The sequence below is a fragment of the Chlorocebus sabaeus genome, chromosome 18 (assembly GCF_047675955.1).
Source record: "Chlorocebus sabaeus isolate Y175 chromosome 18, mChlSab1.0.hap1, whole genome shotgun sequence".
Lineage (NCBI taxonomy): Eukaryota > Metazoa > Chordata > Mammalia > Primates > Cercopithecidae > Chlorocebus > Chlorocebus sabaeus.
Genome location: NC_132921.1, coordinates 3,126,732 through 3,198,820, shown reverse-complemented (window position 1 = coordinate 3,198,820; position 72,089 = coordinate 3,126,732). Strand labels below are relative to the sequence as shown.

The window sequence follows — 72,089 nt, the reverse complement described above, 5'->3', positions numbered from 1 at the left end:
CTTTTTGGCAGTAGCCATTGTGGCAGGTGGGAGGTGCTATTTCCTTGTGCTTTTGATTTGCATTTCCCTGATGGTTAGTGATGTTGAACACCTTTTCATATTCTTGTTGACCATTGTTATGTCTTGGTTGGAAGAATTAATATTGTTAAAATGCCCATGCTACCCAAAGTGATAGACAGAGTCAATGCAAATCCTATCAGAATTCCAACATTTCATTCTAGCATTTTTCACAGAAATAGAAAAAAATTCTAAAATTTGTATGCAACCACAAAAGACCCCAAAGATCCAAAAAATTTTTGAGAAAGACAAACAAAGATGGTGAGACCATGCTTACTAATTTAGAATTAGGTTACAAAGCTATAGTAATCAGAACAGTGTGGTACTGGCATTAAAACAGACAGATGGATAGATAGAACAGGACAAAGAGCCCAGTAATAAACCCATATAATATATATGGTCAAGTAATTTTTGACAAGGCCACCAAGAAGACACGATGGGGAGAAGACAGTTTCTTTAATAAATGGTATTGGGAAAGCTAGATATCCACATGCAAAAGAATAAAGCTGGACCTCGTCTCACACTAGATGCAAAAGTCAACTCAAAAATGACTGAAAGACTTAAATGTAAGACCTACAACCATGAAACTTCTTAGGAGGAAACAGAAGCAGAAGTCTCCTTGCTATTAGCATTGGCAGTGATTTTTGGATATTATACCAGAAGTTAGGCAACAAAAGCAGAAATAAGCAAGTGGGACTACATCAAACAGGAAGGCATTTAACAATTTTCAACTTGCCAAAAAATCTTTTTGCATTTTTAGAAGCCCAAATTGCTTGTTTATTGCTGAGTTTGCCAAAGCATGTTTGGCAGAATACTAATGGTATTAGCAATGGTGTCAGATGCTTCATAAAAAAACAATTCTAGGATTAAAAACAAATGCAAAACCAAAAATCAAGCACTACCTAAAAGTTTTGAGGATGCCTGAAACCTACAGCCTCTCTTGGAAATACAGAGGAAATATGATTAGCCTGTTAAGATTCGGAGACATACTCTAGTAAAGAGACTAAATTAATTCAGTGTCTCAGCTTTTTGACCACAGAGATCTCCCCTCCTCTGCACCACAAACAGGTGTCTACGTTTGGGGAGCCGAATGTAGAGAAGACATCAGTGACTGCTGATTTGGAGTGACTGGCACTTATTCCTGAGAGTAGATGATTCTTCAACATCCAAAGAAATGTGTCAAGTTTGTATTAGATGGAATATAGCTTACTTTGTTGCTGAAATATTTCTTAGCATTGACTATACTTGCAAATGTAAGGCATAGTGCATTAACATACCATTAAATTTAAGAATAAGAAAACATGCTATTCAAATAGAATTCATTGTATTTTATGTGCTGAGAATTGTATCATATTATTATGATATTATGAATTGTATCTTTTCTCCTGTGCTCATTTCTGGAGAAGTAGGGTAAGGTTTTTAAATAAAATATATTGATGGTTTTCATGTAATTATAGAAGTAAAGCAATTGGAGATAGGGACACATCAATAGGAAGATTTAAAACTACCCAGAATCATGTTATTGTTGTTTGGGAGCCTGCTCTGGTTAATAAAAATGTTTGATCACATTCCTAAGTTGATGGATACATGATCCAGTGTTCGTTTGTATGCATTTACCATAATGAATGCATTCTATTGTTTCATATCTAGGCTTCTTATTTTTTCTTTTATAAACAAAACTACAGAGAAGTGCACTAAAACTAAGTCTTTGATCAAATTTTTGCTTCTCACCTCAGGATGAATATTGAAGTGGTGGCTCCATATATCCATATTTTAAAATCTTGACAACTTTTTTTGGTTTTTATTTTTACATTTACTTCTTTATGTGTTGATATTAATTATAATAATATCAAAACAGCAATGTGACTTTTTTGTGTGTTTAGAAAAGCTTTTAGAATTTCCAATTGTTGAGTATTTTTTGGTGTGTGCTTTTTGTTACAAATTTTTAGTTTTGTTGCATGTGGCTAGGAAAACTTAGCCCATACAATTTATCTTTTTGGAATTTGCTGAGATCTTCTGTGTAGACTGATAGTTGGTTTCTAGGAAGGGAGGTCAAATATTCTCCACATGTACAGAATAAATATCTATTACCATGAGCTACATTTGGCCTGGGGGTTGTAGTTTGCTGACCCTACCCTCAATTTCTGTTTTCATCCTACCTACTTGATTGAGAGATGTGTTAAAGTCTTTTACTACTATTGGGTACATTTATATTTTTGGTCAAAGAGAGAATGAGCCTGTGTGTGTGTGTGTGTGTGAGAGAGAGAGAGAGAGAGAATCATGACTCATGGTCTTAGTTACATCCTTACTTGTACATGATACGTTTTATCAACAAAACAATGACTTTTTAAATATTGATTAAGACATTGAATCTTGAATTCTATTTTTTCCAATAGTAATATTGGAAACTTCTTTCCTATTGGTTTGCATTTGACTCTTTTAACTCGCCTGTTCTTTTAAGTTTTAATTCTCCATGTCTTGTATTTCACTTTGTGTTTTGTGGGCGTTGGGTGGGTGGACTTGGTGGGATTTCTACACGCTTGCTTTATTTGCAGGAGTTTTTCTCAATATGAGATTTTTTTAGTTTAAAATGTAATATAACAAATCAGTATCAATTCATAATTGTTAAATCATCTTTTCTGTTTGTTTTTGCTTACATCTTAGTAACAATTCCTTTGAGTTTTTATCTTAATTTCATTTGCAATATGAATTGTGCTTTCTTTGATTATCTTTTGTCAGTAATTTCACTTATATTCTGTAGGTCTCAGACAGGGTAGGGAGCTGCTGTGTGTGTATCTGGCTGACCAGTTATCCAGGGGGAGCCGGTCCTGATGGCCTTACTTGATAGGTTGGCCGAGTGAACCAGATTTTCCCCTTGATGAACTTGTATTATGAATTCTCACTAAGAAATACGGAGAACAGTTGGGAATACTAGTTGTCTTCTCCCTTGAGCCCTTGGCAACCACCGGCATAGTCTTCGTGCCTGCAGTTTGCCTTTTTGAGAATGTTGTAAATGCAGTCGGAATCTGCAGACGTCGGAGGTTGGCTTCTGTGCTTAGCTAATGGATGTGAGGCCCATGCCTGTTGCTGCAGTTTATTCCTTCTTATGAGGACTCTTCCGTGGCTTGGATGGTTCATATCCACATTCGTTATCTATTCCCCAGTTGAGAAACACTTGAATTCTTTCCAGTTTTTGGAAATTATGAAATTATAAATATTCATGTGTCAGTTTTTAAAATTTCACTTCGGTACATGCCTAGAAATGGGATTGCTAGGTGTGAATGTTTAGCAGTTACATTTAAAGGGTCACCACTGTTTTCACAGAGGCTGTGCCATTTGCTTTTTCGTCAGCAACGTTTGGCTGCTCAACGTCTACCCCAGCACTTGCTCACGTCAGGGTTTGTTTTTCATCCTAAGAGCTGTATTGTGGTGTCTCACAGTTTCTTTAGGATTAAAGATGTTGGTTTCTTTCCACTTTAGTTTTTGGCCAGCCATGTATCCTCTTTGGTGAAATGTTTGTTCAAATCTTTTGCCTATTTTTTAATGTTGGGTTACGTGTTTTCATATTGTTGACTCTGAAAGTTTTTTTATACATTCTAGAAACAAGTTTTTTTTCCCAGATACTTGATTTGTAAACATTTTTCTTTCCATCTGGCTCTTATCTTTTCATTTTCCTAATTGTGTCTTTAGAAGTACAATTAGCTTTTTCATTTGAAAGTCTAATTTTTTGATCTTTCCTCTATGGATTATGCTTTTAGTATCATATTTAAGAACATTTTACATAACCCTAAAGTCACAAAAATCACAAAGATTTTTCTCCTATTTCAGCAGCCTCAGGGGAGGGGCCTGGTAGAGCACTTACTTCTACAAATCCTGCTGTTTATAAAACAATGTATAATCTTCTAAAGCACTCTCCCTCCTGCACAAGGCTGTGCTTTTGCTGAACTCCTGGCCATTAGGGTCCACACCTCCTTTTCAAAATGCATTTACTACATCCCAAATGCCTTTCTTTGCCCTTAAAATGAGATGACACTTTGGGGCCCAGGGGGACTACATGACACCTCCTCCAGTTCCCCCTCCTCCGTCTCAGCTCCCAGGCCTGTCCCCACTGGGACAGCGCTGCACAGAAGGTGAACCTTGAGCTGCGACCCCTTCACTGTTTATCCAGATGAGAGGTGTCTGCGTAAGCCACAAGCTTTACCAAAATTTCCAGCTGCGGAGGTGATTCCATTAGTACGACTAAGAATGATCTGACCCAGAAAGCAGAAGCCACGGTTGTGGATCCACACTCACATCAGCGCAGTGGCAGAAAGAGGCCACGGAAAGTCAAATATGGTTTTAACCAAAAGCATCCTCCCCAAAGGAATGCAGCCGTTCCTGACCACAAAGACCTGGAATGGGAGCATCACCTGTCCACACTGTGACCACACAGGTCTAGGTCCCTAGGCCCCTGGGCTGTGGCACTCACCCTGTGCAGGTCACCACTCCCCAATGGAATGCAGCCGTTCCTGACCACAAAGACCTGGAATGGGAGCATCACCTGTCCACACTGTGACCACACAGGTCTAGGTCCCTAGGCCCCTGGGCTGTGGCACTCACCCTGTGCAGGTCACCACTCCCCAGTGGAATGCAGCTGTTCCTGACCACAAAGACCTGGAATGGGAGTGTCACCTGTCCATATTGTGACCACACAGGTCTAGGTCCCCAGGCCCCTAGGCTGTGGCACCCTGTGCAGGCCACTGCTTGGCCTTCTGGCTCTTCATAGCCTGGTTCTGTCTATCCTGGGGAGTAGCCTGGGCCGGGACGTTGGAGTCCACTGCACAGAACCAACCTTGTAATGCAACACTCACTGGGCTATTTTTATTTTTGCCAACAGTGCCACCCACATTTACTTGTCTCTTCAGCAGTTTGACCATAGTCATCCCCTCATCTCCTCTGGGGATGCCAGACCACAGCTGGCATCAGGTGGAAAACATCTTGCAATGCTAGGAGCAGCCCCTCTTGAATAGTCATTGCAAACCCACGAGGGAGTCCCACAGCCCAAGAGGCAGACCAAACACTCAGCAGAAGCCTTCCAGCAGTTGCCTCTGCTCAACACTGGCCATACAAGTACACGGTGAAAACATTTAGAGGACGCTGGGAAAAACCATCCTGGATTATCTGGGGGACCATGGTGTCCCCACAGGGGCCCTTCTAAGAGGGAGGCAGGAGGATCAAGGGTAGAGAAGGTTATGAGTGGATGTGAGCAGTGAGAGAGGGTGGAAGGGGGTCGAAGATGCCACATGGCTGGCTTTGAAAACAGAAGAAGGGACCATGAACAAAAGAGCATACATGGCATCTGGAACCTGGAAAGGCCAAAGATGGATCCCACTCTGCAGCCTGCACAGGGAACCGGCAGCACAGATCCCTTGGCTGCAGCTCAGTGAAGCTCAGTCTGGACTTTTGGCCTTCAGAATTGTAAGAGGAATAAAGAAAATGTGTTGTTTTAAGCCATCATGTTTAAGGTAATTTGTTTCAGCAGCCATAAGAAACTCATACATGTTCCCTTAGGGAGCAATTTGGGCCACTGGATTCCTAGGAGCTGAAGTGCAGTCTGTCCAAGAACTCCAGGCCACGGACACCTTTCATGGGATTGCCTCGTTGCAACGCACGTCTTCGTGAAATGTAAACACTATCAAGACAAGATTATATCCACTAAGCAGGGAATGAACACCACGTGCCATCATTTATTCCCAGTGCCGGGGTGTCAGTTAACCTCCAGTGGTTTCCTTCTGAAGTTTCTTTGGAGGCTATGAAAATCAAATTTTGGAGAGGTAAACTTGTCTGCACAATCACAGCCCTCTTGAAATTGAGAGAAAAGACGAATAGAGTTTTCTGTAAAAGAAACTGGAAAACATCAACTATCCAAGAAGATATTTCTAATCACTCTGGGCTCCAGAGACGAATCTTTCTAAGATACCAATGCATCCTGGGAAATCCTCTTCAATTTGAAAGGTGACTACAGATAGGAAGGACAGGATCCCAACTTCCCCCCGTCCCCTCCCTTTCTCCAACGTGACAGCTCAAATGAGAAAGCGGTTGCCTCGCTGTTCCTATCATGTGCACCTGCCTGGGTGAAGCCTTTTGAAAATGTGTCTGCCTCTTGGTTCCTACCACATGCACCTGCCTGGGTGAGGCCTTTTTTCTCCTTCTCTTTATTGGTTTGGAGGTGATTCTTCATTAAAGAACAAAGTGACCTCGTCAGTGAATTACAGGCAGACTAAATGTTCAACTTAGCAGAAAGTCTGCCTTTGACTCACACTGTAATTGCCAAATGTAGAAGCCTTTTGTGTGGTCAGAAGGCTGAATGCTGCACATCAAGTCCTTCTGCCCGTCAGAGATGAAGCCTTGAAGAAGCCACGACCTTTCTTTGTGATGCACGGCACTGGAAAGTGAGCAGGGCTATTCAGCACCAATTGGGTGCTTTAAATTAAAAAACCCTGCTTTTTTCCCCCTGTACCTGAAATCTATCAACCAGTGCCTATTAATCAAAGTCTGTACACACAGTGCAATGCTAGCTGCCACACCGATTCTCTGCTTTCTCATTTCTAATGAGGAAACATCCAGGTATTCCAATGACTTTAAACAACATGCAGTGCATTTGCACAGCGTTGACACGAAGCATTCTTCATGGTGAGACATGTTGGCTTGAAGGCATAGCTCTTTATTAAGTGACAGTCTGAGGTTTGACATGAAGAGATGAAAACAATGTTAGCTACTTACTGGGATGGTCTATCCGTTGCTGACTAATATAATTAAACAAACTAATTAGTAAACATTGTGTAACCATAGAAATGCGCTGGAAAACAGGAAAATGTATCCAAATATAGAAAGCAATCTCTGGTGAAAGGCTGAGATAGGAATTTTTATTTTTATAAAAGGAGCAGGAGAGCAGGAGGAACTGATGTGTAGCACACTGTAGACAGTGTACTTGGAAAGCTACAAACAAGGTATGGTTTATTTGAAAAGCAACGCCAAGAACGTTACAAATGCTGTTGTGCCTAATGTTATTCTATGTTTTCGATTTCCAATCTCGAGGAAAGGAAAAGATTGGCATTTTTCTTAAATAAGTAATGCATTCAATGAAGAAATTAAGCAACTCGGACACTCACGGCTTTTGCATGACAAACAAGTGTTCAGAAATGAAAACTGACAGGCAAAATGCCCTCTTTAGGAGGAATGACATGAGTCTGCATTCTTATGGGGAGGGCTGGCAAAAAGTGGGTTTTCAGGTGGAGGTGCCAAGGGTGGCAGGGCGGTGGGGCAGCCTCACGAGGGGTGAGAGGAAGGAGACAGGTAGAGGGAGGCTGGATCCGGGGGTGGGTGAGAGAAGATGAGGTAGGAGTGGGTGGAGGAACCACCCCGGCTGACCTCTGAGCCTGACAGCAGCACGGATCCCCGGAGGAGGCTGGACGTTGAAGATGGCATCATCCCACAAGGGAGAGGAGAAACATGGTCCCAGACACGCACCCATGTGCACTAATTTAATCCTCACACAACATGCTCAACGGACTAGGTGAAATTTCTCTTTCTTTTCTCAATGAAACCGAGTCACAGACATCAGCTATGATGACCAAGGTGACCATGGTCAGGGCTGAGAGCTCGGCTGGAGTGTCTGATTGTGCTCTGCCCACGGGGTGTGTGGGGCCCTGGGTGGAGGGGAGGGGGGATGCCCTATGGGGCACAGCTGGTATCGCATGGTTTCCAGAAGCAGGCGGAGCCACATGCCATGGGCGCCTGAGACCATGGGACAGGAGACACATCAGGGGCAGTCACAGGGGATAACTGGCTCACCTGGTGCGTTGGGTCTTGATTGGACCTGCGGTGTGGTGTGCCCAAGTTTCTCACCCACCACTTTACCACCACTCCACGTGCACACAACAGTTCCCTTCACAACTGAAGGGGCCACAGCCTGGAACCACGGGTTTCTGGATTGCAGCTTGAACTTTAAAAAATGCTCAAGGCAGAGCACTCCCACCTCCCACCCTCTTGCTGCTGCCCCCACGCCGGGTTGTGAAACTCCCAGGGGCCTCTCTGCCTGGAGTTGTCCCAGCTCCTTCACCAGTGGGGGCAGGGATGTGAGAGAGACTGGGCCAGGTGTCTGCCCACAGCATGTGCAAGGCTAAGGCGTGCGGGGACCAAGGAGAGCCAGGGGCTGGAGAACTCTGCACACAAGAGTCCACCCAGGAGTGCATGGCAGGCAGCTCCAGGCAGGGTGAGGACTGGCGGCTCCCCTGCCCGGGTGTGGTGCCAGCCGTGACCTGGCTGGAATAGCCCATCACCCTGCAGCAAGAACCTGACAGCAGGTGGGCTGGGCCTGCCTGGCCATCTCATCTGGGGACATCTGTGGCCACTGGCCATGTGCGCTAGGACACCAGGGTCTCTGGGTCTCAGAAGTTCCCTATTAAACTGCCCACAGTGCTCAGCGGGCCCCCAGCTCCTCACTGAGCCCTGCAGAGGGATTTGGTTCTTGAGTCTGCATCTCTCCTTCGGGAGCCTGGATAGCAGCTCCCTGGACCCCCAGTCACCCATAGCAGCAAAAATAACAGCTTACGTCACTGACTGCCTCTCAGATACTTCATGCTGATGGGACAGAATTAATTGAATTCCAGAGCTGGAAAGGACTTAAAAAAATCACTGATTCCCAGCATCTCCTTTTGCATATTGAGAAACCAGGGATCCCCAGGGCAATGGGCTATCTGTGTGTTTCCCCCAAATCCATGCCTGGAAATCCTCCTCTCCAGCATGGGGGTGAGCAGATGGGGCTCTGGGAGGGGGTTAGCTCACCAGGACAGAGCCCTCAAAGATGAGGTGAGTGCCCTTATGAAAGAGATCCCTGAGAGCTGCCTCGCCTGTCCCACCATGTGAGGATGTGGCGAGAAGGTAGCCATGAGCTGGGGAGTGGCTCTCACGGGACACCAAACCTGCGGGGACTTGATCTTGGACCTCTAGCCTCCTGACTCCTAGAAGTGGCTTCTGCTGCCTATAAGCCACCCGGACTGTGGTATTTTGTCCTAGCGGTCCCAGCTGCCTCACATCCTGTGGGCTTCAGCTATTTCCAGCAGAGGCATTAAATTTGGGTCAGTGACTGTCCTAAGCAGGGCTGTGAGCAGCCACAGACCATGCCGAGCCTCTCCCTTGCACCGTGCTCAGGACTCCAGGGCACTGCCATCCGCCTCCGCTACCTGTCTTGAGGGGATTTGGTTTTGCAATGCACTGTGGTGGAAGAAAGATTGGATGTTGTATTTATCTTTTAGATTAGGAGGTGGAGACTCAGATGAAGTGACACAATCATGAAAATGCAAACAAGACATGCAGGGCACTGTGTTTTCTGGCTCTGGTCTGAGGCTTCTTCCATGCCAACTAACTCAGTGTCCTCGTTAAATGTCGCCCCAAGCTAGTCCCTGCAGGGCTTCAGCTCTGCAACTCCTCAGGGAGTAACAAGGAGCGTGTTCTCTTGAGTCGAGATAGTTAGGGGCTTAGACAGGGCAGCTCTTCAAGCAGAAAGGCATGGAGAGCAGTGAGAAATCAGGGAGGAAGGTGACTTCGCTTCCCCATCCTGCTCTGTGTCCAGCAGGCTCCACACCTGCCCAGGTGAGGTCTTGGCAGCTCCCAGCAGGTGAGGGGCCTCCAGCCAGGGCACTTGGTCCCTCGGTCCCACAATGTCTGTAGCACTTACATCAGGTGGGGCCCACGGTCACCTGCCTGGTGTGAGCAAGAGGACCACCTTCTGCACTCACAGCATTTGGGGCGAGTTCTTCAAAACCACGTGGTGTGGGTGAGGAACAGGGCTTATGGGGAAAATGTGATTAGGCCATGGTTCCAGCAGAAGAAGGTTTAGCTCGCCCATCTTCCATCTTCCTTCACGGGCACACACTGAGAGTTCGCATTCCAGGGAAGGACCAGCCCTCCGTGGGAAAGCGGTTTTGTGGGGAAATCTCCGCTGCTGGTGTGGGGTGCCAGCTGTTGGCAGCTGTGTGGGAAGGTCAGGGGCTCTGTCCTTGCAGATGTCAGTCCCTCCTGTTGGGGAAGGGAGCCCCTGGTTGTGGGAATCTTGTGGGTGGGGGTGCTGGCTCCTGCAGGATGGGGAGGCCAGCCCCATCTCAGCTGTTGTGCACCAGCCAATCACCAGTGTACAGATTCCTCTATAGTTATTTATACTAAATAACTGCACTGCAACGAGAAGTATTTTCCAAAATGGCGATGGAAGCTTACTCTGGACATTGAGAAGAGAAGACTCGCAATCGTGGGAGATGCCCCCGGGCCCCGGAGGAGAGCCTGGCTTACTGGTGCCATCTGACTGACTGGATTGGCCTTACCTGTCAGAAAAGAGAGGAGCTTCCCCAGAAGACACCCCTGGCAGACGGTCTCCTGGCCTCCTTTGTTCATAGCACGGGTGCCTTGCTTTGCCGATGGCAGTGGTGGGACTGGAGGGAGATGAGGCTCCTACAATCCCACTGAGAAATGGAGTCATTTCCTAGCTCCGTTGTTCATGCTCACATTGTTAAGATCAGTAGAAATCATAAGCCAGAGATGTCTCTACTCTGAATTATCCCAAAGCCCTAAAGAGCCACAGCTGGAGGCTCTGGTAAGGGCCACGGCCATCTTGCTTGGGAAAGGCTGTCTGGTGAAAGCAGGGTGAGGGCACCCCTCCCGTGTGGCCTGCAGTGGAGGAGACATACATGTATGTGGGGGAGGGGATGTTGGGTGGGTGTTGGGGGTGTTGGGGAGGGGGTTGGGGAGGGCTGCTGGAGGTATTGGAGGGGGTGTTGGGGGGTGTTGGGGAGAGGTTGTTAGGGAGGGGTGTTGGGGAGGGGGTGTTAGAGGGGTGTTGGGGATGTGTTGGGGAGGGGATGTTGGGGAGGGGATGTTGGGGAAGGGGTGTTTGGAGGGGGTGTTGGGGAAGAGATGTTTGGAGGGGGTGTTGGGGAAGGGGAAGGGGTGTTGGGAGGGGGTGTTGTGGAAGGGATGTTGGGAGGGGGTGTTGGGGAGGAGTGTTGGGGAAGGGGTGTTGGGAGGGGGTGTTATAGAGGGGCTGTTGGGGAAAGGGTGTTGGGGAGGTGTGTTGGGCAGGGGGTGTTGGGGGTGTTGGGGAAGGGATGTTGGGGGGGTGTTGGGGAGGGGGTGTTGGGGAGGGGGTATTGTGGAGGGGTGTTGGGAAAGGGGTGTTCATATTTGGCCAATAATTCAGTCATATCCAAATCTCATCCTTGGCCAGTCCCCCCCATCCTCTCAGGAAATGTTTAAAAGGGGCAGGGTCTAGCAATGGCATTCCCCTTTTTTACCGTGATTCTGTTGATAGCACAATTCCTTCTTGCCTTAGTGTGCACCTGGGTCACCTGGGATCCGGACTTGCACACCTGCATCTGGAAGCTTCGAGGCTGAGTCTGAGGGTGCATTTGTAATGAGATTGGGGTGACGCTGGTGGTGGTGCCGCCAGAAGCAGGAGCACAGGTCCTTCCTCGGTTGGTGTCGTGGCTCTTACCTGTGTGTAAGGGGTCTTCTGTGTGAGCAAGCCCCGTCCTTCCCCACCCAGTGGTTCTCACAGTGTGGTGCCTGCGCCAGCCATGTCAGCTTCACCATGGAAGTTGTTAGAGATGCAAATTTCTGGGCGTTACCCTGGATCTGCCGAAGCTGAAACCTGAGGGACGACCCGCAGACCAGGTCTAATGAGCCCTCCTGACACTGGGGCGGGTTTGAGAACCATTGTCCGCCAGCGCTGGCAGCCCACGGATGCTTCTTCTAGGCACTGTGGGGCCCAGTGACCTCCTGGCCTTGGTCTCTGGAGGAGCTCTCAGCACAGCCCCCAGCTTCCTGAGGGGCACGCGGCCTGGCCCCTAACGTGCCTTTCTTATTCCGTTTTTCTGCATCTGTGCACACTCCCCACTTCTTTCCATCCCATCTGTAGCCATCCCTGGGAGGTTTTCCTCCACTTCCTCCACTCCAGACCCCTTGTCTGGACTGAGAATAAATAAATATCGAGGGAGTGCTGGCCTCCCGCAGAGCTACCGGCGTTTATGAAGGATGAGGCTCTGAGGAGTGATGGAAACTGGCTCCTTGCATTGGAAGACCCTGTGGGCCAGGGTCCCTCAGTGGGTGCACTGTGGCAAATCCCTGCCTCTCTCTGCCCTGAAGAGCAGGTTTGCAGGAGCAAGAAAAGACTCAGTCAAGTTTCTGTGTCTGCCTCTACTCTCAGAGGATTCCGTGGGCTCCACACCCCCTCTTGTCACTTTCTCTTCCTCTGACCTGGGGTCCTTGGCTGGCTGTATTGTAAACTTCCTTCCTAAAGCTTAGCCCCTTGGAATGGATTCTAAGCGCATCATCTGATCATATTTATGTCTGTTTTTCCCCTTGGATATTAGCTCTCAGATGATTTTGACTCAAGCTCTGTGAGGCCAGCCTCCCTCCTATCACACCACCTGCCCCCCATTTGAGCTTCCCAGAGACTATCCCTGGCTGATGGCCCTGGACGGTGATAAAAATCTGAATGCCTTAATGTGGTTTCAGTGGCTCCACCATGGTCTGGCTGGAGGAGTAATAAACTCTGGTCTACAAACTTCAGTTCCAAGATATGTACAGTGAGACCGGTTTTTTAAGCCAACTGAAACAATGTTGACTCCCTGTCTCCTCCCATTTTACCCTCTGGGCAGCAACAGCCACTGGGTTCACTCTCGGGGCTCCTGGGGGCAGGGCTGATGCTGTGTGTCGTGTGGTCAGTGCGTTACTGGTCATCTAATCACACCGGTACCCACTGAGGGGTGCCAGTGTCCTCAGCCCACATCATCCACCCCCTGGAGGTGTGGGCTGGTTAACTTTGGACCCGGGGAAGTAGAGCCTGGATCTGGCTTTCCTGAGATGTTGAATTTGATTCCCTTGAAGCTGTTGTAGATGTGGGACCTTCTAAGATTCTGCACGCAGTTCCCGGTGTTCATGGGACCAGCAGACTATGCACACTTCATCCAGGAAGGCTCCCTGCCAGTCCCTCTTACATTATTTCCACGTGCAGTTTTTACTTTTTTTCTGAATGTTCTAAGGTTTTAGAAAATAACCTTCCCCAGGCAGGGAAGCACAGAATGTACACATTATGTAGGTTGAGAAAGGGGTAAAAGGGGAGAAATATGGTAAATTAAGATCTAAGAAAGCTATATTCTTACCTGGCCTATGCTTGCTTCTCTGGTCATTTGTGACCCTGTCTTAAAAATGATACTGCCTCCCTTCAGAAGATGCGAGGGTTAACTTCACGTCAGTGTGACCGGGCTGAGGGATGTCCAGGTAGCTGCCCACACTTCTCCTGGGCATGTCTGTGAGGTTGTTTCTGGCAGAGATAACCAATCCCCAGTGGATGGGGAAAAAGATTGCCCTCCCCAGTGTGGGTGGGCACCATCCAGTCCGCTGAGGGCCTGAACAGAACAAAGGCAGAGGAGGGGGAATTGGCTCTCCCTGAGCTGGGACCTCCTCCTTCTCCCGCCCTTAGACATTGGTGCTTCTGGTTCTCAGACCTTTGGGTTTGGCCTGGGATCTGCACCACCAGCTTTCCTGGAACACCAGCTTGCAGATGGTAGATTATATAGGCCAGGGGGAAGCATAACTTCTTTTTATTTGTTTTTTCTTGAGACAGGGTCTCGCGCTGTCACCTAGGCTAGACAGTGGTGGTGCAATCTCGGCTCACTGCTGTGTTGACCTCCAGGCTCCATTCATTCTCCCACCTCAGCTTCCCGAGTACCTGGGGTTATAGGCACACGCCACCATGCCTGGCTAATTTTTGTATTTTTGTAGAGACAGGGTTTTTCTATTTTGCCCAGGCTGGTTTTGAACTCCTGGGCTCAAGCGATCTGCCTACCTCAGCCTCCCAAAGTGCCGGGATTATAGGTGTGAGTCACTGCATCTAGCCGATAACTTCTTGAGATTTAGTTAATCTTGTTTATCACTGTCCTTAATGGCATGAACCCATCCCTCATGATAAACCTCTTTCTGTATGTCCATATAGATCTTTCTGCTTCTCTGGAGAATCCTGATGAATACAGTAGATTATGAGCAAACTGGAACAAGGGACCACACCTAACAAATACGTGGGCATTTTCATTTGTGATATTTCCATTGCTTAGATTGCTTACTTGACAACATACAAATAAAATTTTGTAAAAAATGAAAAAAAAGTTCAACAAACAAAATAAAAAGCCAGAAAATAAACTAGGGAAAATTGCCAGAAATTTCACAGACATTGAGTTCATAGTCTTCAATTATCAGAGTCTACACACTTGGCAGAGAAGACTCTACATCAGTGATTCATGGGAAATGGAAATGTATCTTAATAAGCAACAAGGTTTTATTTCAACAATTCTAAAAGAGATACTGGTCAGCTATAAATCCGCAAACATGAGAAGCCCAAATCATACTCAGCGTTGATCTGGACCCAGACACAACTATTCCTTTCACTGTTAGTGGAAGAATAAATTGGTGCAACTGTTTTTAAAGCCATTTTACAATATTTGTCAAGACATACAGTTACATTTAAGATTCTTTGATTTAATAATTGTAGCTTCAAAAACACATTCGAAGGGTTAGTTCCAGCTGCAGACAGTCATGTATGCATAACGAGTGATATTAATTGGCTGGGCATGGTAGCTCACGCCTGTAATCTGAGAGTGGATCACGAGGTCAGGAGTTTGAGACCAGCCTGGTCAAGATGGTGAAACCCTGTCTCTACTAAAAATACAAAAATTAGCTGGGTGTGGTGGCGAGCACCTGTAATCCCAGCTACTCGGGGGGCTGAGGCAGGAGAATCGCTTGAACCCAGGAGGCAGAGGTTGCAGTGAGCTGAGATCATGCCACTGCACTCTAGCCTGGGCAACAGAGGAAGACTCCGTCTCAAAAAACAAACAAACAACAACAACAAAACAAATTTACACTCCCACCAAAAAAGAAAAAAAAAAAAGCGTTTCTATTTCTCCACATCTTCTCCAGCATCTGTTGTTTCCTGACTTTTTACTGGACGCCATTCTAACTGGTGTGAGATGGTATCTCATTGTGGCTTTGATTTGCGTTTCTCTAATGACCAGTGATGATGAGCTTTTTTTCATGTTTGTTGGCCATATAAATGTCTTCTTTTGAGAAGTGTCTGTTCATATCCTTCACCCACTTTTTGATAGGGTTGTTTGTTTTTTCCTTGTAAATTTGTTTAAGTTCTTTGTAGATTCCGGATATTAGCCCTTTGTCAGATGGATAGATTGCAAAATTTTTCTCTTATTCTGTAGGTTGCCTGTTCACTCTGATGATAATGACTTCTTTTCCTCTGAGTAGATACCCAGTAGTGGGATTGCTGGATCAAATGGTAGTTCTACTTTTAGTTCTTTAAGGAATCTCCACACTGTTTTCCACAGTGATTGTGCTAGTTTACATTCCCACTAGCAGTGTAGAAGTGTTCCCTGTTCACAGTATCATTGATTTTTTTGATTATGGCCGTTCTTGCAGGAGTAAGGTGGTATCACATTTCCCTGATCATTAGTGATTCTGAGTATTTTTTCATGTGTTTGTGGCCATTTGTGGATCTTCTTTTGAGAATTGTCTATTCATGTCCTTAGCCCACTTTTTGATGGGATTGTTTTCCTTGCTGATTTGTTTGAGTTCATTGTACATTCTGGATACTACTCCTTTGTCAGATGTAAAGATTGTGAAGATATTTCTCCCACTCTGTGGGTTGTCTGTTTACTCTGCTGACTGTTCCCTTTGCTGTGCAAAAGCTCTTTAGTTAAATCCCAGCTATTTATCTTTGTTTTTATTGCATTTGTTTTTGGGTTCTTGGTCATGAAATCTTTGCTTAAGCCAATGTCTAGAAGGACTTTTCCAATGTTATCTTCTAGAATTTTTATAGTTTCAGGTCTTAAATTTAAGTCCTTAATCCATCTTGAATTGATTTTTGTATAAGGTGAGAGATGAGGATCCAGTTTCATTCTCCTATATGTGGCTAACCAATTAACTCAGCACCATTTGTTGAAAAGGATGTCCTTTCCCCACTTTATGTTTTTGTTTGCTTTGTTGAAGATCAGTTGGCTGTAAATATTTGGGTTTATTTCTGGGTTCTCTATTCTGTTATATTGGTCCATGTGCCTATTGTTATACCAGTATCATGCTGTTTTCATGACTATGACCTTATAGTATGGTTTGAAATCAGGTAGTGTAATGCTTCCAGATTTGTTCTTTTTGCTTAGTCTTGCTTTGGCTATATGGGCTCTTTTTTGGTTCCATATGAATTTTAGAATTGTTTTTCTAATTCTGTGAAGAATGATGGTGGTTTTGTGATGGCGATTGCATTGAATTTGGAGATTGCTTTGGGCAGTATGGTCATTTTCACAATATTGATTCTACCTATCCATGAGCATGGGATGTGTTTCTATTTGTATGTGTCATCTATGATTTCTTTCAGCAGTGTTTTGTAGTTTTCCTTGTAGAGGTCTTTCGCCTCCTTGGTTAGGTATATTCCAAAGTATTTTAATTAATTAATTAATTTATTTATTATACTTCAAGTTGTAGGGTACATGTGTACAACGTGCAGGTTTGTTACATAGGTATACGTGTGCCATGTTGGTTTGCTACACCCATCAACTTGTCATTTACATTACATATTTCTGCTAATGCTATCTGCCCGCAAGCCCCCCACCCCCTGACCAGCCCTGGTGTGTGATGTTCCTTGCCCTGTGTCCATGTGTTCTCATTGTTCAACTCCCATCTATGAGTGAGAACATGCAGTGTTTGGTTTTCTGTCCTTGTGATAGTTTGCTGAGAATGATGGTTTCCAGCTTCATCTATGTCCCTGCAAAGGACATGAACTCATCCTTTTTTTATGGCTGCATAGCATTCCATGGTGTGTCACATTTTCTTAATCCATTTGGGTTGGTTCCAAGTCTTTGCTATTGTGAATAGTGCCGCAATAAACCTAAGTGTGCATGTGTCTTTATCATAGAATGATTTGTAATCCTGTGGGTATATGCCCAGTAATGGGATTGCTGGATCAATGGTATTTCTAATTCTGGATCCCTGAGGAATCGCCACACTGTCTTCCACAATGGTTGAACTAATTTACACTCCCACCACCAGTGTAAAAGCATTCTTATTTCTCCACCTCCTCTCCAGCATCTGTTGTTTCCTGACTTTTTAATGATCGCCATTCTAACTGGACTGAGATGGTATCTCATTGTGGTTTTGATTTGCATTTCTCTGATGACCAGTGATGATGAGCATTTTTGCATGGACAAAGATTTCATGACTAAAACACAAAAAGCAATGGCAAAAAAGCCAAAATAGACAAATGGATCTAATTAAACTAAAGAGCTTCTGCAGAGCAAAAGAAACTATCATCAGAGTGAACAGGCAACCTGCAGAATGGGAGAAAATTTTTGCAGTCTATCCATCTGACAAAGGGCTAATATCCAGAATCTACAAAGAAATTAAACAAATTTACAAGAAAAACAACTCCATCAAAAAGTGGGCAAAGGATATGAACAGGCACTTCTTAAAAGAAGACATTTATGTAGCCAACAGACATATTTTATTTTATTTTTATTTTTTGCAGCTGTTGTAAAAGGGGTTGAGTTCTTGACTTGATTCTCTGTTTGGTCAATGTTAGTGTACAGAAGAGCTACTAATTTGTGTACATTAATCTTGTGTCCAGAAACTTTGCTGAATTCTTTTATCAGTTCTAGGAGGTTGGAGGAGTCTTTAGGGTTTTTGAGATAAATGATCATATCATCAGCAAAAAGTGACAGTTGACTTCCTCTTTACCAATTTGGATGCCCTTTCTTTCTTTCTCTTGTCTGATTGCTCTGCCTAGGACTTCCAGTACTATGTTGAAGAGGAGTGGTGAGAGTGGGAATCCTTGTCTTGTTCCAGTTCTCAGAAGGAATGCTTTCAACTTTTCTCCATTCACTATTATGTTGGCTGTGGGTTTGTCGTAGATGGCTTTCATTACATTGAGGTATGTCCCTTGTATGCTGATTTTACTGAGCGTTTTAATCATAAAGGATGCTGGATTTTGTCAAATGCTGTTTCTGCATTTGACACAGTCTGCACAATCATGTGATTTTTGTTTCTAATTATGTTTATGTGGTAAATCACATTTATTGACTTGTGCATGTTAAACTAACCCTGCATCCCTGATATGAAACCCACTTGATCATGGTGGATAATCTTTTTGATATGTTGTTGGATTCAGTTGGCTAGTATTTTGTTATGGATTTTAGCATCTATTTTCATCAGGGATATCGGTCTGTGGTTTTCTTTTTTGGTTATGTCCTTTCTTCATTTTGGTATTAGGGTGAAGCTAGCTTCATAAAATGACTTAGGGAGGGTTCCTCTTTCTTCATCTTGTGGAATTGTGTCAAAGGGATTGGTACCAACTCTTCTTTGAGTGTGCATATATGTTTAGGATTGTGATATTTTCCTGCTGGACAAGGCATTTTACCATTATATAGTGTCCCTCTTTGTCGCTTTTAACTGCTGTTGCTTTAAAGTTTGTTTTGTCTGATATAAGAATAGCTACCCCTGCTCACTTTTGGTGTCCATTTGCATGAAATGCCTTTTTCCACCCCTTGACTTCAAGTTTATGTGAGTCCTTATGTGTGAGGTGAGTCTCCTGAAGGCAGCAGATAGTTGGCTAGTGAGTTCTTATCCATTCTGCAGTTCTGTACCTTTTAAGTGAAACATTTAGGTCATTTACATTCAGTGTTAGTATTGAGATGTGAGGTACCATTCCATTCATCATTCTATTTGTTGCTTGTGTACCTTGTTTTTTTTGTTGTTGTTGTTTTTGCTTTTAAATTGTATTTTTGTTTTATAGGTCCTGTGAGATTTATGCTTTAAAGAGGTCCAATTTGATGTGTTTCCAGGATTTGTTTCAAGATTTAGAACTCCTTTTAGCAGTTCTTGTAGTGGTAGCTTGGTAGTGGTGAATTCTCTCAGCATTTGCTTGTCTGAAAAAGACTGTATCTTTATATATGATGCTTCATTTAGCTGGATACAAAATTTTTGGCTGATAATTGTTTTGTTTGAGGAGGCTACAGATAGGGCCCCAAACCCTTCTAGCTTGTAGGGTTTCTGCTGAGAAATCTGCTGTTAATATGATAGGTTTTCCTTTATAAGTTACTTGGTGCTTTTGCTCACAGCTCTTAAGATTCTTTCCTTTTTCTTAACTTTAGATAACCTGGTGACAGTGTGCCTAGGAAATGATCTTTTTGAGATGAATTTCCCAGGTGTTGTTTGTGCTTCTTGTATTTGGATGTCTAGATCTCTAGCAAGGCTGGGGAAGTTTTCCTCCATTATTCCCCCAAATATGTCTTCCAGACTTTTAGATTTCTCTTCTTCCTCAGGAACACTGAATATTCTTAGGTTAGGTTGTTTGACATAATCTCCAGACTTCTTGGAGGCTTTGCCCATATTTTCTTATTCTTTTTTGTCTTTGTTGGAGTGGGTCAATTTGAAGACCTTGTCTTGAGCTCTGAATTTCTTTCTTCTACTTGTTCAGTTATATTGCTGAGACTTTCCAGAGCATTTTGCATTTCTTTATGTGTGTCTCATGTTTCCTGAAGTTTTGGTCATTTTTTTCTTTATGCTATCTATTTCCTTGAACATTTCTCCCTTCACTTCTTGTATTTTTTTTTTGGATTTCCTTGCATTGGGCTTTGCCTTTCTCTGGTACCTCCCTTATTAGCGTAATAACTAACCTCCTGAATTCTTTTTCAGGTAAATCAGGGATTTCTTCTTGGTTTGGATCCATTGCTGGTGAGCTACTGTGATTTTTCTGGGGTGTTAAAGAGCCTTGTTTTGTCATATTACCAGAGTTGGTTTTCTGGTTCCTTCTAGTTTGGGTAGGTTCTGTCAGAGGGAAGGTCTAGGGCTGAAGGCTGTTGTTCAGATTCTTTTGTCCCACGGGGTGTTCCCTTGATATAGTACTGTCCACCTTTTCCTACGGATGTGGCTCCCTGAGAACCAAGCTGTAGTGATTGTTACCTTTCTTCTTGGTCTGGCCGCCTAGCAATTCTACCCACGTCTGAGCTGGTACTGGGGGCTGTACTGTCTGCACAGAGTCTTGTGATGTGGACCATCTGTGGGTCTCTCGACCATGGATACCAGCATCTGTTCCAGTGGAGGTGGCACAGGGGTGAGATGGTCTCTGTGAGGGTTCTTAGCTTTGGTGGTTTAAAGCACTACTTTTGTGCTGGGCGGCCTCCTGCCAGAAGGCGGCGTTTCTCAGAAAGCATCAGCTGTGGGAGTACAGGGAGGCTCAGGTGGTGGGTGGGGCCCTAGACCTCCCAAGAGTATATGCCCTTTGTCTACCAGGGTGGGTAGAGAAGGACCATCAGGTGGGGACAGGGCTATGCTTGTCTGAGCTCAGACTCTGCTTGGGCAGGTCTTGCTGCGGCTGCTGGGAGGGAGTGGAATGAGGTTCCCAGGTGAAGGGAGTTGTGTTCAATTATGGCTGCCTTTGCTGAGTCATGCAGGTTGTCAGGGAAGTGGGGGAAAGCCAGCAGCCACAGGTCTCACCCCCTTCCCGTGCAGTCTGAAGGGCCAGACTCACTCCCACTGTGCCCCCCATAACAGCCCCAAGTCTGTTTCCAGGAGGACGCGCGCAGGGCTGAGACCTTGCCCCAGGCTACCTGCCTATCAGATGAGAAAGAAAAAGCCGTAGTTATTTCCCCGCCTAGGGAGTCCGCGCGCCAGATTCGCGCCCTCCCCCAAGTTCTGGCCCGGAAGCTTCTCGCCTGTTTCAAATTGTTACAAAGTTCAGCTGGAGACTTCCTTCTCCCTGCTGCGTTTTCCCCGTGCCTCTGGCCGCCCTGGATGGATCCCAGCGTTGCCAGGCAGGAATGGTCTGCGTGGGGACCCAGCGAGCTCCCAGGGCCTCTCCCGCTGCTTCCTCTACCCCCTATTTCACTTGGCTTTCTAAATTGACCCAGCTCCAGGTAAGGTCAGAAACTTCTGCAAACTAGACCATCAGTGGGGGTGTGTGTTCGCGGCAGAGGAGCGCTCTTTCCCACTCCCGCAGTTTGAGCATTCACAGTAGCATTGGGGGTGTCTTCAGGTCTTGCAGGTGCAATCCGCTTCCTTCAGAGGGTCTGTGGGTCCCCTCGGGTTTCCTGGTTTGTTCCTCAGGTTGTTCTGGAGCTAAGATTCACCATGCAAGCCTCTGCACCCTGCTGTGTGTCTGAGTCAGAGCTGCGATCCAGTCCTTCCTCCCCTTCGCCATGATGATCCTCGACCTGCGCCAAAATAGTAACAACAGTTATCTCTAGGTTGTGAGGTTATGGAGGACTTTAATCTAATCTATTATTTATACCTATTTTCACGTTTCATCAATGAGCAGACATACGGCTTATTTTCAACAATTACATGTATTCTTAAATCATGTAACCCTCATGATTTAAGGTTATCATGGTCTTCCCAGAAGTCATTGTTACAGTTCGCCTTGTCAACTCATTCTGTTTTTTTCTATGAGATTGACATTAAAAACAATAAAGAGGCAAACACATATAACTTTTTTTCTTTTTCTTTTTTTTTTGAGACGGAGTCTCGCTCTGTCGCCCAGGCTGGAGTGCAGTGGCCGGATCTCAGCTCACTGCAAGCTCCTTCTCCCGGGTTCCCGCCATTCTCCTGCCTCAGTCTCCCGAGTAGCTGGGACCACAGGCGCCGCCACCACGCCCGGCTAATTTTTTTTTTTTTTTTTTTGTATTTTTAGTAGAGACGGGGTTTCACCGTGTTAGCCAGGATGGTCTCGATCTCCTGATCTCGTGATCTGCTCGCCTCAGCCTCCCAAAGTGCTGGGATTACAGGCGGGAGCCACTGCGCCCGGCCAACTTTTGTGTGTGTGTGTGTGTTTTTTTATGTGACTCATGTACCATACTCACATCTTGTTTTTTTTTCCAACTATTTTGGAGCTATTTTCAAGTCATGACATGTTCTTCAACCTATTTTATCTTTGTGATGTGAGAAGCTTGATCTCTGTGAACACTCTAGCCTGATTTGTTCACACAGATAATAAACACATGAGTTAAGTGTTGCCTATTTCAGAACATTTGCGTGCATAGAATGAAGGCTATTTATTTGAAAGTCTATTTCTACGACTGCAAAGTGTTGCTGTAGCTCCATTATAATTTATAGACCACCTAGCATGTAATGGGCTGTGTAAGACAGCTGGTGGGCTCACAGATCAGCAGACCTGGTATCAGACACACTATGGGGTCGCAGAACAGGTTCTCCCCTCCAAATCCAAATTTTATACAAAACCAAAGGTAGTGGGTGGCACAGCTCGCCACATCTTTTCTTCCTGAACGTTTCTCTTGTTTTGGCTTCCATAACATTCTCTTCTCGTGGGTTTTTGCTAATTCTCTGCCTCCTTCCATTGGCCCTTTACTAATTCTTCTTTATTCTACACTATTTTTAAATATTGGGGCCCTTCAAATCTTGCTCACATTCTTTTTCTCTGCAGTTGTTTACCTGGTGAACTCACCAATCCTATTGTTTTAAATATGAACTATATTTTTAGGGCCCCAAATTATATATTCTTAAACTTTAGACCTATATATCCAACTGCCTGTTTGTAACTGCCACATGAAAGTCTACAGAGCACCTCAAATTTAATGCTCTTTGGTTTTCCTCACTTTTGTTACTTTTTTATCAGAAAATTTGATAGCTTCTGATAGTTAGAAGTAGATGATGGCTAATGTCTTTCTTTCTACAACCTAGCCACCACGTGGCATGTCACCAGGGAAGCAAGAATCACACTGAATTCTGCCATGTCTAGAAACACGACCAGCAGCAAGGCATAAAGGGTGATCCAGCCTGCTCTTGACGACACCCAGCCTCTCTACATTCTTTTAGGCTCTTTGATGAGGTCCTTGCATGAAAGGTTTACTTGGGAGAGAAGCAGCAGTATCAGCAGCAGGTCTTAGTGAATCTGCTTATCAGGACTACGTGTGTGAAATTTCTGAGTGGTAGACATAGGCCCGCAAGGAGCTCTAAGCCTGTAGTTGTCAGGTTTTTATACCCTGTTCATGCAACAAAGGAGGGTCCATGCAGCACGTCTGTCCAGTTCATGTGTCGAACGGCTTTCATTTTACTGGTGAAAGGTGACTTCTAGCATCTGTTATGTTAATACACAAACTCTGGTGCTGACCCTAAGTAAGACAAGTTAAAGAGTTTGTAGATGTTCCAGTGTGGTTTGTGAAGTGTATATTCTAGGTTGGAATCATTCAAATATTAGCCAACACCCCAAGGATACACAGACAAAAAGTAATCTTTACACATGTATTGATTGTGCTGTCTCTGCTTAAGTATTTAAAAATAAATGACGGCAACACCCAAAGCCCAAACTCCTTCCTGCCCCATGATCTGCTTCTCAGTAAAGGCTGCCTTTATCTTCCCCAGAGCTGAACTGGGCATTGTCCTTGATGACGCCTTTTACCTCCACCCTCAAATACCTGTCCCATCCTGTTGGTTATCCTCTAAGACATTCCTGCAATGGGTCCACATGACTTTACCTTTCCTTTTGCCAAGCCGTCTTGCCCAGACCACAGCAGAGGCTGATTTGCCCTCCCAAATCCCCTCTTCCCTGCTCCATTTTCCTTGCGCATCCTACCCCCTCATCCGTAAAGTCATCAAGACTCACTCTTACAGGAACGATTATAATCCATGCTCTGAAAATGGCCAATGCATTCCCTTTGACTGTTTCCAGTGTGTACATGATTATGGGTTTGAGGCTATTATATGATTGTGTATTGATCTTTATCAGATATGTGTAGAGTGACGCTTCCCATCCATTCTGTCACTCACACTGTAATGTGTTAGGACTATCTTTTGTAGCACAGAAGTTTTACATTTTTTAAAGTTGAGTTTGTTAGGGTTTTTTGTTTTTCTCCCCAGTGCTTTTGTAGTTTGTTTTGCTTCCTTTACATTGAATGTTTTAATCCATCTGTAGTTGATTTTGGGGTGTGATAAGAGAGGCGATTTTATCTCTTTCCTCCCTGGATAGTTAATTGTCTCACAGCATGGAATGTCTCGGCCAAGCAAGGGAACTGAAGGGCTATTGCCTCTTGCATGCTGCCATTAATGAATTTTCATCCCCAGTGTTCTCAGTCTCTGGGTCTTTTTATTCCACATTTTAAATTACTGGGAGATAAACTCTGATGAAATCCATTTTGATTATGCAACTGTCTTTGGATCAATCATGAGAGCCGGGGTGGCTGGTTAGGGCCCACTCTGCATCCCAGCTGCCCTTGCCGAGGGAAACAGTGGTCCAGGCAGCCACGATTCTTACTAGTGGCTACAAGAGTGAACTAAATTTATGAACACAATTCCAATGCATTAGGCATCACCTCAGGCTGGCCTTTAAGAAAGTGAGGAAATGCTAACCTTAGACATACCCTGAAAGCACTGCACTGCCATGTGTGCATCAGAAAAGCTCAGCCAAGGAGCCCAGGTTTCTTGATTGCTTTTCTATTATAATTATTCAAGACTTCAAGACATAAAATAGCATAGAAGAGATATTTGAAGAGAGATTTTCTGCCATGTCTCTGAACTATCACTATGAACATTTCTGTTAAATTTAAGCTATGAGCCTAAAGTTAATTTGAATGCCAAAGTCCTGAAACTAGGGGTGACATTTTATTATTATTATTATTATACAAGGAATGGTAGTAATGGAAAATAAAATCTACAGGGTCTTGGGCCCTTGGCTTATGTCTCCCCAGTTTTGTTTTGTTTTGTTTTGTTTTGTTTTATGGAGTCTTGCTCTGTTGCCTAGGGTGGAGTGCAGTGGCGTGATCTTGGCTCATTGCAACCTCTGCCTCCTGGATTCAAGTGATTCTCTGCCTCAGTCTCCCAAGTAGCTGGGATTACAGGTGGCCACGATGTCCAGTTAATTTTTGTCTTTTTAGTAGAGATGGGGTTTCACCGTCTTGGCCCGGCTGGTCTTGAACTCCTGACCTCATGATCCATCCACCTTGGCCTCCCAAAGTGCTGGGATTACAGGCGTGAGCCACCATGCCCGACCCCTAGTTGAGTTTTTAACTCGCTGAATGCATTTGAGTAGCCACTTCGCCACTCTAGGATTCTGTAGAACTGCTGAAAAAAATTAGGCAGTTGGTCTGAGTGTCAATTTTCTTTTAAGGCTCTGACTTTCTTTCAATATATGGCTCTCACAACTTTCCCATGAGTGAAAATGAAGAACATTTGTGTCTTTGGATGTTCCCATTCATAGCTTGAGGGTGGGGAGAGAGGAAGATGGAAGCTGGGATTCATCAAGAAGTCAACATCATAGCAGTCTGAATTCGGTGTCCCATCAGAAGGTAACTTATCCCTGGAGAAACCTAGTCCACATGACTGAGATTTCCATCTCTTTTGGGTACTAGAACTGCTGATTTGAGAGCATTTTGACCCTTTTGTTTAACAGGCATTTTATAGAATCAGAGACCTCTTAGAATAAAGTGTTGGGTGATTCCTGCCGTGGTTTGCTTTTCCCTAAGGTTTCAAGAGGAAGATCACTTCTTGTGTTAGTTCAGGGAATGCCTCGATATAATCTTTGACTCCTGTCATATGAACCTGGACTTTTCAAGTTTCCTTGAAGTTAACTGTGTAAAGCCCAAGAGAAATCTAAGCTGAGTTCTGTGAAGCTGCCGTGTGACTCATGGGCCTCTGCTGGGGAAGGCATCGTTCACTTTTGTGTGACTCTGGTGTTACTAAGTCCCCTGACATCTGTGGAAGCGTCCTGAGTCATCACCCCCCTCTCCCATTATCAGATTGTGGGAGGAAAAGGCAGTGAAGTGGAGGAAAAGTAGGGCCATGGCTGCAAGATGGGTCTTTTAAAATTTCCTTCTCAGCTCATTCACCGCTGGTGTGCGCAGGAGCTTAGGAGGAGCATACCTGGGCTTCCCTGTGCCGCCTCCTGTGAAACTATGTACAGAGCAGGTTCCAAACTTGTTTTCCTTGAGTGTGCTGGGGCCATCCAGCTCACCTGTTCTGTGTGAATTGACTGGTGAGAGCTACGGTTTTGCTCTGGGTCAGATCTGCACACAAAACGACCTGTTCATTTTCTGAATGTTTCTCTACTCTTCGTTGCATGTTTGGACTTAACCAAGAGATCTAATCAGTTACAAATCCTACTTGTCATAGTTCCTCCGAGGATTCCCATTATTTTCTTTAAAGGATTTTAAAATCATTTACAAAAATTTAGATAGCTAGGTAATTGTTTTTATTTTCTTTTTGAAACCAAAACCCCCTAAAATGTCCATTTTATTTCTGGATGTTGCTTGAAGGGGTCTGTTTATAGGCTAAATTGGAGAAACCTGGGAAAATGTGACTTTGGTATGAATATACTCAGCTTCAATTGTAAGAAACTGAGCAGCAGTAGACATCACGTTAGTCCACATGACTAGGGACAGACAGTTTTACAATAGATCAGTCATGTCTATACCTAGGCAAAGATAGTTGCTTAAGGAATAATAAACTATCTACTTATAGGTCTTGAGTCCAAAGTCAGCTCTTAGGGCTTCAACAGCATTACTGGCTCAGTTTAATTTAATTAGGTACATTAATAAGCAAGCTTTGCTCCAAATATAACTGTTTTGAATACTGAATGTAAAGAACGTGGGTTTCTTCTCTTGTGTAAGAATGCCTCAACCTAGAGTCCCTACAGTGTGTAACTTTCCTTCAGTGTTTGCAAATACTCCAATCTACATTTGAACAATTTTTCTATCACCTGCCCTGTGTATGGTGGAGATATCTAACACAATATGAGGTGTAACACGGATGTTTTTAAAGCAAACGAGAAATGATTGCAGAGTGGAAATCTGTAAACTTTAGTAGCCTCTGAGCCACCTTCAGAGACCAGCTTGTTTTACTTTCTTGCAGTCTCTCATCATTTCCTGGCTCTAGATGACTGTCAGCACCTTCCCTAATGTGTAGGGATGTCTACATCCCCCCTGCAGTCTCACCTGTCTAGTTAGGCTGATTCTGCAGTTCCAGAGCTTCTCTCTATCTCATTCCAAAATACATTAAACAAAACCAGACAACCAAAACGACGCTGAGAATAGGAACACTTTTCTTTTCCATCCAATCTGTCATTGTTTGTAGCCTATGGGAATAAAATGTGAAGAAGTGTTTACTTTATAAAGACAGTATTTTACAGAAGCACATGGGATCTGCACCCATTGAAGGTTACATATCTTTATTTTATGATGTGTCACATTTTATATATGTTAAATTCCTTTTTTGTTTACCTCCTTGCTTTGTCATAGATACTTATTTTTATTATTGATTCCTATATATATATTTTAAGAATTTTATTTTCTGGGGGAACTGAACAAGTGCTTTTTCAAACTCTGGCACTGAATTATTTCCGTCATTTTTTATAAGGCTAATGTTGAGAAAAACTGCTTCCGGTCTTATCTTCAAGAGGGCAAGTTGGGAGCATTTTATATCAGGGAATTTGCTCAAGAATGTTGTGGTGGGAGAATCCATGCATATAAGGAATGAAGATTTCTTCTATGTGATGTGCAACTGACACCTTCCTCATCACTCTGCAGGAAGGAATCGCTTAATATCCTGTATTTTAATTTGCTTTCCTGTTTGTTTGCTTTGCAGAATGAAGTAGAAAAGACAATACATGTTTAGGAAATGGGCTCCAAAATTTTTAAAAGCAGTGAGGGAGGTAATTTTCATGTTTCAACTCCATTGTAATTAGAGAAGTCTAACTTGGATGCATTAGAACTTTATTGTGTGAAGTATCTTTTAAAGATAATGATTTTTACTCAGTGATTTTTCTAAGAAAAAGTGTTAAGTTTTTTTTCTTTTTAGGAATGATAAATTGCTGAGTTTAAGTTAGAGGTAATAAGTTTTTAAATAATTGGTGCATTATTAAACATATTCTTTAGTGGTGCATTATTAAACATATCCAAATATGTTTAATATTCAAATATTTAATATTTAATTGAATATTTAATATTCAAATATGTTTAATATTCACATATTAAATATTCCCATATTAAACCTATTCATATATTAAAATAATTGGTACATTATTAAACATATTCAAGTAAGGTTGACCCTCTTATCTACAGTGGACTGGTTCTAGGACCTTGCAAGGATCTGCAGTTGTTCAGATCCCAGATACAAAATGCCTTAGTACAGCCAGCCTTCATATCTTCAGATTAGAAACTCACAGATAAGGAGTGCTGACTGCAATCTCAGTTTAACATGCCTCATGGTAAATGTGATTTTCTTCTTTAGAAATGAGAAAACGAAGGTTCAGAGGTGGCCATCCCTGCTACATGGCCTGTTCATGACCAAACAAGGCATCAAGTCCATATTAATATAGCAACCAAGATTGTACTTGTTGCATTATTAGGATGTTTCCATTTTGTGAACTTCCAGGGGTAGGCAGAAGTTGTTGTAACTAATACCAGTATGGAAGAAATTCTACTAGTAACCAACTACCAGTTATGGATGTTTCAATGGATGCTTTTATTTCATGAATGACTAGGCCAGATGATTTAAAAGATTCATTTTATTACTATTAAATTGTGATGAAATTACTGGTAGTTTCAACCAACAAGCATTTGTCATTGGTCTGTGATATGGGTTGGCTGTGTCCCCACCCAAATCTCATCTTTAATTGTAGCTCCCATAATCCCTGCATGTCATAGGAGGGATCGGGTAGGAGGTAACTGAATCATGGGGCCGGGTTTTCCTGTGTTAGTCTTGTGATAGTGAATAAGTCTCATGAGATCTGATTGTTTGATAAAGAGGAGTCCCCTGCATGCATTCTCTTGTCTGCTACCATGTAAGACATGCCTTTGCTCCTTCTTCATCTTCTGCCATGATTGTGAGGACTCCCCAGCCATGTGGAACTGTGAGTCAATTAAACCTCTTTTTCTTTATAAATTACCCAGTCTTGGGTATTTCTTCATAGCAGTATGAAAATGGACTAATACATTCTGACTTTAATTCATGTCAGTAAGTCTCAAGTGAACCCTCAAGAAAACCTAAAAATACCACTACATTCTCTCATTGCTCAAAAACAACTATTTCAGCCTTTTTCTCTTTAAACCTTTACACTTGGATGATGATCTTGTTTCACACTGCACTGAGAAATTGGTTAGAAATGATTAGAAGGAAACGCTCTTATTTTATCACTTTTGAATCTACCAATCTACCTTCATTTATATTCACTCTCTCTGCTTTCACTTCCTCCTTTTATATAAAGTTAATCTCTTCACTTGTATTATAAATTCCATTTCCTTATTCTTTCAAGCCTGTAATTAAGCCCTTCCTTCCTTGAAAGTTCATAATCTTCCTTCAACATCTTCTTATCAACACACAAATATGCTCTAGTATTTCCTATACTGAAATATATAAATGATAGAATCTGACCCCCTACACCACTCCCTCTTAACAGGAAGGCTGTATTCTTCCATCTCCTCACAGTAAAATACTTCTCTAGTTCACTGTCATTAAGAGTTTAATTTCAGCCCCCTTTTCTTTCCTGGACTTACTCCTGTGCTCTGCTCACACATCTGTCTGAAATTACTCCCTCAAGGTTGTTGTATTAGCATGTTCTTATACTGCTAATAAAGAAATGCCTAAGACTGGGCAATTTATAAAGAAAAAGAGGTTTAATGGACTCACAGTTCCACATGGCTGGCAAGGCTTCAAAATCATGGTGGAAGATGAAGCCAGAGCAAAGACTTGTCTTACATGGTGGCAGACAAGAGAGTCTGTGCAGGGGAATTCCCCTTTATCAAGCCATTAGATCTTACGAGACTTACTCACTATCAAGAGAACAGCATGGGACAGACCTGCCCCCATGATTCAATTACTTCCCTCCAGGTTCTTCCTATGACACCTGGGAATTATGGGAGCTAAATTCAAGATCACATTTGGGTGGGACACAGCCAAACCATATCAGTCATCCATCACGAGCTGGCTGGATCCCATGTCTTGCTCTGTCTTGGTCTTCATCGACCAAATTGCAGCAATCAGCACCACGGACAACTCCTTCCTTTTTGAAGCACTCTCTCCTCTCCATGACATCCTCCCAGGTTTGCCTCATTCCACAGTGGCTTTACCTTTATTCTGTCTTTACTGATTGGGCTGACTTTTCTCCTCTGGTAGAGTTTCTGTGTTGGCATCCCTTAGGTCTCAATTTCTATATGTAGGCTCTGCTTACCTAATACATTCTGTAGAATGAATAATCCCAATTTTGTGTGTTGGTGGTAACTTCCTTCATTGAGCTCTGAACTCAGGTAGACAAAGTCCTGCTCAGTGTCACCATATGAGTGTGTAGCATGCGTTTCAAACTAACATGGTTGAAACAGTACTCTTGGATTCTCTAAGTCTTGACCCAAACCTTACGTCTTCTCCTGTTACCCCATTTTAACCTCTTCTTTTTGTTAGATATGAAGTGAGTTCTATTTACTAAAAGAAAATTACAAAGTATCATATGCTTAATATAGAAAATAAGATCCACAAATCTGTAAATAACCATCATCAATGTGTTGGTTTAGATCCTTCCAGGTGCTTTTCTATGCACTTTCACTAAAAAAGTGGTTTCTTATTGGCTATGATTCTTTCAGTTTCAAAACACAGAAGGTTAAGTCAAATTCTTCTAAGTAGAAAATGAATTCACTCCCTCATACAACTGAAAAGCCCAGTGGGTGACACTGCTAATTACAGGGGCTCAAACCAGGTTGGCTCACAACATGACATGGCAATGATGGCCTCTTTCAAGAAGATGGACTGGCTTTAGTTGAAAATCTCCCAGCAAAAGAGAATGCTGTTTTCCTGTAAGCACTAGCAGAAACACCAGGGAGGACTCTCGTTGGTCCAGCAGGATTACAAGCTCACTCCTGAGCTGATCACGGTGGCAGGGGGATACCCCACTTGGTAAAGTGCTTTGCCCCAAACCCCATGCCACCCACGGGACTAGGAAAAGAGGGAGAGGGAGTTCCCTCAAGGAAATGGTGAGCAGACAAAAAAGTCCATCTCAGCAGTCATACCACAATAATATTTCTACACTGTCTCTCTCATTAACCAAGGTATCAGAAATGTCTTTCAGTGTCAATAAGTATACCTTTGGTAACAGCAATTTCAATGATTGAACTGTGGTCAGATATGTGGAAGTTTAATAATGTAACCACTTCTTGCTGATAAACATTTAGGTTGTTTCCAGTTTTCTTTAAGACATTCAATAGCACAGGAATATCCTTTTAATGAAATATTTGCACACACACACATTGAATTCACTATTACCATGCTTAAATATTTTTAAGAAATGGAATCTGAATCAAAAGGCACATGTGTTTAATGCTGTTGGTAAATTTCATTAACTCACATTTCTAAAAATTATGCAAATGTACACTCCTACCAGCAAGATATGCAATTATGGATTCTTTTCATCATATTCATAACAGCAAGGTTTCCTCATCTTCCAATTATGTAATTCACTTGCTTCTTGTTTTTACTTTGAATTCATATGATTAATTGTGAGGAATGATTAATTTTTTATTCCTACTGTCCATGCTATATTCTCCAGCAGTATAGCATAGGCTGCAAGCCAGCTGAAGCTATAATAATAATTAGATAAGGAATGTATATTAGTCTTTTTTCATCCTGCTGATAAAGTCATACCCAAGACAGAAGAAAAAGAGGTTTAATGGACTTACAGTTCCACATAACTGGAGAGGCCTCACAATCGTGGTGGAAAGCAAGGAAGAGCAAGTCATGTCTTACATGGATGGCAGCAGGTAAAGAGAGCAGAGCTTGTGCAGGGGAAATGCTCCTTTTTAAAACCATCAGATCTCATGAGACTTACTCGCTATCATGAGAACAGCACAGGAAAGACCTGCCCCCATGATTCAATTACCTCCTCCTGGGCCCCTCCCACAACATGTGGGAATTCAAGAAGAGATTTAGGTGGGGACACATTCAAACCATATGGGAATGATAATTGTCATTTGCTGAGTATTTACAAAGGGACAAGCATCGTACCTAACCATCACCATTGTCACCTCATTTCCACATGACCTCCTGTTTAACCACTTCCCCAACTTCACCCTCCACCCCCTCATCCTCACACTGCATGGGGTCTCATAGGTCTTTTTCCTGTCAATTATGCTTAGTTTGTTCTTAAGTCATTTGCTTTTCTTGACCCTTCTTTTGGAATAGTCTGCCCTGAGCATCTGCACAGCCACCACCTTGATATTATCCTAATTTCTATTTCATTATCAGTTTCAAAAGGAAGCCTTATTTCATTGCCTAATCTAAAGCAGGCCCTGCCTCCCCTAACCCAGCTGTGTTCCCTCACTTTGTTTCATGGTCTTCTCAGCACTTCTGGCTGTCTGAAATCATCTTGACCATTTATTTGTGTTCTGATTGTCTGTTTCTCCCACTAGAACATTAGTAGGGGCTTGTGTCCTTCTACTCCTAAAAGCCAGAACCTAGAGCCCTTCTTCTTCAGCCCCTGATACATGTCTATCACACAGGTTAGCACATGGATGGATGACCTCAGTTACCTGGCTGGAAAATGAGAAAAGCACAGTATTTGGGCGGGAGTGTACTGTTCCTCCAGGTACAGTCTGTCATGGCTTCCCTTGGCTAGAAAAGGGAAATTCCCCAAACTCTTGTGCTTCCTGGGTAAGGTGATGCCCACCCTGCTTCAGCTCGCCCTCTGTGGGTTGCATGTCCAACCAGTCCCAATGAGATAAACCAGGTACCTCAGTTGGAAATGCAGAAATCACCCATCTTCTGCATCGATCTCCCTGGGAGCCGCAGACAAGAGCTGTTCCCATTTGGCCATCTTGGAAACGACCATCCTTTTTTTTTTTTTTTTTGAGATGGAGCCTCACTCTGTCACCAGGCTGAAGTGCAGTGGTGTGATCTCATCTCATTTCAAACTTCTATTGAAATAGATTGAAACTTCTATCTCTATTATTCAACCTAATATACCAGATACGCCAACACTCATACCTCTTCATAGAACAAATTGGATAAATGATGAAGTATGGACAAATTAGCCCTGTGTCATTTTCACAAGTAATTGGAACTCAGTAGGTACCCATTACACTGATGACTGAATAAACATGCACTATAAAATATTTACATTAATATGCAAAATATCCTGTAGGGCTTACAGAAGGGATTAATATATTTAGCTATATAAGAAATATGTTAAATTGTTCTGATATGAAAATTTTTGTACGATTCTATTTGTGTTTGTATCAACTTAAGATTTAAATAAAATAGTATAAGAAATATCAACATATTTATGGAAATTTTCCTAGTACATTGCTATTACTTGGTTTTTCTTCCTCTTAGAGAATAAGGGCAAAGTTATATTAATGTTTATTTTCAAGCAAGAAATATATTTTGGCTTCATGTGTATCATAACTCTGTACTTATCATGATGACTCAGTCCAAAGAATGTTCTGATTTATTCAATTTTTCTCCCTAAATAAGTTAGAGTAGTTCATTCAGGAGCAATTAGAGTCTCACTTTTTAAATTGGATCTTAGGAGGGCATAAGACAGTAAGAGAGAAGCATTTTTCTTCTGGTCTTACCTTCAGGAGACAGAAAGCTGTATGGCCTAGGAGAGGAAGGCATGGAGTCGGGGTCCTGGTCCCAGATCAGAGCGGCAATGTGCACATTGTGCTTAACCAAGAGGAATAAGCCTGGCAGCTGAAAGGGGGATGCAGCAGCAGTCATGTTCCTGTCCAAGAAATTGATGTTACTGATTATCAATGGAGTTATTGATGTTCAATTTGTTTGTACAACACTTTCCCCAAGCATGCCCGGATTCTGAGAATCTCCAACCCAGGAATGGGAGAAGGGGTGTGTTAGGGACATAAGTGATTGGCTTCACTTCAAGCCCCTTTGTCCCTTACACCTCTCTACTACTCCAATAAATGCAATGAATTTTACAGTCCTTTTTCCTCTGGGTCTCTCCACCCCTCTCCACTCCTTCTGCTCTCATCACTCCCTGGACTCCTGTTGAATCCCTCTGGGCTTTCCACACCCACTCTAACCTTTCCTGATGCCTTCTTCACACTTCATGCAGAATGATTTTTTAAAATTTTTATGCAAATCTAGTTGCATTATTTCTCTGCTCCAGACATTTCACTGGGTTCATGTCATGCTTAGAATGATGGTAAAAATCCTTAGCAGGTCTTGTAAGCTTCCAGCAGTCTGCTGCTTCTCCCTGATTCTCCAGTTGTTTCCAACCTGTCCTCCTTCCTGGATTTTCTTGGCATTCAAAGCTGGCCTTCTTTACATCCATCTAACAGAACATCTCTGTTTCTTCTTTGGAGATTTCAACATGCTCCATTCCTCCAAATCTATCCCCAACCCCAAGTTAACTAATATTCATAATAATACATTAAGGTGGTCTTCCTTGAGCACTCAATCAGGAGATGTATCAGTGTTGTGCATCTTAATAACACTTGGAATGTTCCTCCATAGCCTGTTTCCGTTAACAGCTATTTATCGATGTGATTGCTTGTCTAATGCTTCTCATTCTCTTATTATAGAAGGACCCTGTATTTATCAGTTCTCACACTGCTATAAAGGAGACTGGATAATTTATAAAGAAATGAGGTTGAATTGGCTCACGATTCTGCAGGCTATACAAAAGGCATGGCAGCACCTGTTTGGTTTCTGGGGAGGCCTCTGGAATCTTACAATCATGACCGAAAGCAAAGGGGGAGCCAGCACTTTACATGGCTGGAGCAGGAGGAAGAGAGAGCAAGGAGTGCTACACACTTTTACACAACCAGATCCGATGAAAACTCACTCACCATCACAAGAACAGCACTGAGGAGAAGGTGCTAAACCATTTATGAAGCAACCACCCCCACGATCCAATCACCTCCCACCAGGCCCCACCCCAAATACTGAGAATTATATTTTGACATGAGATTTGGGTGGGGACACAGCTCCAAACCATATCAGACCTAAGGTCCTGACGCACCTCTGGTTCTCACACAGCATCCCAGTCTCCACCAGAGCAATGGGCATCTTGAAGACATTCAGTGACTATTTGTTGAATGATAGAAGGAAATGAATACTTTCCCAAGCTTAATTGTCCAGATGAAAGTGTTCTTTTCCATCAGATATTGTAGATGTGGAAGGAAGGATCAGAATGGACTATGATGAATTATGCAAGCCAGTGCGTCATTCACCCAGTAATAGTGTCCAAGAACACTAAGCATCCAAACACGACTTGAGGCACCCTCGTGGAGCCTGTGGGTTCTTCTGATGCAAAACGCGGTCTTTTCTTTCTGCTTTTAGGGGAAAATGCTTCATGATTCCAAGAACTTTCAATTGTATATTTGATAAAGTCTTCATCCTAGTTAAGTACTAATATTTAGGATTCATAATATTTGCCATTTATAGTTGCAATGACTGCTTTAGCAGGATTTACTGAAATGTCTTGTTAAGTACTTTTCTAAGAAATCTGGCTGCTATGCAACTCTTGGAAATATTGTCAAACTCACACTGTGCATCTACACAGACAGTTGGTATCCCCCAACTGTGTTTACAAAGTAGGCTTTCTAAAAATCAGTTTATTATCACTGTTGTCATAAGGTGGTCAAGGAATTTTCAGTTGTTGTTACTCTTGCTTTTTAAACATTTTGATTCACAATTAAATGAGTGTTTTGACTTCTAACATAACATATATGTCGCTGTTTGCATTACACACAGTCCTGCACTAGTCAATTGCCAAAGCAGAAGCAAAATCATCCAAATATCCTTTGTATTTATTTATCAAGTGAGAATTCACTATTGTCACTAATTTATGTTCCATTTTTAGAATGGATAAGCTGGGGTTGGTGGTCCTTAGTGTTTTCTATCCTGCTTTCAATGCAAATCATCTAAAGAAATAACGCTTGAAAACCACAACTCCTGCTTATCTTTGAGAGGTATTGCTTTCAGAATTATTTAAGGTCTGGCCACCGAGTCATCACTAAATCATCATAACAGATAAACTAATCACATAGACAACATCTGCAGAATTCAATAAGTATGTTGGTGCCTACATTGTCTGCTGCTGTGCAAAGAAGCAGCTAGGGATGAGATCTTGCTCTCTGGAGAAAAGAAAGTAAGAAGGAAAGAAAACAAAACACCATTGAAATGCTGGATCTTACGTACCAAGGAATGTTTGCTATAGTTGAGTCTGGGGTGCTGGTGGGTTATTATGAAGCTTGGAGTTGGCCACAGAACAGCATTCAAGAGAAAAGACCACATATGTGTGTGTCTGCATTTGAATGGGAACTATTAAACTTGCCTGAATCCAAAAGAGGCAATATTCTGGAACATAATTTAAAGCCAATTAATAACAGTAGCAGAAAACCACAATTGTGACTAGATGCTTGCTAAAAACCAGTTGTTCAGCAACCTTGGGCTGTATATGAAGAAAGAACACATGACCAATTATTTCAAAATTTCAAAACTGCTAGGGCTGGGAACATGGGCTCAGTGGAACTCAGGAGTAGGAGCTGAAGCCATGAGGATAGACTGTCCCCGGCTTTGGTTCCCCTTGGCCCTGACCTTGGTGGTGTGGGCATCCAGCACAACTGAGGCCTTCATTCCATTGTGAAGTACAAGCACCTAGCCAGGAACTGGAGATTCTGAAGGGAGGTAACAGGGAAGTTGGGCAGTTTGAGGTTGACCAGCAGAAAAGCAACAAAGTCTGTGGGCTCCAGAGAGCTGCTGCACCACTTCCACCCTCCACCTCTTCTGGAAGAGTTGCTGTCACCCACAGGAAAGGCAGCACTGGGAATTCCCTAGCTCAGCCAAGTGGACACATTACGTAGGCCCACACCAAGGAAGGGAAGACTGGAAACCCTCTCCATGTCTGCATATCGTGGGGCTGCAGGGCCCTTCCACCTGGGGACCCGGCCATGCCTCAGTCAGTGGGTCTAGATCTGTAAGCTGACCCAGACCCAGAAACGATGCAACAATGGGTGAGTTTTTGTGGGAGTGACAACCCCACTCTCCCATCATCCATCTTTCCCATCCGTTTTTTAGAGATTCAGTGCCTGTGCCCACCACCCTGCCCCCTGCCCGCTGTCTCCATCTCTCTGTGCAGGGCAAGGCATCTGGGCTCCACTGTAACCCGCCCCTGCTCACCTGCCCAGCCTCCTGTGGCCAGGGTCCTGTCCTCCCCACTGCCACTAGCAAATCTCATCCCATAACAGTCTCTGCTATTGGCGGCCCTGCTTGACAGAGGAGAGCCGCTGCTGGAAAGCTTAGAGACGGATGGATGCCCATTGCACCAGCACATCTCCTGGCTGTGAAGTGGCATCCCCTCCATCCCTCCACACACACATCAGTCAGTGGACCACGCAGCCACTTACACCATGATCACTGGAGCACACTCACATCCCTCCACCTCTGACCACAGAAATGGTGGTATTTCAGTTTCACACAGCACAGAGCATTGCCTTTTCTGAACCTTGAGCTGCCATCCTAGGAGCAAATCTGCCTCCTGGGTTCTTGCCAGAGGGTTATGTTCTGTATCTCACGACTGCAGGGACGAGCATCTCTAAATAATCCTGAACCTCCCGACCTTTCGATCATGCGCTCCAAAAACCAGAGCCACTCACCTTCCCCATCTCAAGTTGGATATTCTGGCTGCATCATGTGCCTTTGGGATGCTCCTGCACCTCCTTTTCCTTCTTTATCAGGCCCCCCATATTTCTGCTGGATATGTGACATTATCCTCATCAGCCTAGTGGCCAAGAGAAGTGGAGGCTGGACCTGAGGAAGATGCACGGCTCATTGTAGCGAGAGGTGCCACGGTGTCTCCAGGCAAGATACAAGCATCGTTCCTTCTCAGGAAGGGCATCTCCTTTCTCCAGGCTTCAGGGGTTCCTAAGAGTCAGGGGGGTTCACAATTTGCAGGGGCATCTCAGTCACTATACATGGGTATATTGGGCATACAAACCTGCACATACACACAAGTACACACATATATGTACACACACACATCCACACACGTAGACACATATGTGTGTAGACATTTCTTATTCTACATATTTGCAGTTATTAAGTAATCTACATAATGTATGATCTTAAGCATAAACCTTATAAATTATAGTTTATTTGACTCTCTGGGCAGTTCGTCTTCTTAATAGAGTAAATTTACATCAGAAAAGTATTCTGAATCAGAAAAGGTAAAAACTACTTTCTGGCTACGTTTCTGCCTTAGGAATCAAGGCAGAAGGTGAAGGGGAAACAGGCACAGCTGTCACACATCCTAAGTTTCCTACGGCCTCCCCAGTCATGCCTCCTTTACAGCCTGTGGAACTGTGAGTCAATTAAACCTCTTTCTTCATAAATCATCCAGTCTCAGGTATGTCTTTATAGCAGTGTGAGATCAGACTAATACAATCTCCAAGTAGTAATAAAAGCCTAGTTTTAAAAAATAGAGTGCAGGACACAGAAAAGACAGTCAGTGGGACCCAGAGGAGTGACATGAGCCAGACCCGGGCATGCCATGCACCACAGGTGCTCTCACTGAGAAAGGACTGGCAATTTGTGTTTGAGCTCCTGGTACATAATGTTCAGTCTCTGGTGCACACTGAAGGTAACTGCAGATTGACAGGGCATAGGGTTTCCTCATGAAGGTGGCTCATTCTCACCTAATGCTCTACTTTCCTGCAGTTAAAGGATCCATCTAAATATTTTCATGGATAGACATGACTTTAACAGTTGTGTCCAGTAATAAGGGTAGAGCCTTATTTTAAAGCTTATCTCATTTTAATGTGGACTTTAACAAGAATTCTGTTCAGAGGCCGAGTGAGGTCCCAGGAACCTGGTTTCCACTTGCCTGGTTTCCAGTTCTAGTCCCAAGGATTTCAGATGCATTGTGAGTGAATGTTCTTCTCATCATTCCCACAAATACTTTTATAAACAACTCTTTAGGAAAAAACCCAACTGTGAATTGGCACCTGGGGCACTGTTGACATTTATTGGGGGAACCAGCCCCCAACATTTCAATGTAGGTTATTTTCTATTTTCCCTAAGTGTCGGCCAGTCTGAGCAATAAAGAGAAAGAGTACAAAAGAGAGAAATTGTACAGCTGGGCCTCCGGGGGTGACATCACCTATTGGATAGGTTCCGTGATGCCCCCTGAGCCACAAAACCAGCAAGTTTTTATTAGGGATTTCAAAAGGGGAGTGGGGTACAAACAGGGAGTAAGTCACAAAGATCACATGCTTCAGTGGGCAATAAAAGATCACAAGGGCAGAAGGGCAGAGCAAGATCATAAGGCCAGGGTGAAATTAGAATTACTGATGAGGTTCCATGTCCCACTGGGTACATATTGTCTTGATAAGTATCTTAACAGGAAACAGGGTTCAAGAGCAGACAACCAGTCTGACTACAATTCACCAGGCTGGAATTTCCCAATCCTGGTAAGCCTAAGGGCACTGCAGGAAACGAGGGTGTATTTCATCCCTTATCTTCAACCACGTATGACAGACACTTCCAGAGCAGTCGTTGATAGGCCTAGCCCTGGGAATGCATTACTTCCCCAGGGTTATTCCTTGCTGGGAAAAGAATTCAGCAATATTTCTCTTATTCACTTTCTGCAAGAAGAAAATATGACTCTGTTCTGCCCAGCCCTGCAGGCAGTCAGACCTTATTGTTATCTCCCTTGTTCCCTGAAAATTGCTGTTATCCTCTTCTTTTTTGATATGCCCAGATTTCATATCGTTCAAACACACATTTTACAAACAATTTGTACAGTTAAAGCAATCATCACAGGGTCCTGAGGCGACATACATCCTCAGCTTACGAAGATGATGGGATTAAGAGATTAAAGACAAGACAGGCATAGAAAATTATAAGACTATTGATTGGGGAAGTGATAAATGTCCATGAAATCTTCACAATTTCTGTTCTTGCACAAAAATTTTGTAAGTTGGGGCAAGTCATAGCTAAGAACTTGGTATACCATGTTGTTGCTGTAGACATAACCCCTCTCTTTGTTATAGGGGACTGGAGTTGGGATGCACCCTGTACCCAGAAGATGGATCTCCTCTTTGCTGAGGGAATGAATCCCCACTGGTTCATTGCAAGCTCAAAATGCTCAATAATCACAGAGAAATGCCGGCCACCTCACAGAGGGCTTGCCTGGAGAGGAATGTCAGAGCCCAAGGCTGGCAGAAGAGTGTCCCGAGCATGAGGGGATGGGCATCTGCAAATGGAAAGTCAGAGCTCAGGCAGCGAAGTAAGGCATCCAAGTAGGGTGTGGGCCTGTGCTGGTGCAGTGACAGCATTGGGGGCTGGCTGCATGCAAGAGGATTGAGCATATTAGTAAATATCTTGTGTTAAAAAGAGCGAGTTTGTCAGTGTTGGAAAAGGGAACTGCAAATATGGAAAAGGAGAGACTGGAAAACGTACTGTGGCATTGAGTGGAAATTGAAGTTATTGGTGTGACTTTATTAACTTCAATATAGATAAGCAGACTAGATGATTAGATAGATAGAATGGATGGATAGGTAGGTAGAGAGATTAGATATAGAGAGATGGATGGATGGATGGATTGATAGAGATGGGTGATAGATAGATAGATAGAAAGAAATAGATGATAGATAGATAGATAGATAGATAGATAGGCATGTGTATGTATATATTACACTCATATGTATATTCCCTAGTTCTGTCTACTGGAAGGGAAACCCCAATGGCCTTAAACTCACCAAATAAATCATGGCTTCTGACTTATGTTCTCCATGACAATAAACCAAACTTCCTTGCAGAAATGGCTAATTTTGAGGTTGTAACAGAAAGTGCAAGATGTGTGGGATGAGCCTAGAACATCTTGTGCCAGAAGGCAGAAAAGTGCTCAAAGAATGATGGAAACATGTCACAGGGACACAGAAGCCAACTGGAAGGGCTCTCAGTGGCCAAATAGAAGACAAATTGAGCATCAGAATGAAAAATGACAGTGGGGAGTTTTGATCTATTAAATAAAACAGAAAACTCTGAGTTCATTTTCATGTAAATAAAAGAATGATTAAAAATTGATGAGAAATGGGACATTTAAATAGGTTATAATTATATATAAACATTTATTAATTACAAAAGTTAAAGAAAGGAATTTTAGCCTGAAAACTGGAAGATACCACCTTGGCTAAGTGATCAAGGTGAACATTATGAGTAATGGACCAATGTCAAAATCATGTTCTTCCTGATAGGTTAGAGAGAATAGAACATCACTTCTGAGATACTCCTATCAAGGATGTACACCGTGAGTCCAGCTACAAGTAAATACTAAAGAAACCCATGTTGCGGGACCTTCTACAAAATCACTCTTCTCTAACTTCATGAAGGTCAAGGGAAAGCTGAGGAGCTACTCCAGACTACAGGAAACTAAAGAGACGCCACAGCTAAATCAACCTTGTGACTCTGAACGGCATCCTTTGCCGTCATGAGACAGAGGATCCAACCTGAACGTGGCCTGAGGCTCAAAAGGTGGTGATGCACCCATACTAATTTCTTGATTCTAACAGTTACATGTGGGCCTGTTCTTGTTTTAAGGAAATGCAAACTGATGTATCTGGGGAGGACAGGGTATTGATTGTGTTGCCAACTTACTCTCAAGTGATTTGAGGAAAAGTTGTTCAGATTATATGTATAACTTTTCTATATATTTAGCATTGTTCTCAAAGTGCAAAAATAATTTATATTACTGAAAAAGATGAGAACTACCAAAAAAATCTTCCAGTCATAAAATTCTGTGAGTCAATAGATCCTCAGAAAAGAAATTTCTAAAAGACACACTTCAGGAGAAAATAAAAACTATTTTCCAGGAATGCTCTGAGTTGCAAGAAGGAAATGTTAAAAAAAAATCCACTGGTAAGAATGTGACTAAATCTATACTCACACAGACTGTATAAAACGGTACAGAATGCATTTCATTTGGTGGTTAGAATAAAAGAAATTACAGCTAAACTTCTGGACAAAATTAACATATTAAGTAGAAGGAGTGCAACTGGATTTAAGCTGCCTAAAGCCCTTGTAATGCACAAGAGAGGCTAGCCATATTAAATTTACGTCTCGTTAAGTATGTATGTTAAATTTTTTATAACTAACAGAAGTAGGAAAACCACCAGTGGGTCTTTTCCATTAACCTGGTGTTTATTAAACTGCTGCTCATAAATGAAATTCAAGAGTTCCATGAATATCTGAGTAATACAGATGGAATATATGTATGATTATATTTACATTTTTAAGAGTGTCCATTAATCATAAAAATTTTGACGATGTGAGTGACAGCTGCCATAACTATGAATCATTAAACTAGACTAAATTCTATAAGAAAAGGGTCATTGTCAATTTTATTCTGTCTCTCATACTGTTACCTATTTTTGAGAGCCTGATAGAACAAATGCATTCAAGGTATTAGGCATCTGTGATAATATTTACACATTTTTACTTGTTAAATTTGTTAGCCCATCTCTGATGATGAGGAAGTGACACGAGAGATTTTCACACAGTAGGCAGAATGAAGAACGTCCTTGTCACACAGCCCCTTGTCAGTCTGGGAGTAAGATCAAAGTCTGTCGAGGCAATACCTTTGCCTCTTTGGAACTTATCCCACCACTTCGATGGCTAACCTTGGACTCTTTCTACAGAAACTGTGTACCCCTGGCCTTTAGCTCCTTTCCTTAAGCCATTTTCATGGCATCTTGTTTGGATATCTGTGGCTGATTTTGTTCTATCCTTGTTTCTTTCTTTCTGCCACCTTTTTCTTACTGTTTTCCAGGAAGCCATGCTGTGTCTCCATAACTTTGCCACCAGCAGCATTGGAGCACTTGAGTTCTAACTGAGTTTCTGGGTCTGTCCCCATCCAAGCACTCACAGGCACGGCCCATTAGCTTGCTGAAAGTGCCTACTGTTTGGTCCTAGATTAGCTTCAATCGCCGTCTCTTACATGATATAACATGCAGATTACATTTGTTTTATAATGAATAAAGGTCCCCTGTAATCACTGTATGAAAAAAAAAACAAATAATTTGTCCCAGAGTATTGTCCCTTTTGTAATTTGCCACTGAAAGGAATATTCAGAAATGTGAGGCAGCCTAGCATTCAAGTGGGCTCAGTATTTTGACAACCCAGTGAGGGAAATGAAACACCGGCAGCTCTTAGTCAGCCCATGACCCTTCAGCAGAAAAACACGAAATAGTCAAGAAGCCCATTCCTCTTTCCCGTTTCTTTCTTACTGTATAAATGTAAAGGATGAAATGACGGATTCTGCCTTCTCTGAAGTGTGTCCTTGTATCTCTTAAAACCGAATAGTCTAGGAACCATGAATACAAAACAGTAAGAATTGACCTATGATGCATACTTCAGTTATCATGAGATCTCATCTGGCATTATTGTTGTTAGTATTACGAATTCATCCTATCCTTGTGTCCCCTTTTCTTTTTCTACTTATTTACTATCTGCACTTTTTTCCCCTTAGGTACCCAATCAGAAACTACACAAAACAGACAAAATAAAAGCTCATTAGTTTTCGTTGTTCCCACTGGTAGTATATTGAAATTTCAGTGCCATGTTCACTGACAGCCATAACAAGGCCTGATGCAAAGATCACCATTTAAACACGCCTTTCATATGATTTCCCATTTTCTTAGGTCTACTGATTCACTGCATTGTTTTGCAACACTCGTCTCCTGCAGTTATTCTCATTTGATCTCATTCTCTGTTTTCTAAATTAATGTAACCTAAAAATCAAATAAATCGAATAGATAAATGGCTCAGTAAAATATTTTTTGTTAATGTCCTAAGAGTTGTTTGTTTGTTCTTTCACATCTGGTATTGGTAGTGATTATCCTCTATTCCCTAGTTAAATTCATGGAACATGTTTTTAAGAAACTAATTCAAAATGTATATTTGACTGGACAAATTCTCATTGCTTTTCCCACACGGGTGTTTGCTGACATCATAGCAGTCTGTACTGTATGTTTGAACAGCCTGTTTGTACATGTGCACACTTCCTGTGGTGATGGACTCACTACCTCTTGCGCTGCGAGGCCCTCTGAGAGTAAGGGAGGTCTCAAGACAAAGACTTGAGTTGTGCAATTGCAAACATTACAAACATCTTTCATGCAATAAAACTGTAAGAAATAAGAAAGAAAAACACAAGGAACCTGAATAAATATGATAAATATAAGTGAATTTGAGCATCTTTTCATATGAAACTAGAGAAATGAATATCAAAACAGCAGAGGCTTATTTTTCACACCTCAGATTGTGAAAATTAAAATATGACCACGTTGTCACAGTAAAACTGAAACACACTCATACTGCTTGTTGGAATGCAAACTGGTACAACCTTTGAAAAGGAAGTTGACAATATCTAACAAAACCACATTATGCACTTACCTTTTAATGCTGCTTTCCCCTTCTAGGAATCTACCCTGAAATATTTAACAATTCAAAATACATGTCCACAAAGTTAATTATTGCACAATTGTTTGTAAGTGCAAAATGATAGTAGAAACAATATCAATGCCTGTACGTTGGAGAAAAGAAAACTAAAATATAATGTATTCATGCAATGAAACACTATGCAGCTCTAAATAAATTACGATGATTCCTATGAACAAGTATGGAGTTATTTCCAGAACATGTTGTCATACACACACATACACACACACACACACACACACACAGAGATAAATCAGAAACTATTAAGGAAGTGGAAAAATGGGGAAGGAAAGAAAACAGCGTAGAAAAAGGAGAGGGCAGTAGTATTTCTAAGAAGATACATTTTTGAATGGTCCTGGATTACATGAGTGTAGAGAAATATATATTTATATTATAACTGTGGGCCTGGCAGAAACATTCTCACCAGAGAATAGAGCCAGAGCCTATGCATATTAGAACTTTGAAAACTTCTGTTTCTTTGTTGTTGTTCGTTTGTTTTTCTCCCCAATGATTTGTTTCACCATGAATGACTAAGGATGTAAACTGTGAAACAATGGCTCTCACTGGTGCTGTCCCAGAAAAGAAAAGCACCTTCCTTTCTGTTCAAAATAGCTTGCACTCTCCATTAAAGAGAAAGCCCTGGAGTGTGAGGCAGGGGCAGATCCACGCACTAAGAGAGGGAAGGCCTTGTAGTATAGTTTGAAGTCAGGTAGTATGATGCCTCCAGCTATGTTCTTTTGACTTAGGACTGTCTTGGAGATGCAGGCTCTTTTTTGGTTCCATATGAACTTTAAAGCAGTTTTTTCCAATTCTGTAAAGAAACTCATTAGTAGCTTGATGGGGATGGCATTGAATCTATAAATTACCTTGGGCGGTATGGCCATTTTCACGATATTGATTCTTCCTATCCGTGAGCATGGTATGTTCTTCCATTTGTTTGTGTCTTCTTTTATTTCACTGAGCAGTGGTTTGTAGTTCTCCTTGAAGAGGTCCTTTACATCCCTTGTAAGTTGGATTCCTAGGTATTTTATTCTCTTTGAAGCAATTGTGAATGGAAGTTCATTCATGATTTGGCTCTCTGTTACTGGTGTATAAGAATGCTTGTGATTTCTGCACATTAATTTTGTATCCTGAGACTTTGCTGAAGTTGCTTATCAGCTTAAGGAGATTTTGGGCTGAGACAATGGGGTTTTCTAGATATACAATAATGTCATCTACAAACACGGACAATTTGAGTTCTTCTTTTCCTAACTGAATACCCTTTATTTCTTTCTCTTGCCTAATTGCCCTAGCCAGAACTTCCAACACTATGTTGAATAGGAGTGGTGAGAGAGGGCATCCCTGTCTTGTGCCAGTTTTCAAAGGGAATTTTTCCAGTTTTTGCCCATTCAGTATGATATTGGCTGTGGATTTGTCATAAATAGCTCTTATTATTTTGAGATACATTCCATCAATACCGAATTTATTGAGCGTTTTTAGCATGAAGGGCTGTTGAATTTTGTCAAAGGCCTTTTCTTCATCTATTGAGATAATCATGTGGTTTTTGTCTTTGGTTATGTTTATATGCTGGATTACATTTATCGATTTGCGTATGTTGAACCAGCCTTGCATCCCAGGGATGAAGCCCACTTGATCATGGTGGATAAGCATGGTACTGGTACCAAAACAGAGATATAGACCAATGGAACAGAACAGAGTCCTCAGATATTTCTGATATTACCACACATCTACAGCCATCTGATCTTTGACAAACCTGAGAAAAACAAGAAATGGGGAAAGGATTTGCTATTTAATAAATGGTGCTGGGAAAATTGGCTAGCCATAAGTAGAAAGCTGAAACTGGATCCTTTCCTTACTCCTTATTCGAAAATTAATTCAAGATGGATTAGAGACTTACATGTTAGACCTAATACCATAAAAACCCTAGAAGAAAACCTAGGTAATACCATTCAGGACATAGGCATGGGCAAGGACTTCATGTCTAAAACACCAAAAGCAAGGGCAACAAAAGTCAAAATTGACCAATGGGATCTCATTAAACTAAAGAGCTTCTGCACAGCAAAAGAAACTACCATCAGAGTGAACAGGCAACCTACACAATGGGAGAAAATTTTTGCAATCTACTCATCTGACAAAGGGCTAATATCCAGAACCTACAAAGAACTCAAACAAATTTACAAGAAAAAAACAAACAACCCCATCAAAAAGTGGACAAAGGATATGAACAGACATTTCTCAAAAGAAGACATTCATACAGCCAACAGACACATGAAAAAATGCTCATCATCACTGGCCATCAGAGAAATGAAAATCAAAACCACAATGAGATACCATCTCACACCAGTTAGAATGGCAATCATTAAAAAGTCAGGAAACAACAGGTGCTGGAGAGGATGTGGAGAAACAGGAACACTTTTACACTGTTGGTGGGATTGAAACTAGTTCAACCATTATGGAAAACAGTATGGCGATTCCTCAAGGATCTAGAACTAGAAATACCATATGACCCAGCCATCCCATTACTGGGTATATACCCAAAGGATTATAAATCATGCTGCTATAAAGACACATGCACATGTATGTTTATTGCGGCACTATTCACAATAGCAAAGACTTGGAATCAACCCAAATGTCCATCAGTGACAGACTGAATTAAGAAAACGTGGCACATATACACCATGGAATACTATGCAACTATAAAAAAGGATGAGTTTGTGTCCTTTGTAGGGACATAGATGCAGCTAGAAACCATCATTCTCAACAAACTATCACAAGAACAGAAAACCAAACATCGCATGTTCTCACTCATAGGTGGGAACTGAACAATGAGATCATTTGGACTTGGGAAGGGGAACATCACACACTGGGGCCTATCATGGGGAGGGGGGAGGGGGGAGGGATTGCATTGGGAGTTATACCTGATGTAAATGACGAGTTGATGGGTGCAGCACACCAACATGGCACAAGTATACATATGTAACAAACCTGCACGTTATGTACATGTACCCTAGAAGTTAAAGTATAATAATAATAATAAAAATAATAATTTAAAAAAAAAAGAAAAATAAAGGGCCAAAAGATGTCCACATCATAATGCCTGAAAACTGTGGATGCATTAATTTATCCAGCAAAGGAGGATTAAGGTTGCCAATGCCATTCACTGATGAGCTGACCATAAAATAGGGATGGTATCTTGGATTATCCAAGTGGCACCAAGGAAATCATCACAAGCCTTTAAAAGTGGAAGAGCAAGTCAGAATAGGAGGTTGGAGTGACACAATGTGAGAAAGACTCAACCAGCTATAACTGGCTTTGAAGATGGGAAGAGACCAGGACCTCTATAAGCTGAAAAATTAGAGGAACTGATTCTCTTCTAGAGCTTCTAGAATTGAACACAGACCTGCTGCCATCTTGATTTTAGCCCAGTGAGTCCCATGTCAGATTTTTAACCTCTAGCATCATAGAATCATAAGTTGGCATTGTTTTAAGCCACACAATTTGTGGTAGTTTGTTCCAGCAGCAATCTAAAACCCATATAATGATTTGTCACTCTATGAGTGTTTTATTTTCATTTACACTGAAAGGCACAGTCTTTCCTTTGACAACCATAAAACCTGCCTGATTTTTAATCTTTCTCCTTGATTCATTTGTGAAGTAAAATAGAACTGTGTTATGAAAAATGCTGATGAAATTCTCCTCAAATTCAGTATTTTTGAGGAAATTATTTAGTCTTAAGAATATTTCAACTCTCTGATTTACCTTATTCTCTCACTGCTCTTCAGCAGACCTGCTTTGAAGTTCCTTGGACTGAAAGTTAAATGTGTAAAGTAGATCAGTTCCCATCAGTCATTACTAATGAACATTTCTTATACGCCCAAGCCCCCAGAAAAATAATGGCTTAAGAAATCTATAGCTTACATTGGGAAGACAGAATTATCATAAATGAAACTGTTAGGAAACAAGTGTTAAAACACACGTAGACTAAAAATATAATGTGAGGGAAAGAGTAACTTCGAATCCTCACTAAAATTAAAGAGTAACTTCAGAAATCTTCATTAAAAATATTGTACTTGAGGGACCTCAATGATGGCTAAGAAAGAAGTTGATATACAAGTAAATAATTGGTGTCATTTGTTAAGAAGTCTTGAAAACTTTGCCAAGCTAAGAACTGAAATTATTACAAAAATCACAATTCTCCAAACTCTACCCATTGACATTTTGTTGTAGAGCTTTCCTTAAACTTTTAAGTATTAATTTTTCAGTGCAAATCTATTTTAAAATGAGATAAAATATACATAAACTTTTGACATACGTGGAAGGGAAGATATCCAACTTCTAGTACAACTCACTTCTGGAATAAACTCTCCAGGTGACTTTAAACTCTAGTATCCTTAGGTCAGTTACTGTGGCCAGGCATCACATTACCGTATAACTTAGTGATACAACACAGTTGTCTCTTTCTCTTTAATCTTAAATACTTTTTCTGTTGCTCATAGATTCTATGGGTCAGGAATTTGATCAGAGTATAGTGAAGATAACCTGATTCTCTTCCACAAATCCTGGGGCTTCAACTCAAAGATAAAAATTCGAGTCTGGAATCGTCTACAGGCTTGCCCGCTACACCGGATGGAGCCTCCAGCCTCTCAGATTCTCTCCACTGGGCCTCTCCAGAGGGCTACCTAGGGAGCAGGTTCAAGCTTTCTCATAATTTGGATGCTGGGATTCACAGGACAGGGACTATAGACCCTAGCAGTGGGAAGAGTGTTAAGTTAGAGTAGAAGAAAAACACATGTGGGAGATGTATCTGTCCACGCTGTTGTGTGTGTATGTCTCTCTCTGTCTCTCTGTGTGTGTGTCTGCGTTATTCTCCAACTATGCAAACCATAATCCACTAAGAAACCAAGGAGGTTGACTTTCAGCCCCCTGGTGATGAAATAAACATAACCTTACATGAAAGGTATTAAGGATTTCACATATAGATCACTTAGATTTTTTAATTGACTGGCTTGGATTTTTTTCAGCTCAGGAAAGCAATGACTCCTACAGAAAAAGTTCTTGGACCTAAAACACTGTTGGCATTTTCACAGATTCATCTCTAGGATAAAAACTCCACACCGTGGTAACAAATTACATTTTTCATTTTTATTTTTACTTTTATTTTATTTATTTATTTATTTATTTTTGAGACGGAGTCTCACTCTGTCGCCCAGGTTGGAGTGTAGTGGCATGATCTCAGCTCACTGTAACCTTCACCTCCCAGGCTCAAGTAATTCTCCTGCCTCAACCTCCTGAGTAGCTGGGGATTACATGCATGTGCCACCATGCCTAGCTAATTTTTGTATTTTTAGTAAGATGGGGTTTCATCATATTGGCCAGGCTGGTCTTGAACTCCTGACCTCAAGTGATCTGCCCACCTTGGACTCCCAAAGTGCTGGGATCACAGGTGTGAGCCACCGCGTCCAACCACACATTACATTTCTAACGGAAGACTATGTCAGTGTGAATACATTGTCACCTTACAGTGGACCACTCTGCCATCACCAGGAGTGAGAAATCAGAAAGCCTTCTTGAGTCTTCCAGTTATATCAATAGCTTTGTTTTGCGTATGGATCCAGTTTTGTTATTATGAAGATTTCTGAAAGGAACCAATGATATTATACCAAACGCATCCCACATTCTAGGATGTGAAATCAAAACATATAGTCATAAATGAGACATTACAGAGACTAGAAGAGAGACAGAAGTTTTTCTCAGTAAAGTTAATGCAACACTAAATTATTAGGGCATTTCGTATGTATCGAAACTAGAAACAGAATTGGAATCAGGCCAATTGATAAAAAAATTAACCCGAACTGTCATTTTATTTGCAAATTTAGTATTATTTAATTCATCATAAAATAGCATTGTATGAACATTAAATTTGAGGGATCCAAAATACCAGAGCAGACTGACATTTTGCTCATATTGTGAAAAGAAGCACTAGAGAAACTGGGCTATTAATGGGCTTTCGGGCATTTCCAAAGGGACTGGACAGTGGTTTTGTGAACAAAGAGGTAATGCTCACCATTAAAATGTACTTTCACAAAGTTACCAAAATCTATTTCATTGAGAACTGACTAAATTCCATTGGATTTTCATCTGTTTCAGTGAAAGGCAGAATTATTACAAAGCAAAAGATAAGAGTAATTTTGACCTCACAGAATATCCCAGTTATTTAACCTGAGTTTTACAGACCCGTTCTGATGTGGCTTTTCTTAGCATGAAAGGAAGGCCATTTGTAAAGAAAGAGGAAGGAAGAAGTAAGTCACAGAATTCCGTAATGAGGCCAGAGAGTAACACTAATCCCAAAGAGACAGCTGAGACTTTCACCACCCCATGGCTAGGTGGAAATTGACAAGAAATTATAAAAAATATTATTCATATTTTAATAACTTCCTGCTTCAGAAACATTTGTAAAGAATCAGGAGTTGGCCAGGCACAGTGGCTCATGCCTGTAATCCCAGAACTGTGGGAGGCCAAGGCGGAAGGATCACCTGAGGTCAGGAGTTCAAGGCCAGCCTGGCCAACATGGTGAACCCCCATCTCTACTAAAAATACAAAATGAAGTCAGGCGTGGTGGTGCACATCTGTAATCCCAGCTACTCGGGAGGCTGAGGCAGGAGAATCGCTTGAACCCGGGAGGCAGAGGTTGCAGTGAGCCAAGATGGCACCACTGCACTCCAGCCTGGGCCGCAGAGCGAGACTCTGTCTCAAAAACAACAACAAAGAATCAGGAGTCAGAAGACAAGGCTCACTTTGGTTGCATTTTACCCCTCTCATAGGTAAACCTCTGGTCCATCTTAAAATTTGCTTCTCCACTTTCACTTCTGATAACAGCACTTTAAATTTGTATATTGAGTAGAGTGAACAAGTTGCTTTCTGTCTCACCTGATTGGTATGAAGTTGAAGAACGAAGCTTGAGAAAGAAAACCTAACTCGGGCAAGTCTTTCTTTGCAGTAAGGGGCAAAACTCAGACCTGGACAGTGGGGTTCTGGGCTGGAGCCGTAGTAGTCTTGCTGCACCACTGCCCTCAGAGCCCCGTGTCAACACCAGCACCCCGTCAACTCACACACGAGCCTGAGGAACAGGGACGCGCTGGTGCCATGGAGGATGCAGACACACAGAACGAGGGCTTCACCTTGAAGGAGGATTGAGACAACGGAAGGTTACAGAACTAATTAATTAATCCATTGAATAATTACTGACAATCTACTGTGCATCAGGAAATGTTCTAGACTCCAGGATATGAGAAAGACGAGGTCCCTCATGTCATCTGCAGAGACAGAAGACAAAACACAGTGGCAGATGATGTCATCACTGCGTTAGGAAGATGGGCTCAGATTCTGACCAGCCTCCCGCGGCTGGGAGTGGGAGACTGGGAGGCTGTTCCTCAGGAAAAAACTAACCTGACAATAAGCCAGTGACAGAGGAGAAAGCAGAGGGCAGGGAGCCCTGGGGAGGATGGGAGAAGTGGGGGCTTTTAGAAGGGATGGGATTTCCAGGAAGTTTTGAAGAAAGCGTTCGATTTGCTTAATTGGAGGGGGTTAGGAAAACTGTAACAAACACCACAACCTCCCTCTGAAGTGTGGGCGCTTTTTTTGGCTACAGCGTGTTGTAGAGAATGCTTCTTTAGAGACAGAGACGTGGCAAGCATGGAATAGAGGATGTCTTTGTTTAGAAATAAGAGAGAGAGAATTTCTTTCATGACTGGGAAGAAAACTGCGTCATTCCAGAACAATCGGAGAAGGTCACAATCAAAATGGTAACTCGTGGGACAGATGATTCCTTTTTTAACCACCATGCCCCTCTCTTGAGATGAATAGAACCATAGTTGGTGGGATGAACTTGAAGTTTTACTTGGGCCAACATTTTAAAGTTGTATAGTCTTCCTCTGAAATTTACCATCTCATCATTTTTAGAAAATTATGATCATGCCATTGCCATTCATCTATGCTATGACAAATTACAGCTCTTCACATTAACAGTGTGCAATTCAGTTTATCACTGAGCTGCATGCACCTAATGTACATTAAATTCACTGGCCTTGAAGTTGTAAACTCTGAGTTCAAATCTCGGTTCTACAATTAGTTATGTATCAAAGCCTATCTAATGCCAGGTTTCTCATACTGGAAATGGGTCTACTGATGTCTGTCTGGCCTGTCTACTGAGGTTGTTGTAAACATAAAACATGTGAAAATACTTTAGAAATAGCAAAGGTCTATAAAGATCTATAAAGCCAAAGCTTTCTAACGTCTAACCATTACCATATTAAAATCTTATTTATTCTTTTCTTTTGAGTACTATTTCTAGATGCTTTTAGAGCTATCAGGAAATAAGCAGCCTGAAACCACATAGGATTAAAAAAAGACAAAATCATAGTGATGTTTAAGAGAAAAAGTTACTCATAACTTTTAAGTAGATATAAGAGGCCTTGAAAACATTAATATCCACAAATGTCATGTTTCTAAGTACTTAGAACAAGCTTGACTAATTGGCATAAATATTAACCACGACTTTAAAAAAATTAATGTAGAACTCTTCCCTTTTTTCCGCTTTGCTTCTCTGCAGTGGATTACAAGTGTAAATGGAGGAAACGCTAAAGCCTACATGTCAGGCCTTCGTATCACGATTGGTATCTTTTGGCTGCTAAATGGACTGTCTTGTTTCAAACTATGAAAGCACTGAATGCCCATCTGTGTTATTGTAGCTATAAATACACACTTTCATTAGTATAGTTAACTACCTCGTTATAAAAATCTAAACTGTGGGATTGGCCACTGTATAGTCTCTCTGAAGAAAAAACAACTGAGTAATAATCATCATAATAATATTATATATATTTATAATATAATCACAATAATAACAAAAATCATAGAATCAATGCCATACCATTGCGTTCAAAGGAATGTAAAGGTTTTGGAAAAGGTGGCACAGAATTACTAAGTTATCATTATTTGGTTGAAAGTCAACCCAAAGTTAGAGAAGTTAACAATGATCCCACAGCCCTCAGGCAAATCAACAACGGAGTCATGAAGAAATCAGAGTGGTAGGAAAGCTGGGGCACTGAGCTCCTCAGCCCTCCCTCCCATCACCACTGAGACGTCCCAGCCTTCCCACGAAGCTAGCAAGAAAAACACGCTCAGGAATTCTTCCAAGGAGACAAATATTGACGATGGAGTTCTTGGAAATCAAATGGCATTGTTCCTTGCTTAATGCTTTCTCAATAATGTGATTTCAATAAACATATTTGCTGAATTTAATTAACTACCTTTTTAAAATTTTTAGTGATTTTTTAAAAGTACATTTTTGGGCAACAGGATACCTGGAAATGGATAAATATGAAAAGCCAATAAAACCACCCACCATCACACAATTTCCTACTAGGAAGAGACCAAAGAATATTCAATCTGTTTCCTTCTAGTCTTTTACAGATAGATAGATACATGGCTTTGAAACATTGGGATAATCCTATATATGCATCTCATATTTTTCCTTAATATTTAATCAACATTCAACACATTTTTGCAAATTATTCTAATGTCAGCTATAATTCAGTAAGAATAATTAAAATTATGATAAATTAAGTATTTCTTGATGGTTAACTCTTTGGGAGTGAACACTGTGATGAATATCTATACATCTGTATCTATATCGATCTATACTGGTCTGTATTTCTTTCTTTACTTTCTGTTTTGTGTTAGTGCTCTAATTGGCACTATTGGAAAATTTTTACACATCAAAACAGACAATTAGATGTTGTCTTATCTTTCTTATGATATCACATCTCTAAAAATAGTTGTTACCCATAAGCAAGCATTCAAAGTTGGTGATAAAATGTGCATCATCTTCTACTTTCTTGAAATAAAAAAATCATTTACTTTTTCTTTTAAAAATAAGTATACAAGATTTTCTTCTTTCTACATATATTTAATTTTCTAGTTATCACTGATTTCTATTAAAGGCTGATAAAATTGGGTTTTTACCTAATTTCAATTCTAATTGAAATTAGAAATTCCAGTTTTCTTCCCTGTGTGTCATAATTTCACTCAACAATGACTTGAAACAATGCAATTGTTTCTAATACGTTAGTTTTCACAAGATGAGATCTATTGGCTGAACAGAACAGCTTTCATTTTTGTTAGCGTCTTTTAAGATGGTTTTTTTTTTACTTTAAGTTCTGGGATACACGTGCAGAATGTGCAGGTTTGTGACATAGGTATACATGTGCCATGGTGGTTTGCTGCATCTAAGATAGGCATTCTCTATATGGAATGAGCTGATTAGTAGAAACACTGTTCTTTGATAAAACTATAACTGTGATTTACTTTTCTTAGGGGAGCCTCACAAATATGAAGTTTTTATTGCCAAGCAGCAAATAACGTATTTTTTTTTAATCACTGGTGATGTTTAGTAAAACATGTCTCTACAATTTAAACCAGAGAAACTGAAAACAATTGAGGGCAGAATTACATTGTTTCTGTTGAAAAACATATTTCAGCCTCCATCCCTCCTGAGGACAAATGGCACAAGTCCTTTATACTTGTCTCTCCCTTCTCATCCTACCATGCCTGTTTTTATTAAACACTTTACACTGTCAAGGTTTGTGCCATTTTCTTTCTCCTTGTTTCCCCGCAGCCGTTTGCTTTTCTTCCCTGGGAAAGTGGGGTGCATCTTCACCGCACGGCAGGCACCTGGCTCCTGCATCCCACAGCCCCTGAGGCTGGCTCATTTCCCATCGGCTTGGGTTTCACGAGTGAGAAGTGTTGTTCTCGGGATGAGCCCCTGAGGGTCCTGGCTGCCTAACACCTAGATACTTGAACTCCATCTTGACTTGTGGAATATTCACGTTCCCAATGGCCTCATTTCCGAGCCCATCAAACCTGCATTCTGAGATCGAACGACCTCACATCCTCCCTCTGCAGGTCTCTTGCTTCTGAATAAATATCCCAGAGACACTTTGTTTATCCCAGATATTCAATAACGTAAACCAGGATAGGTCTTGGTGTCTCTCCCTGTATCAGACTTTCCTGGAATAGACTGAACTGAAAAAGAAAGACTTGGAGAAATAATTTTGGTAGTTTCGAATTTAATGATAGTTTTGACCATTTTAATCTACTGGAAATAGATTATTCTAAGCAAAATTAAAATGTTTGGATATTGTGTTTTTATTTAAAATGATGTATTTTAATTCAATAATGGTCCACAGGAAACAAAATGTGTTTTTTTAATGAAAGAATACTATGTACTTATAATTAATATTATGTTTTTCCCAATAATTCAAAAAAATGTATATCACTGTCATAAAATTAACCAAGGTATATAACTATCTTCCATTTGGTAAATAGTTAACCATAAGCAATGCATGTGATTTAATATTTAGGGTTAAGTTTTCAGTATATTCCAAGAGTTAATGACACTATCTTTAGATGCAGGAGAATCAAGATTTTTTCTAGAGAGCTAGAATTCTAAATGTGATAAAAGGTTATTAACAAGTCTAAAAGACCAGAGGCTAATCAGTTGTTTTAAACAATCAAACCAGGGTAAATGATATCTTGCTTTCCTAAAATTTTCTTACAATTTCCTTTTCAGTTAGCTTGATTTGACATTTATTCCATCCTTTATAAAAGCCAGTCCAAAAGAACAATGGAATTTTTATGGTACAGAAAACAACCTTTTCAAGTGACTTCAGTATTTGAATCAGAGGAACAACATTGTTTCACCTTGATTACCCAAAATGTAATGCTTTTCCACTCTAGAAACACAGTTTTAATTTTTGGAATGGTTTAAGGTTAACCCGAGAGATGTCTGGTTGATCTTAACGCTATTTGACAGTGTGTGATCAGTCTTTGGACACTTTTCTGCAGAGAGAAGCGTCTTTCACTTTTTTATAGTATATGAAACTTAAGAAAAGATTGTGTTGGGTAGACAAAACCTTTGATTTACTTTAAAGTATGATTATTTTATGTATGTTAAGTAGCAACATCTAATATTAAAGATGACGGGGGCGGAGCAAGATGGCCGAATAGGAACAGCTCCAGTCTCCAACTCCCAGCGCGAGCGACACAGAAGACCAGTGATTTCTGCATTTTCAACTGAGGTACTGGGTTCATCTCACTGGGGAGTGCCAGACGATCGGTGCTGGTCAGCTGCTGCAGCCCGACCAGCGAGAGCTGAAGCAGGGCGAGGCATTGCCTCACCTGGAAAGCGCAAGGGGGAAGGGAATCCCTTTTCCTAGCCAGGGGAACTGAGACACACAACACCTGGAAAATCGGGTAACTCCCACCCCAATACTGCGCTTTAAGCAAACAGGCACACCAGGAGATCATATCCCACACCTGGCTGGGAGGGTCCCACACCCACGGAGCCTCCCTCATTGCTAGCACAGCAGTCTGTGATCTACCGGCAAGGCAGCAGCGAGGCTGGGGGAGGGGCGCCCGCCATTGCTGAGGCTTAAGTAGGTAAACAAAGCTGCTGGGAAGCTCGAACTGGGTGGAGCTCACAGCAGCTCAAGGAAACCTGCCTGTCTCTGTAGACTCCACCTCTGGGGACAGGGCACAGTAAACAATAACAAACGCAGCAGTAAGCTCTGCAGACCCAAACGACTCTGTCTGACAGCTTTGAAGAGAGCAGTGGATCTCCCAACACGGAGGTTGAGATCTGAGAAGGGACAGACTCCCTGCCCAAGTGGGTTCCTGACCCCTGAGTAGCCTAACTGGGAGACATCCCCCACTAGGGGCAGTCTGACACCCCACACCTCACAGGGTGGAGTACACCCCTGAGAGGAAGCTTCCAAAGCAAGAATCAGACAGGTACACTCGCTGTTCAGAAATATTCTATCTTCTGCAGCCTCTGCTGCTGATACCCAGGCAAACAGGGTCTGGAGTGGACCTCAAGCAATCTCCAACAGACCTACAGCTAGGGTCCTGACTGTTAGAAGGAAAACTATCAAACAGGAAGGACACCTACACCAAAACCCCATCAGTACATCACCATCATCAAAGACCAGAGGCAGATAAAACCACAAAGATGGGGAAAAAGCAGGGCAGAAAAGCTGGAAATTCAAAAAATAAGAGCGCATCTCCCCCGGCAAAGGAGCGCAGCTCATCGCCAGCAACGGATCAAAGCTGGACAGAGAATGACTTCGACGAGATGAGAGAAGAAGGCTTCAGTCCATCAAATTTCTCAGAGCTAAAGGAGGAATTACGTACCCAGCGCAAAGAAACTAAAAATCTTGAAAAAAAAGTGGAAGAATTGATGGCTAGAGTAATTAATGCAGAGAAGCTCATAAATGAAATGAAAGAGACGAAAACCATGACACGAGAAATACGTGACAAATGCACAAGCTTCAGTAACCGACTCGATCAACTGGAAGAAAGAATGTCAGCGATTGAGGATCAAATGAATGAAATGAAGCGAGAAGAGAAACCAAAAGAAAAAAGAAGAAAAAGAAATGAACAAAGCCTGCAAGAAGTATGGGATTATGTAAAAAGACCAAATCTACGTCTGATTGGGGTGCCTGAAAGTGAGGGGGAAAATGGAACCAAGTTGGAAAACACTCTTCGGGATATCATCCAGGAGAACTTCCCCAACCTAGTAGGGCAGGCCAACATTCAAATCCAGGAAATACAGAGAACGCCACAAAGATACTCCTCGAGAAGAGCAACTCCAAGACACATAATTGCCAGATTCACCAAAGTTGAAATGAAGGAAAAAATCTTAAGGGCAGCCAGAGAGAAAGGTCGGGTTACCCACAAAGGGAAGCCCATCAGACTAACAGCAGATCTCTCGGCAGAAACTCTTCAAGCCAGAAGAGAGTGGGGGCCAATATTCAACATTCTTAAAGAAAAGAATTTTAAACCCAGAATTTTATATCCAGCCAAACTAAGTTTCATAAGTGAAGGAGAAATAAAATCCTTTACAGATAAGCAAATGCTTAGAGATTTTGTCACCACTAGGCCTGCCTTACAAGAGACCCTGAAGGAAGCACTAAACATGGAAAGGAACAACCGGTACCAGCCATTGCAAAAACATGCCAAAATGTAAAGACCATCAAGGCTAGGAAGAAACTGCATCAACTAACGAGCAAAATAACCAGTTAATATCATAATGGCAGGATCAAGTTCACACATAACAATCTTAACCTTAAATGTAAATGGACTAAATGCTCCAATTAAAAGACACAGACTGGCAAACTGGATAAAGAGTCAAGACCCATCAGTCTGCTGTATTCAGGAGACCCATCTCACACGCAGAGACATACATAGGCTCAAAATAAAGGGATGGAGGAAGATTTACCAAGCAAATGGAGAACACAAAAAAGCGGGGGTTGCAATACTAGTCTCTGATAAAACAGACTTTAAACCATCAAAGATCAAAAGAGACAAAGAAGGCCATTACATAATGGTAAAGGGATCAATTCAACAGGAAGAGCTAACTATCCTAAATATATATGCACCCAATACAGGAGCACCCAGATTCATAAAGCAAGTCCTTAGAGACTTACAAAGAGACTTAGACTCCAATACAATAATAATGGGAGACTTCAACACTCCACTGTCAACATTAGACAGATCAACGAGACAGAAAGTTAACAAGGATATCCAGGAATTGAACTCATCTCTGCAGCAAGCAGACCTAATAGACATCTATAGAACTCTCCACCCCAAATCAACAGAATATACATTCTTCTCAGCACCACATCGTACTTACTCCAAAATTGACCACGTAATTGGAAGTAAAGCACTCCTCAGCAAATGTACAAGAACAGAAATTATAACAAACTGTCTCTCAGACCACAGTGCAATCAAACTAGAACTCAGGACTAAGAAACTCAATCAAAACCGCTCAACTACATGGAAACTGAACAACCTGCTCCTGAATGACTACTGGGTACATAACGAAATGAAGGCAGAAATAAAGATGTTCTTTGAAACCAATGAGAACAAAGATACAACATACCAGAATCTCTGGGACACATTTAAAGCAGTGTGTAGAGGGAAATTTATAGCACTAAATGCCCACAAGAGAAAGCAGGAAAGATCTAAAATTGACACTCTAACATCGCAATTAAAAGAACTAGAGAAGCAAGAGCAAACACATTCGAAAGCTAGCAGAAGGCAAGAAATAACTAAGATCAGAGCAGAACTGAAGGAGATAGAGACACAAAAAACCCTCCAAAAAAATCAATGAATCCAGGAGTTGGTTTTTTGAAAAGATCAACAAAATTGACAGACCACTAGCAAGACTAATAAAGAAGAAAAGAGAGAAGAATCAAATCGACGCAATTAAAAATGATAAAGGGGATATCACCACCGACCCCACAGAAATACAAACTACCATCAGAGAATGCTATAAACACCTCTACGCTAATAAACTGGAAAATCTAGAAGAAATGGATAATTTCCTGGACACTTACACTCTTCCAAGACTAAACCAGGAAGAAGTTGAATCCCTGAATAGACCAATAGCAGGCTCTGAAATTGAGGCAATAATTAATAGCCTACCAACCAAAAAAAGTCCAGGACCAGATGGATTCACAGCTGAATTCTACCAGAGGTACAAGGAGGAGTTGGTACCATTCCTTCTGAAACTATTCCAATCAACAGAAAAAGAGGGAATCCTCCCTAACTCATTTTATGAGGCCAACATCATCCTGATACCAAAGCCTGGCAGAGACACAACAAAAAAAGAGAATTTTAGACCAATATCCCTGATGAACATCGATGCAAAAATCCTCAATAAAATACTGGCAAACCGGATTCAGCAACACATCAAAAAGCTTACCCACCATGATCAAGTGGGCTTCATCCCTGGGATGCAAGGCTGGTTCAACATTCGCAAATCAATAAACATAATCCAGCATATAAACAGAACCAAAGACAAGAACCACATCATTATCTCAATAGATGCAGAAAAGGGTTTTGACAAAATTCAACAGCCCTTCATGCTAAAAACGCTCAATAAATTCGGTATTGATGGAACGTACCTCAAAATAATAAGAGCTATTTATGACAAACCCACAGCCAGTATCATACTGAATGGGCAAAAACTGGAAAAATTCCCTTTGAAAACTGGCACAAGACAGGGATGCCCTCTCTCACCACTCCTATTCAACATAGTGTTGGAAGTTCTGGCTAGGGCAATCAGGCAAGAGAAAGAAATCAAGGGGATTCAGTTAGGAAAAGAAGAAGTCAAATTGTCCCTGTTTGCAGATGACATGATTGTATATTTAGAAAACCACATTGTCTCAGCCCAAAATCTCCTTAAGCTTTTAAGCAACTTCAGCAAAGTCTCAGGATACAAAATTAATGTGCAAAAATCACAAGCATTCTTATACACCAGTGACAGACAAACAGAGAGCCAAATCAGGAATGAACTTCCATTCACAATTGCTTCAAAGAGAATAAAATACCTAGGAATCCAACTTACAAGGGATATAAAGGACCTCTTCAAGGAGAACTACAAACCACTGCTCAGTGAAATCAAAGAGGACACAAACAAATGGAAGAACATACCATGCTCATGGATAGGAAGAATCAATATCGTGAAAATGGCCATACTGCCCAAGGTAATTTATAGATTCCATGCCATCCCCATCAAGCTACCAATGAGCTTCTTCACAGAATTGGAAAAAACTGCTTTAAAGTTCATATGGAACCAAAAAAGAGCCCGCATCTCCAAGACAATCCTAAGTCAAAAGAACAAAGCTGGAGGCATCACGCTACCTGACTTCAAACTATACTACAAGGCTACAGTAACCAAAACAGCATGGTACTGGTACCAAAACAGAGATATAGACCAATGGAACAGAACAGAGTCCTCAGAAATAATACCACACATCTACAGCCATCTGATCTTTGACAAACCTGAGAGAAACAAGAAATGGGGAAAGGATTCCCTATTTAATAAATGGTGCTGGGAAAATTGGCTAGCCATAAGTAGAAAGCTGAAACTGGATCCTTTCCTTACTCCTTATACGAAAATTAATTCAAGATGGATTAGAGACTTACATGTTAGACCTAATACCATAAAAATCCTAGAGGAAAACCTAGGTAGTACCATTCAGGACATAGGCATGGGCAAAGACTTCATGTCTAAAACACCAAAAGCAATGGCAGCAAAAGCCAAAATTGACAAATGGGATCTCATTAAACTAAAGAGCTTCTGCACAGCAAAAGAAACTACCATCAGAGTGAACAGGCAACCTACAGAATGGGAGAAAATTTTTGCAATCTACTCATCTGACAAAGGGCTAATATCCAGAACCTACAAAGAACTCAAACAAATTTACAAGAAAAAAACAAACAACCCCATCAAAAAGTGGGCAAAGGATATGAACAGACATTTCTCAAAACAAGACATTCATACAGCCAACAGACACATGAAAAAATGCTCATCATCACTGGCCATCAGAGAAATGAAAATCAAAACCACAATGAGATACCATCTCACACCAGTTAGAATGGCGATCATTCAAAAGTCAGGAAACAACAGGTGCTGGAGAGGATGTGGAGAAATAGGAACACTTTTACACTGTTGGTGGGATTGTAAACTAGTTCAACCATTATGGAAAACAGTATGGCGATTCCTCAAGGATCTAGAACTAGATGTACCATATGACCCAGCCATCCCATTACTGGGTATATACCCAAAGGATTATAAATTATGCTGCTATAAAGACACATGCACACGTATGTTTATTGCAGCACTATTCACAATAGCAAAGACTTGGAATCAACCCAAAGGTCCATCAGTGACAGATTGGATTAAGAAAATGTGGCACATATACACCATGGAATACTATGCAGCCATAAAAAAGGATGAGTTTGTGTCCTTTGTAGGGACATGGATGCAGCTGGAAACCATCATTCTTAGCAAACTATCACAAGAACAGAAAACCAAACACCGCATGTTCTCACTCATAGGCGGGAACTGAACAATGAGATCACTTGGACTCGGGAAGGGGAACATCACACACCGGGGCCTATCATGGGGAGGGGGGAGGGGGGAGGGATTGCATTGGGAGTTATACCTGATGTAAATGACGAGTTGATGGGTGCAGCACACCAACATGGCACAAGCATACATATGTAACAAACCTGCACGTTGTGCACATGTACCCTACAACTTAAAGTATAATAAAAAAAAAAATATTAAAGATGACAATTGGTATAGAAACATAGGTTTCATTCAATTAAGGCAGAAGTGATCTTTGTTAACATGAAAAAGAAAGATTTTGACTATGAGTAATATTACTTGATATTTTGGAAGTTAGTGACAGAGAAAGTTCTGTTCTTGGGTTGATGAATCTAACAAAGCTTGCACAGGACCGGGATTGGGCACCACCCTCCTGACTTGCAAACTGACAGTTCTTTTATGTTATTCATTTGGGCCGTCTTTCTACAACCCTCTCTACATTAGCATAAAGTCCCACTGCACAAAACAGGATCATTTCCAAACCCACATTCCAATAACTCTAAAGATTAGGACTCCAGCCTTCTACTCAAGCTCAGAATGTCAGACGGACTTTTTCTTGCTCTATTACTCTTGCTTCTCCTGCAATTTTCTGTAGAACATTTAGATCAACTCCTGGCTTACAGAGTAATGTGTGTTGTGAAGCATAACTCTGGGAAAAGTTACTCTACTAGAAGACAAGAGATCTCGTTTCTAAGCCCAGTAAACGCAATGACCACCGGTGGCTTGGCAATCACCGTGCCTTTCTGAATTGTTGTTTGGTTTCCAACTGCAATGTGAAGATTTTACATTAGAATTAGCTCATCTCTGGATTCCTTTTAACATAAAAAATGTGAACTTCTTGCATCTTGAATTTTAGAAGACTTTGTCTCTAGAATATAAAACACAGATTCCTGCTATTTCACACCTTTCACATCTTCTTCGTAGCTTGGGATGATCATGAGAACATCATGCCTTTTGCGTTCTGTAACACGGTAAGAGCACACAAAGTTATCACAGCAGAGCACACATTGTGTGGGCATGTAGGGTGAAGAGGAGGCAGCTTTGGTCCAACTCTGGACTTTCTGTGTAATTTTGGGCAACTCCTCCATCCTCCTTTTGATTCAGCTGTAGTGATGATAATACACGTCTTAGGGTTGTTGAGAGGATTCAAAGAAACCATTGGTTAAGGCATTGTTAGAGGGTGCAGTTAATGTGTATATTTGAATTGATTGTTTCCTTTGCTGTGTGGAATTGACCTCAGAAGATTCCACACAGCAAAGAGAACAATCAACAACATAAAGAGGCAATCTAGAGAAGAGGAGAAAGTAGCTGCAAGCTAGTCAACTGACAAGGGATTATTAACCAGAATACATAAGGAACTCAAACAATTTGATAGCAGAAAAACAAATAATCTGATTAAAAAGTCGGCAAAATATCTGAATAGGCATTTCTCAAAAAAGGACATACAAATGGCCAGTTGGTATCTAAACAAGATGCTCAGCATCACTAATCGTCAGAGAAATGCACATCAAAACCACAGTGAGATACCATTTCACTCCAGTGAAAATGGCCTTTATTAAAAAGATAAACAATAATGGATGCTGATGAGAATGTGGAGAAAGGAGAATCATCATACACTGTTGGTGGGAATGTAAGTTAGTATAGCCACTATAAAGAACTGCACAAATGGTCCTCCAAAAACTAAAAATAGAACTCCCATAGGATCCAGTAATCTCACAGTTGGGTATATATACAAAGGAAATCGGTGTATCTAAGAGACAGTGTTGACTGTTGAAGCCCACTGATGCTGACTGGTTTTAAATTCTTGCCCAAGAATTCCAATGGTTGATTTTTCCTGGTGTGAGCTTTAGTTGTTTGTGGTTTCTCTCTCAGATCGCGGTATTCCTGGCTCTTGACATAGTGATTTTCAACGGCACCGGGACATTCAGGTCATTGTCTTAGGAGATTCCTGATCCTCTTTAAACACCCCGTTGGGGCAGGCGGCTGCCCTGCCCTGGGCTGGCTTGTGGCCCTGGCTGCGTTCTGAGCTGCAGCTCCAGGCTGGTTTGTTTTTCAGAGCCATGCAGGGTTATTCTGAGCATCTCTGTTCTCCAGATGCCTTGGGCTCCTGCTCTGTCCCTGCTGGGGCCACCCCTGGGGCTCAGCCACCACCCTAAGCCCTAGTGTCACTGGTCCTGGGTTCCCCATGGCCTTTGTGGTGGGGGAGGGTCCCTCTGTGGGTAACCACTCCTGGCTCCAGTGGGCAGTGCTGGTCGCTTTCCGGGCCCCTTGGATGCATGGGTGCCCGTAGTGGAGTGGGCATCGGGCTCCCCACCAGGTCTCTGCAGGGCCCCTTCCCACCCTTCAGCCGGAAGGAACAGGCTTTATTTCCTATGTCATTTTGTCTGAGCAGTTGAAAGCTGAAGCTCCTTTCAGTGCCAGGTGGAAAGGACACATGACAGAAAGGAAACCCAGGAACTCATGGCATCCTCATCCCTCCTCTTCTGAAGTCATGGCCAGTCTTCCTTCCCACCTCCCAGAGCCTTTCTTGCCATCCTGTTCCCTAATGTCAGAGGGACTGAGCTGTACTTACAGGAGAGGGCAGGGTATGGGCAGTCTCCCCCTGCAGGTCCAGAAACTGCCTACAGCTTATTTATTTCTGTGTGAAAAATGTCAAGTAACATCAAAGCAAAACTCAGACAAGTATCACTGATGATGCGATGATGCCACTGCAGTGAATAATGTCGGGTCTTCTTTTTTTCTGTAATTTCATTGCAGTATTTTCCTGTATAGAGGTTCATAGATGAAGGTCTGGAAAGTGGAGAGAAAGCCGGGAGCCCAGATGGAAGATGAAGGTCTACCCTCACCATCCTCACGTCCCCAGCACCTGACAGGTAGGGAGTACAGAAGCTGAACATTTGCAGAAGTTGTTCTAAATCTCTGAAATGTGCCCCATCTCAGGACCAGCACTCTCTCTTATCAAATCATAGAATCAGGAGAATAGTTATCTTTTTAGTCTTCCTTCTCATATTAAATGCAGATTCTTTTCCTACAAGTACTATCTCATGTACTTAAAGTGCACAGAAAACTTAGAATGTGCAGATTATTACTTTCATTTCCCAGATGAGGAAATAGAGGCCCTGGGAGTACTTTGCTTAAAACTCATCTAGAACTTGGTAGAGCCAGAACGTGAACTGGGATCTTCTGATTCCAATCCTAGTGTGGCTTTGTTAGACTTTAGGCTTGTTTAAAGGTCCATCATCCTGCAAAACCCTAATAACAAGTTGCAGGATCCAATAAATTGATGATTACCAGTAACTTCTGTCTGTCTCACAGGTAGAGGGAAAACACTATCGTTACTATAGAGACCTGACAACCTACTTTCATGAAAAATTACTACAAGGCTCTTAAGGGTCAACTTCCTGAGAATGATGGTTTCCAGCTGCATCCATGTCCCTACAAAGGACACAAACTCATCCTTTTTTATGGCTGCATAATATTCCATGGTGTATATGTGCCACATTTTCTTAATCCAGTCTGTCACTAATGGATATCTCAGCAAACTATTGCAAGAACAGAAAACCAAACACCGCATGTTCTCACTCATAGGTGGGAATTGAACAATGAGATCACTTGGACACAGGAAGGGGAACATCACACACTGGGGCCTATTGTGGGGGGGCGAGGGGGAGGAATAGCATTAGGAGATATACCTAATGTAAATGATGAGTTAATGGGTGCAGCACACCAACATGGCACATGTATACATATGTAACAAACCTGCACGTTGTGCACATGTACCCTAGAACTTAAAGTATAATAATAATAAAAAAAAAAGAGTTAACTTCCTCACCTCATCAGGCCTTAATTAACTGAACAAATATGCAATTACGGGAAAAGAAAGGGAGGGAAGAAGGAAGCTATGTGGAGTGAAATCATTTCTGAGCATAACCCTTGCATGAGACTCAAGTGGGAAGGCTGGTTGAAAACTCCGATTCCTGGGCCCTAGCCCTGAAAGCCTGCTGCAGGTAACCTGGATTCGCACCTCAGAATGCATTCTCATGATGTAGTCCAGGTTGTTAGGGCAATGGGCAGTCCAGATATGACAGTTCCAGGATCTTTAGGATTCAAGAGGTAAGCAGGTCTGTATCCGGGATGCAATTAACCAAAAGTTAAGGTTGAAACTGAAATGTTAAAATGCCACTAAAATGTCTGACAAAAATTAGTTTTCAATTTCTTATGTGCATGCCAGGCATACTACCCCCTGAACACTACAGGTAAAATTAATACATTGGTAACAGGTAGACAAGCAGAAGATAGGAGGGTCACTTGCTCTTTACCTTTTTGTTCAAAACCAATTTTCTTCAGGTTGCAAAGTGAAGTTGCCTCAGGTCTAAATTTACTTAATCTGTGGAGTCTGATTGCAACACGAAGACTGGCAAGGATTATCAACTGAAGCCACTTAGGTCCCAGCAGAAAACGGAAGGGAGCAAAATCAATCAAGCACCACCAGTCTTTCATTTCTCAAAAAACAGAACAAGTGCCAGCAAACTCTGCGGGGGAAAGAAAAAAAAAAAAAATCTATCGCAAATCGGCACTGGTTGGCTTCTGGCAACTCTCTTTCCAAGTGTTGTTCCATCTGCCTTCTACGCAACTCTCACATCTTTGTCTTCTGTTTTCTCTCTCTGAGCTGATAAAACTGACGGACAGCCAGTGATCCCAACTCCATTCTCAATTCACTGTAAGCATTTTCTGAAACACTGTTGCCCAAAAGGTCCTTCTTAACAGTGACTTTATCGCACACTCTCCTGCTCAAACCCTTCTGGGCCGCTGCAGGTGGGAAGCAGACGCAGGGCGGCCTGTCTATGAGTTGAGTGTTCTACGTTATCATTCACACCTGTGATGTACAAGATAGGCCGGCATTTAATGAAAATTGTCTGCTCATACATTCCTGGTGAATAATCCAAACTACAACTCTTTTTGGAAACAGTACAATATGCATTTCTTTAAATAAATAAGAGGGATTCATGTAGTTCATTCACATGCTGTACTCAACAGCCAACTACTAGGAAATCAATCCTGTGTCTAGTACTTCAATTCAGGAGATCATCAGGTTGCTATTAGAATTAGGATTACATGAAAAATTCTAAATTTTATTGTTAAGTAACAAAGGATGCAAAAAGAAGAGCAGGTCTATTTTGGTAGCTTTGGGGTTAAGCTATGGTCAACACACACACACATGCAGTATTGTGTATGCAAGAGACGGCTTTGCCATTAATGCTCCCAAGAAACTTGTAAGACAGTGGTTGCTTCTTTGGGGAACTTGAAATTAGGTGTACAAGAGAAGTTTATTTTAAGTTATATTTTCACTGCTTGCAAGTTTGTGTACTAATTTTATAAATATTATTTTAGTTAACATCCTATTTATAGAAGATGTTAATTGTAACAATGTTATAACAACATTACATTCTAATTATAATATGATATAATATAAAAATATAATAGAATATACTGTGAGAAGACAAATGTACATAAAAGTGCAATTAAATTAGATTTTTGTATGTTAGTGCACTCACACTAATCATTTAGTAACTCCATTTACTGAATCTACTTTTTAAAATATTTAACATTTCATTTTAGAAAGCAATACTATCCATGTATAATTAACACAAAGGATACAAAATTTTAGACATGAGAAGTAAGTTCAAGGGAACTATGGTATATCATGATGACTACTGTTTAAAACAATGTATTGGATAGTAGAAAGTTGCTGAGAGTAGATTTTACATGTTTTCATCTCACCAAAAAAATCATATGTGAGGTGCCACATATGGTGAAATAGCTTGATTTAGCCATTTTACAATGTATACATATATCAAAGCATCATTTTGTATACCATAAGTATATACAATTTTTACTTATTAAAAATATGATTAAAATAAAACTCAAGACCAAAAAAGTTTGAGCCACTTCATGTATGCATAGTGTTAATAATAATTTCTGAAAATTACAAAAACTCCCAAACTGTGCCATAAAATTAAGAAGTGAAATGTGATAGTTTAATAATAATTTTGCATATTTTGTTCTTTTACTTAGGAAAAATCTAATAACAAAGTTTCTTATTTTTTCATGTTGAATACAAAAATATAGATTCAAATATGTTTATTTTAAATGTTGTTTTGAATATAATTAAACACTTTTAATTAATTTATGCTTTTTTTTAAAATGCTAGAGGCCAGATGCAGAGGCTTACGCCTGTAATCCCAACATTTTCGGAGGCCGAGGCGGGTGGATCACGAGGTCAGGAGATCAAGACCATCCTAGCTAATTTGGTGAAACCCCATCTCTACTAAAATTACAAAAAATTAGCCCTGTGTGGTGGCATGCACCTGTAGTCCCAGCTATTCGGGAGGCTGAGGGAGGAGAATTGCTTGAACCCGGGGGGCGGAAGCTGCAGTGAGCCGAGATTACGCCACTGCACTCCAGCTTGGGCAACAAAGTCAGACTCTATCTCAAAAAAAAAAAAAAAAAGCTAGCAAAAACAGAAATGAAAATATAATTTATATTCATAGGCAGAGAAACAGCAAGGAAAATTTTTCAAATCTCAGGTTGAAAATGAAATAAGCCAAAGTATATTATGACAATAAATGTCAATGAGACACACATTTCTGTTTTAAAAGGTCTCATTTTCTCAGTTTGACTTTTTAAATCTAACCTGGGAATAAAAGTGGTAAACGTTGTAGAGAAGCTCTAAGATGTAGCAATGATAAACATCATAGGAGACGATGGATAAGCTGAAAAGCACGCGGTGTTACTGAGGGTGCAGTGTGGAAAATAGGTCGATTCTTGCCAGAGTAGTTTAGAAACACATTCCAGTTCCATTGAAGATTCTTACGAGATTTAAAAAAAATAATTCTACAGTTCACTTTAAAGTTACATGAGCATCAGTAGCCACCAAAGCAGAAAAAGATTAAGAAGAAGGGTCTGCTTTGCCAACACTAGCTGTAGTTTAAAGCTTCAAATTTACACTGCTGCTAGTCTAAAAATAGGTAGATTAGTGAAACAGAACAGAAAGCTAAGAAACAGATTGTAAATTTTAAAATATATATAACTTCAGTAAATGGCAAAGGTGACATTTCAAATTAATGAGAAAAGGGTTCATAATTCAATGTTATTTCAGAATAATGTATTATTTAATACCTCTCTCCCTATTTTACATTAGATGCCAAAATAAAATGTATTAGCAACTAGATGTAAAAGTATGAAACTATGAAAAATATAAAAATATATAACAATATTACAGCCTCTGAGTGAAGTGCATTTTTGTTATTGGTATAAGAAATAAAATGAACAAAAAAAGGAAACTATTTAATGATTTTCCTAAATTACAAACTATGTTTTATTTCCCTTTACTATGCATAATTTATCTCTAAGGAAAAAGATAAGAAAAAATGGTGAATTCGGAGTAATGCTTACTGTCTGGGAAAATTTCTTAAGAATTTTACGATTATTACCTTGCCCTGAGGTAAGCAGAACTGTAGAAAAGTGAGTTAGCTTTTAAATTCCAAATATTATGGAAAAAAAGAAGGAAGAATCACATTAGCTAGACAGCAAGACAACAGCAATCATGTGAAAAATTATTTGAATACCAAACTTTGTTTCCTTAAAATGCATTAGTTGAGCAGAAATTATTATGCTCAGCAATTACAAATAACTTGAATGAGTTTTAGAAGTAAAATAAATCAACGTGGAGCCTTTCAATGTTTCCTGGAATGGTCTCCTAAAGATGGGTCAGGGGGTCCACAGTGCCTGGGAGAACTCAGAAAGGATAGAGCCCTGGTCTGAGGTGGAAGCTCGGACGGTTGCACACCCACTGGAGAGGCGACCTTGAGACATTGCCCCAAACCTCGAGTTTTCATCCACAGTCGGGGAGTCATCTCGGAGGGATCAGGCATGTGACAGCTGGTCCAGCCACTTCCATGCAGCAGGCATGCCTGGACGGGCCTCACCTTCCCCTGCAGAAGGCCTGGCCTGGGACAGCTGGGCAGAGTGAGTGGAGTTGGAGCAATGCAGGCTCCACAGCCTCCTGCCCCTCCTTCTTTTCCCAGGACACCAATAAACCTATTTTCCTTCTTCTTAATATTGTGTGTTAAGTGCTTAAGTCAATCCTTCCACAAGGCGAAACAAGAAAGATTTAGATAAGCCTTTTTGCTTTAATTCAAGGTAATAGCTAGAGTCATCAAAGAGAAATCAAGAGCAACAGGGTGCTCAAGAAATGGGGATTTTTACAGATTCTAAGCAGTGTGAAGTGGTGAGTGAAGACAAACCCGGAGGCTTGGCACAAGGCTGCAGGACAGAGAGTGCAACGAAGACTGGATTGTAAAGAAGCTGAAGGTCAAGGTTCCTCCAGCTGCACACTCAGACCAGAGAGGCACGCTCTAGTTTCACACTGAAGACACAGGGATTCCAATGAATGAGGAAAAATGCAGCCCGTCATGGGGCCTGTTCCTTAGGCACTATTGAAAATGTATTCGTTTGGAAAACACAATTCTAGATTTTTCAGACGTTCAGGATCGTGAAGACAGGAATAACTATCACAAGACATTTCAATATGGGAGTTTTCGATATTCTTACCAATCATATGCAATTCAAAATTAGAAAGAAGCTCACGGAAGTAGGTTGTAATCTAAGAATTTGTCAGGAAATGGCAAGATTTTTAGAAACTCAGCTATTTAGGTTCATGCTTTGTGCCCATGGGCATACCTTCATGGTTTGGTCAAACTATTATTTATCAACAAGGAGTCTCCAATTGAGAAGAGGGAGGCAAACATAAACACCATCTGTAAATACCAGAAGTCATCACCGAAAGCAAAGCTTCTGTTGCAGCTAATGTCAGACCTATGCAGTGTTAATTGGATATGGAGACATAACTTAATAACTAAGACAGCCTTTCAGCACGGATTCCATGGCAACAAAGTCATACCCAGAAACCAGGCTTCACTTCCTTAGTGATAAGTGAATCAAAATATGTTTTATTTTGACGGCATGGTCAGTTTAGTAGAGGAAGTCACATTGCTTTTACAAGGGAAAAGGAATTATATATCTGAGGGGGAAGCTCTAATGTATAATCTGCTTTCATACTAACACAATTAGACGTGTACACGGTTCGCCTGCTGGGATTATCAAATAGGCAGTGGCTCTTGCTAGGATCAGTTGCACGAACACATTTAGAAATCACTGTTTACAGCATTTCTGCCACTGAAGTATGTGGAAATTCAATACAGTAATACTACTTGCATGTTCTTGGCATTACGACAAATACCTAATGCTTGTGAGGCTTAAAACCTAAACGACAGGTTGATGGGTGCAGCGAACCACCATGGTTCATGTATACTTATGTAGCAAACCTGCATGTTCAGCAAATGTATCCCAGAACTTAAAGGAAAAGAAAAAAAATGATAATATGCATATTCTTATTTCTCATTCTCTGAAGCCTATTAAAATGCCTACCTAAATT

At 41.6% G+C, this 72,089-nt stretch overlaps 1 long non-coding RNA gene across 1 annotated transcript; it reads left to right on the top strand.

The window, feature by feature from the left end:
- Window positions 1–33,502: 33,502 nt before the first annotated feature.
- LOC119620510 (uncharacterized) lies at window positions 33,503–45,007 on the top strand. The gene is made up of 3 exons (XR_005237004.2): window positions 33,503–38,444; window positions 40,134–40,369; window positions 41,340–45,007. It is a non-coding gene; the product is annotated as an uncharacterized lncRNA (long non-coding RNA).
- The last annotated feature ends 27,082 nt before the right edge of the window (window positions 45,008–72,089 follow it).